This window comes from Adiantum capillus-veneris, chromosome 13 (genome assembly GCF_014529385.1).
Source record: "Adiantum capillus-veneris isolate H3 chromosome 13, ASM1452938v2, whole genome shotgun sequence".
Lineage (NCBI taxonomy): Eukaryota > Viridiplantae > Streptophyta > Polypodiopsida > Polypodiales > Pteridaceae > Adiantum > Adiantum capillus-veneris.
The window spans coordinates 139,264,474-139,336,562 of NC_140943.1; the positions used below are offsets into that span (position 1 = coordinate 139,264,474).

Consider the following 72,089-nt stretch of genomic DNA (forward strand, 5'->3'; position numbering starts at 1 on the left):
ATGGGTCAATTGATCTCAATGTCATTAAGAGCACATCCACTACTATTATGCAATGACAATGGCACTGAAAAAACTTGTATATTTCTATTGTATTTCTAACAATATGGATACATTGATCTCAATGCCATTGAAATCACATCCACTACCATGGAACTTAATGTGGATTTGTGCAAATGCATTAGTAGGATCATGTCTCTAAAGATGGACATGAAATACATATTTTGTAGCCTAGTTGGTAGGTTGGCAAGAGGTCCTCACAAGCAATGGACACCCACAATTCATGTTTTATCGCACCTACCACCCAAAAATTGTTTCCTGATACGTAGGAAACAAATGGTCTATATTGTGATTTTTAAGGGCATGGAACGCAAGGATAGTGTCCCATGATATCAAGGCTCTGAATTTTCAAATGCTCCGACTCTTACACGTCAAAACAAAAATTTTAATGGAATAATAGAAGCATTGAAAAGTTAATCAAGTTTTGCATGCTATAGTGGTTTCTCCGTAATGTTTTTTTGTAAGCCTATAAAGATTTGAGAATATAAAGAATCGTTTGTGTGCAAGTTCTTGAAGTGTCACATCTTGTGGGCTTATAATACGATGCTTATTTCAAGGGATAACACAAGAAAGGTGCTCCAAAAGACAAGCATGGACTATAATATCATGCACTATGAAGCCATGACTTAGGCCATAAAAACCTCCAAGGACCACCATTTTTCAAAATTTAATGAGTTGCTTTCCTTTTTAAGGTGCATTCACTAGTTCCTCTAGAGAATACAATAATTTTGTGAACTTTGCAAGAGGGGCTAAGGATTGACATCTTGGATTGACAATGTGAATGCTACACTTGTCATTAGTGCATCCAAGGCTGATCTACTATCCAAGGTTAGATGCATAAGGATACACTTTAAAGAATGTGGTTGACCAAGGATATTGTGTTTCTCCTTGAATCACATGAACAATGGGAAGGGTCTCTCAAGCAATGTCACTTTTGAACATTGACAAAAGAGTGGAATGATTTGAAGACAACACGACAAGCTTCTCATGGGCATAGAGAGAGATTACATGCTACTTGAGTTGCCATACTTAATGGACACTTTAAAGAACGTGCTTTACTAGGGATTTTGCGTCCCCTTCAATCAACAAGCTATGGGAAGGGTCTCTCAATCAATGTCAATTACGAATTGACAAAAGAGCGGCATGATTTGAAGATAGCAAGACAAGCTTCTTGTGCACATAAAGAGAGATTGCATTCTACTTGAGCTGTCATACTTAATCGACTTTTAGGTCAATCCGTTCATAGATCAAATGCACACTTTCAAGAATATAAGCTCATTACCAAAGTACATTGTTAATGTAAACGATGCCCTTGGAGCATGAATGAAAATGCTAGAGGGTCCATAGTAGAGACACACTAGAAACAAAACTCCAGGAAACAATTGCATTCAATAATTGTAATAGCCGGATGCATATGTAGCTTCTTCCTTGGTGAGGTCAGTTCCATTTGAAGGGAAGCTCTTTGCCAACACTACCCAATACTCGACCAAAAACTTTATCTAATAGCTTGGAAAACCTTTATGTGGAAAACTCAGTAGGTATATTGAATATATTTAAGGACTTTTCACAAGACAGCTCTTCAACTTTTGTAGGCTTTTTTCACGTCTAGGGGCAAATCATATAATTTGTAGGTGGGAATGTAACAAAACAAGCCAGAGAAATCACTTTGGTCGATAGGGACGACCCTTGTAAGTGTACAAAATGTGAGCCTTTAGAGAGAGAGAGAGAGAGAGAGAGAGAGAGAGAGAGAGAGAGAGAGAATGAAATGTTATATTAATGTCTTCGAAAGGCCAAAATGAGCTATGCGACCAAAAAGTTTCAATTGGTGAATCTGATACCATGTCTGAGTATGGAAAGTACAAAGAACTAACACTAAGGGAAGGAATTTGAAGCTGATTTGGAATTGATACGAGATAGAGAAGGGCGGGGGGGGGGGGGGGTTTGGTGGATTCATATGAAATCTCTCATCGGTCGTTGTCGAATCACTCAACCTCCTCCATGGTCAGTACTTTGGTTGGGCGTCTTGCATGTCGAGCTAGAGTGATCTGTATCTTTTGTTGTAGCCTTCGTCGATGGTGGGAGACCCCGAGAGAGAGAGAGAGAGAGAGAGAGAGAGAGAGAGAGAGAGAGAGAGATGAAATGTTATCTTAACGTCTTCAAGAGGCCAAAGTGACCTATGAGACCAAAAAGTTACAATTGAGACCAAAAGTACAAAGAACCGAAAAGTTACAATTGAGACCAAAAAGAGGCCAAAGTGACCTATGAGACCAAAAGTACAAAGAACCAAAAAACTCAAAACTGAAACAAAATAGGTGGGGAGGGGTGATGGGGTGAGGACTGATATAATTGGTTAGTTGATACAAAGTTGAAACAAAGATGGATACAAAATCACTAGTGATACAAATGAGATACAAATCATCAGATGAGATCTCCCATCGGTCGCTGCTGAATCTCATCAATATCCTCCATGGTCATTACTTTGACCGGTCGTCTCGCATGTTGAGCTAGGATGATCTATGGAGAGAGAGAGAGAGAGAGAGGAAATAATTAATTTTCACACTCAATAGGTTTATGCATCAAACAATCAGGCAAACCAGGACCAATGCAAAACTGCACCCGTGAAAATGTCTGCTCACCTAAATTTAAACATGTAAGACGACTTTGAAGCTGCAACCAACTACCAGGAGGTGTCCCCGATCTCATATCCATATTAATCGAAAGAAGCACAATCATCAATAGAATTGAGCCAAATCAACAATGGTGATGAATTACTAATGAATGGTCAATTTTTGTTGCCCATTTGCTTTATACAACACTTGAAAGTGGCCATTCTCCTCACTGCATGTGTACGATGCTGCAGATAATTTTTGTCTGTGAGCTTCAGAGAAAAAATAACAAAGGGGTTGAGAAAAATGGTGCTCAGCACCTGCAATACCACTCTCACTATCCAGAGAAAAGTCTCACATATGAAGCTGCCTTTCGACACAAAATTACGGACAAGGTTCACAAACGCAGTCCCCATAAAAAGAAGACCATTTCTATATAAGGCAAAGGTGAGATACATTTCCTTTTCCAGCTTTGTAAGAACCATTTTAAAACGACAATGTTTTCTACCTATCACAAGAATATGATTTGAATCCCCATGATGAAGCAACCCAACGCAACCCACGGGCTTAGGCGTTCCCCTGCAAAGAAGGGGGAAAAAAACAAAGCTAAGTTAGATTTTTCAGCCTTCCCCTGCAAGAATGCTAGACAGAGATCTCAGCTACATCAGACATGTCCAATACATCATGAGGTGCGGTGACACCTGAGACTTTCAAGACTGATGAACAAGACGGTGGGTCTCAGAATTTTTGTCCTGGACCAAGCCATGAAACACTTCTATGCATGCAGCATCAACTAGTGTAGAATGTAAAATGCCTCTCTGACAGATGCATCGCTGATGGTGCACACATGTACGTGCGTTTACATATGCCTCTGCAAGATCACCATGAACACACTGGCAATGTACCTTAAACTCTTGTTTTGCATCATTTCATCCATAGAGACCCTTAACACGGGCATTGTTCTTCTCGAAAAGAGTCCCAACAGAGCTAAACAGACAGACTAAAGTGCAGGTTCAATTCAGACTAAAGACCAAGTTCTTACAGGACCCTCAATTGAAACTCCCATAGTATTTTGTAGTAACTGGAAGATTAACAAACTCTTTAAAATTTGAAAAACAAACTATCTACAAAAACTTCTACATGCTAATTACAGAGCCCATGATTATGCTTGACCTTGAAATATTTATTGCTAAATTAGCAGTTTGTTTATACAAAGTGGGAAAAAGATGTAAAACATATACCAGTTTGTTGCAACTTGACCTAGCTTTTTCCACACATCGTATGGTAAATAAACAGCCCATAAAACTTCTAAAAGCTACACCCGATCTCTATCGTGGCTAAATAGCTAAGCAGACCTTATATCTAAAAGTAAGAGGCTAGGGTGCCTGTCACAAACGGCACAACAATACCAATAAACTCAGATAAATAAACTGTATCACTTAGAGAGGACCCAGATGAAAAGAAAAGGAGATGAGAATAAGGAGATCGTCACAGTACCAGGGAGCAGAAGATGGGTTAGTCCCCCCCCCCCCCCCCCCCCCCCCCAAAGAGAATCTTTAATTGCTTAAGAGTAGTTTACGAACACATGAACTGGAGGTGGCAGCAACCTCAAAAAAAGCAGAGGAGTAAAAGGCTATGAGATAGAGAGAAGTGGAGTCGCTTTTCCTAGAAAGAGGAATCCTCGAAGAGAGAGAGAGGGCTGCTTTTGCACCGAAACTTAAAGGAGGGGGTGGGGGTGGTTAGAGTTTGGCATCTCTTTGGATTCGTCCGATCGGTCCAAGACACTCCCAAGGACAGGTGATATGGAGTGGGCTGTTTTGTGGCTGTGCTTGGCGGGAGTGAGGTAGTCGCATTATTTTTAGTCATGTCTAGTCTAGGTTTTGGCTCAGTTCTTGGCGATATAGACTCCTAGAGGCTTGGGATATTTTATCTCAGCCCTGGCCTATTTTTACCTGGGCCCTAGTTGGGTCCGCTGCGTGGCTTCCCGCATTTCCATAATTTGGCATATTTATTATGTCCTGGGGCTGGACTTATGGGTCTGCTACAGTTGGGGGGGCATGTAGGCAGGGCAGGGGTAGGCCTTTGCTGTGTGCTGAGAGAGCTTCTTTTGCACCGAAACTTACAGGTGTGTGGTGGGGGGGGGGGGGGGGGGGGGGGGGGGGGGTAAGAGTTTGGCATCTCTCTGGATTCGTCCAATCGGTCCAGGTATCTCCCAAGGACAGGTGATATGAAGTGAGGGCTTTTTTGTGGCTGTGCTTGGCCGGAGTGAGGTAGTTTTCTCATGTTGCGCTATTTATAGTCATGTCTAGTCTGGCTTTTGACTCAATTCTTGGTGATATAGACTCCTGGAGCTTGGGATATTTTATCCCAGCCCTGGCCTACTTTTACCTAGGCCCAAGTTGGGTCCGCTGCGTGGCTTCCCCCATTTCCATAATTTGGCATATTTATGATGTTGTGGGGCTGGATTTATGGTGTCAGCTACAGTTGGGGGGGCATGTAGGCAGGGCAGCGGTAGGCCTTTGCTGTGTGCTGTGCTTAACCTGGAGGGCGCTCCTCTTGGGGCATTGTCACATGCACATCTAACTGCACCTAGCAGGCATCCCTAGCTTGAGGGAGTGAGCAGCCCCCAGCATTTTTGGGGTGCAACCCATCTCGATGTTTTCTGCAGCCTGGCGACCACCTTCCGATAAGGGCTATCGAGTAGCACCTAATTGGCAATGTGTAACTGGCTTGACACCGACAAGGCGGTCAATCACTGCAACAATCACCGAACCGAACTGAGGTCCGAAACAGCAAACACTTGAACTTCGATAAGAGAACATCATACTTGTAGTTGAGAATGAAGTGGTGGAGCTCCACTTCCAAATATACTAGCCCCATTGTCACAAGGACGTGGCAATTGCTAACTTGAGTTGTTGGTTTCTTTTCGATGATTTTTGTTTAATTTTTGGGACCCTCGTTTTGAAGTTGCAAATGGGACATTTCGTGGCCAGTGTGAAACGGCCGACGGCCGAGAGTTTCAACCGCAGTCGGGAAGGGCAGGTCACCACGAGTTGGTCGGGCCAATCAGCACTGAAATCCAAGCAGTAAAAGGGTGTCTAGGCTTAGTTCAAGATCATTTAGGCCCCTCGCTACACTTATAAGTTGGTGGGTACTAGGGAATTAACTCAAGAGGCAAACTGGACACTTGGCAATTGTAGAGCAACCTGTAGGACACCTCAGCTGGAGGGGGTGCCCAATTTGAGAGTGGAGGCTGATTTTTGTTCAGAGGGGGGTGCTACAGTGTGTGTGAGTAGTGGGTGCAGGTGCTCACAGCTTTAATGGAAAGCTTGCCTTCTCCCTTGCTCTATGTAGCGCGACGACTTGCTCTCACGCATCTCTCTCTCCCCTTTGCACATATGGTAATGCCCCACTAGTTGGGCTTCTCAGATGACCATGTACAATTCTAGGGGTTTTATGCACGTTTGCAAAGGCAAGAGCCTTCTGTAGAGGAACCGAATTAGCTAATTGCTAATCCCCTTCAAGTACCCACAGTTCCATCGGGAAGGAATGCGAGAACGGAGAGTTTTCTCAAGTGAAAACTCATCCGATTTATAGGGGAACTGTCCCATTGTGTGCAGGAGCACCTGAGACACGCGTACGCGTGCTTGCTCCGCTCGAAACGGTCCAAAACAGAGAATTACAGCTTGCTGTGTTTTTCTGCAGGTTTAGGGTTTCGCACCTAAACTGCAAGGAATTGCCAGGGGAGCTGACCTGCAACTCACTGGAAAGCTTCCATACCGCAAGGGAAAGTGTCCTTGATGTATACTTTTGACCTACAAGGATATTTGCCTCGTTATGCTGGTAAAATTGGGTCAAAAACCTGCAATTACAGCCATGGACAGGTTTGGACAGCTTGGTGAGGGTTAGGTGGAAGCATTCGGATCGTTTATTTGCCAAGGGAGCCTCGAAAAGCATTGGGTGCTTGTACATGACAATTTAGAGAGATTTCCCGTGAGGGATCTCGTCTAATTCAAGGGGCAAGTGACCCTACAGGTGCGAGAGCTTGAGCGCAACCTAGAAAAGTGATCGGCACGCGGATCGGAGCGTAAACCAAAGAATTCAGCGAGCTGCAATTTCTCGCCAGGTTTTGCAAAGAGCTCTAAAGTGCATGGAAAGTCTATGTTTGCTTGGGATTTTGTCCGTGGAGACTTCTACTGTGGTTATGTTGCCAAAATCGGGTTAGAGTAGAGGAATTTCAGCCCGATAAAGGTGGGACAATTTGTAGAAGTTTACAGGGTTTTCTCAAGTATAATAAGAATAAAGAAATACCGAAAGGGGTGCCAGTCTTTGGGGCCAACAGGGTGTCGTTGTCTGCTTGGTAGCACTCTAGCTGCCAGGCCATAGTTTGTCTTGAAGTGTTGAATTCCAGTCGCAGGCTTATTCGTGAAGTTCCTTTGTGTCCTAAAGTCTAAAGTAAAGAATTCGGGTAAAAGCCAAAGTCCACCGCCCCACAAGCCGGTTTCTAAAGAATCAGGTGAAAGCCAAAGTCCACAGCCCTACGGGTCAGTTTCACCTAGTCTGGTGCCCCTTTCGGTACTTCTTTTTATATTAAGTAATCCACAGAGTACGACTGCCACGGAGTCACTCTGCATGCCCACAACCATGCACTGATCTGTTGAGGTTGACCCCTAGGCTCATATTCAAAGGCACTCAGCCAAAAAGTAACAGATAAAAGCTGGCTTGAACAGTGTCAAGTGCGGCGGAAGGGTTTAAGGATTTAGCTCAGATCTAGTACTTTGCACAAACACAAAGCTACTTTACTTCCCTTGAGAAACTGAAGTGAACAAAATGAAAGAGAGAGGCAAAGGGAGAGAAAGGAGAGACGACACTGCATGTCGGGTCCCAACCACCCTCAAGGGCCCCCTTGCTCTATTGCCAGAGCAAGTACTTGCTTTGATTACTTGCACAAATGCTAATACAATGGCTAAATGCTGAATACTTGATGTTGATGCTGATGAGATACGGTGCAAAAACGCTATGTTGATCTTGTGCAAAAACACCGGGTGATCTAATGCAAATCGCTGGGCTGAACTGAAGCAAGAGGCTAATGATGCTCGGGTGCTCGTGATGGAAACGCTAGGGGCTGAGGTGCTCTAGGTGCTAGATGCCACTGCAGGCATGGGTTTTGATGTCCTAAAAACAGAAGGCAGAGTGACTCGTTTATAGGTTTTTTTGCCATTTGCCCTACCTACTATTTATAAATGTCATGTAAAAATCACTTATTTGTAACAAAGGAGTGGAGTGGCTGTCACAAACTGATGACATGGCGGTACTGCCCGGACACAACAATGATATGGCAGCTTGCTGACGTGGCAGAAGCGGGCAGATGATATGGCAGTAGTATGGATTTTCGTAATTTGCGCTACTTGGTTTTTGGACCAACTTTTTGACCAATTGCTTTTGGAACTGTTTGCTTTTGAGGTTTTAAGCTTTTGGGGCTTTGCTTTTGGCATCCCTTGTAAGAATAAAAGGAGGCCTCATTCTTCAGGGCATCTGGACGCAAAGTCTGAGAGCAGAGGACCCCTCGCGAGTTGTACTTTGCTCAAGCATTACTATAAGAGAAATACCGAAAGGGGAGCCAGTCTTTGGGGCCAATCTCTCTGGGCACAGAACTACGCCGGGCCGTGTCGACCAAATTGAATTGTGATTTTAAAGTTGTGAAGTATTTAAGTTAATCTCTCTTGTGTCGCGACATATTCTCGAATTGGGGTGCCCAAGTTTGTTACAATGGTATCAAAGCACAGACGATTTCTCTTCTACCAAGAAATTCGATCCTTCTTCTCGCGGCACATATGGATTCCGAAAAGAATCAGACCAGTCCATCTTCCACCTCTGAAACGGGAGGCAGTACGTGTCACAAACTGACGTGTCAAAAGCCTAAAGAATGGAGCCAACTTACAGATGTCGGCCGAGGGGCCTAAACCCTAAGAAGAGCAAGTAACAGAAGAAATCCTACCAACTTATGGGGACCCAAGTGACATAAAGGATTAAAATAAAGCAGGACCCGCACACACGCAAAAAATGATGACGTGGCAAGCTGTACGGAATTCCGTTTTGCGTTGGCTGATGACGTGGCAGGATGTACGGATTTCCGTAAATTACGCTGGCAGCTTTTTGGCTTTGCTTTTGGACCACATGCTTTTGAGTTTGAAGGCTTTTCACTGTAATTGCTTTTTAGGCCAAGGGCCTTTAAATATGAGGTTAGGGCTCATTCTCTTGCATGCTTCCTCGAGAAGGTGCAGAGTCTGGAGTACCAGCTTGTACTGTGTTGATGCAATATAAAGAAATACCGAAAGGGGGACCAAGGTCTAGGGCCAATACTCTCTGGGGTGGAATTCCGCCACTCCGTGTCGCGTGTCGTCTCTCTCTCTCTCTCTCTCTCTCTCTCTCTCTCTCTCTCTCTCTCTCTCTCTCTCTCTCTCTCTCTCTCTCTCTCTCTCTCTCTCTCTCTCTCTCTCAGTTCTGTTGCTATTGATGCAATATAAAGAAATACCGAAAGGGGCGCTAAGGTTTGGGGCCAATACTCTCTGGGGTGGAATTCCGCCACTCCGTGTCGCGTGTCGTCTCTCTCTCTCTCTCTCTCTCTCTCTCTCTCTCTCTCAGTTCTGTTGCTATTGAAGTGTTAAAAGTCTGTTCAGTCTGTTCTTTTCTATTGACACGTGGTGCCCGTCTTGTGACAGTGGTATCAGAGCATCAGGCGTGTGCTTTTCTAAAAGCATACCGGTCCTACAAAAGAGCAGACAGAGCTATTGGAATTTTATTTAAGGTATCTCCGGGCTCCGACCTCGGTTCCGCCTCTCTGTGTCGCGTGTCGTCTCTCTCTCTCTCTCTCTCTCTCTCTCTCTCTCTCTCTCTCTCTCTCTCTCTCTCTCTCTCTCTCTCTCTCTCTCTCTCTCTCTCTCTCTCTCTCTCTCTCTCTCTCTCTCTCTCAGTTCTGTTGCTATTGAAGTGCTAAAAGTATGTTCAATCTATTCTTTTCTATTGGCACGTGGTGCCCATCTTGTGACAGTAGTATCAGAGCATTAGGTGTGTGCTTTTCCGAAAGCATACCGGTCCTACAAAAGAGCAGACAAAGCTATTGGAATTTTATTTGAGGTATCTCCGGGCTCCGACCCCGGACTTATTAGCCACTGCCACCCTTACTTTATCGCATCGGGCATAAGCGTCTTACAGGGCATAAGCCATAAAGAACCCAAGACTTGAAATTCATGGATTCATCAGAATATTTGCAATTTCTGCTCAACGAGCTTCACGACATTCTTTCGCGACATCCTCAGCAGAATCTTCCGATGCTGCAAAGTTTTCAACAATGTTTGAGCTACATGTTACCCCCTCTGATGCCCCAAGTGGTACCTCCTCCTCTGGCACCAGAAAGTACGAAAGCTTCCAACCGGCAACCTTCTCAGCCATCTGACCCTAATCCAGTGCAACCGCCTTTGCCACCGCCATTGCCCCCACCTCCACCACCACCGCCACCAGGCTACAATGTTTGGAGCTGTCACGAGGACGTGGCAGTTATTAACCATGTCACAGAGATGTGGCAACTGCTAACCTTGGTTGTTGGTTTCTTTCCAATGGGGTTTATTTTATTTGTTTTGAGACCCTCTTTTTGAAGTAGCAAACGGTCGGACATTGTATGGCCAATGTGAACGGTAGATTCACCCGCAGACGGGAAGTGGTCGGCACTGGAATTCGTATGGTAAGAGGATGTCTAGGCTCAGAGCAAGATCATATAGGGCCCCCCGTCGCACTTAGCAAGTTGGTGGATACTAGGAAGTGAACTCAATTAAGGCGTAAAGTCAAGGTGGGATTACCAACAAAAAGTATCCGACAGTTGGGCCACATTGCACTTTTGGATGCGGTCCCAATGAGGATAGATGGTCAGAAGACCAGTAGGAGCCCAACGGAAGCATCTCCTAAAATTTAGGGAACTGCTATTTTGGGCCGTATGTGTTCGCGTCATTACCTCCGGTATGACTAGGGGAACATTTTATAACTCTGCCGCGAAGTCAACTGACGCGTCGGTTGGGATATTTTTAAGCGGCGAACCTGAAACGGGAAAATGCTTGAAAATGCGCCAAGTGTCGAAATTTCATGCAGTTTCCTCTTGCAGAAAAATGGGCGCTGATTTTTAAGCTGGAAGAGGCCTCATTTCATCATTTGTCACAGGTTAAGAGCTATGGAGTGCTTCCTTTCCCTCTCATGTACAGCGTGGTGCTAGGAGTGATGCCCTGCACACTACACACTGCTCTCTCTCTCTCTCTCTCCCCTACGTGCAGTTATGTGATGCCCCACAAGAGGGCTACTCATTTGACTGATGTACAGTTGTGTGGGTTCATGCTTTTGTGCTGAGGCAAGAGCCTCCTTCAACAGGCACAGGGGTAGCTAGCTGCTGCTCCAAAACAGGCACTGGTGAGGGTCATAACCTCACCGTACAGGTGCAAAATCAGCCCTGTGTATGCGCTGTAAATTCACTGTTTTTCAGCCATACGGACGCCAGGACCATTGGGAATCGTGCCCCACTGGCAGAGGACAGTTAGGGGACTGTTTGGGGCTGAAAACAGGGCAAAAACCAGTAAATACAGCGTGCTGAATTTACTGTTTTTGGGCAGGAAACAGAGGGTATACGCCAATGCAAGTGAGTTCTAGCAGGGGAATTGGTTTCGCGCAAGTTTTGGGGCTGTTATGCTGCCGAAATTTGGCCAAATCAAATGGTATCTAGGTGGATACACGTGAAGGATTCCCAGGACCTTACCTTGTAATTTACCCTCCTAAAGAATAAAGAAATACCGAAAGGGGCGCCAATTTTGGGGCCTACAGGTTGTCGGTGTCTGCTCGGAGCATTCTAGCTTCCTTGCCGTGTGTGTATTCAAGTGTTAATTCCCGTCGCAGGTTCTCTTTGTAAAGTGCTTTGTGTGTGAGTCTAAAGTAAAGAATTTCGGGTGAAAGCCAACGCCTACCGCCCTACGGGCCGGTTTCATGGTTCCATTGCCGGGACAAAATCATTTTTTTCTCAAAGAGTGAGCCTGGATTTTTCAGGGTAAAGACACACAGTGCAGGAACACGGGGATTACACTATGGCCGACAAGGGGAAGGGAATTATGGAAGAGGGTTCCTCTTCAAAGGACAAACAGGAGATTCCTACGGTTTTTGAGCTCACAGCCACGTCAGTCTGTACCTCCTTTCAATGTGAATGTCCCTCCAGTAGTACAGGGCTTTATGACAGGGCAACTTGAGGATGATGCCTTCAAGACTCAGTTAGTTGCCGCGGTGAATGTCTTTTCGCAGCTAGTGCAGAATCCGAGGTTCATGGAATTCTTGCAAGCGCCACCAGTGCAACAGCAAAATAGGCAACCTACGCCGCGTACGGAGCTTGTTGAAGCTCAAGCCCAGGTACTTCATGTGGCGCAGGAGGAAAGGGAACACTCGCATGTTGCGGAGTCGGGGGCTCCAAAGCAGGTTCCTCCCGTGCTTGAATAGGTGGCTAGAATGCCTATTCCACAGGTTATGCTAGTTTAGCCCGCCACCTTTCAGAGCCAGCATGCTGTTTTGAATGGACAGGGAGCGGGAGCTGGATACCAGGCTATGCACTCAGTTTTTCCACCACCCACGGTACATCCTGGGTATTTCAGGGGTGGATTAGTGTTCCAAAGTATGGCGTTATGCGTCTGGAAGTCAGCCGTACATGCCAGGAACAGTGTTCGGGGGTATGCAAGGCATCATGCCAAACCCCATGTATGCTAGTATCGGCATGCAGCAAGGTTTCCACTGCAACCAGGGCCAGTTTGGGGTGCCACAGGGTCATTTTGGCATGGCTGGTTTTTCTGGACAGCAGCCAGATATCGCACCTCTGACGCAAAATGTGAATGGCCAACACGTGCCGATCATGCCTAGTACAGTGCCCATGTTGCAGACCATTCCCTATGACAACTTGGGGGCACTAGAGAAGCCGAAGGCTTACAAAGAAGGTGGTGCAACGGTAAAGTTCAGTACCTTCAGTAGTTTCGAGGATAAGACAAAGGCTCCCATTTTCCTCCAGCAGTTTGATACAGCCTATGCGGGAGGGAATTTTACAAAGGCCTCGAAGGTCAGGAAAGCTGCCACTTTCTTAAAGGACAATGCGCTTACATGGTGGACGACATTGTTAATGCAAGGACAGACACCCGCCACTTGGGTTTACTTCAAGCAAATGTTTGCATCTGCTTGGCTATCAAATGAATTTGAAGCTGATGTCCTGACAGATTGGCACCAGCTTACTTCAACTTTGTGCAAGAGCTTGCTGGAGTACAATAGGAGGTTTTGTAAAGCGTTACTCTCACTGACCTCCTACAGATTTGTGCCATTGACAGAGCAGATAGAGAAGTACTGTTGTGGGCTGCCTAAAGGGCTTCGCGATTACTATACAAAGAACAGAGTGGCTACCCTTACTCAGCTTATGTAAGTTGCGAACACTTGTCTTGCCTTGTTGAAAGGAGAGGACAATGGATTTCCGAGCAGTGACAAAGGAGGGCAGCAAAAGAAAAATTCAGCGAAGAAGCCCTTTGTGAAGACGGCTCCTGATGCGTCACAGGGGTCAGAAAAGGCCACCAAAGACAAGGATTCAGCCGGGACTTCTGAAGCGCAGGCAAAGAAACAGAAAAGGAAGCCTTTTGTGCGCAAGTCGCTCGAGGAAAAGAAGGTCCTAATGGCTGAGAACAAATGCTTTATATGCGAGCAGCCTGGTCACTTTTCTATCAATTGTCCACAAAGGAAAAGGCCAGCTGAATCAGAGGATAAAGAAGACCAGAAAGGCAAGAAGCCAAAACCCACGGCAGGTTTAGTGCCAGACATGGTGGGTGACAGGCCCAGCACAGATGCCAGTGAGTTATGCAGGGCATGGGGTAAAGTTAGGGATCAGACGGCACTCATCTTCTTTGATCCAGGTGCCAAAGCCAACTTTATCTCACCAGAGTTAGCTATGGAGCTGGGCATCAAAGCTGAAGAGATGGGGTACACAGCAGAGGCAGGGTTGGCATGTCCTGGCCACTCAGAGTGTGTTACTCCCATCATTGGAAAACTGCGTCTGCATATTCAGTCGTATGTGGACACTGAAGAGTTTTACATCATGCCGCTGGAAGGTTGTGATGCCTTGTTGGGGATCCCGTGGATGTTCCGAGTGCATGGAGTCTTGGATGCCTACAACAAAAAGATCATTGTACAGCATAGGGGCAAAACTCACATCTTGGATGTAAAGCTTAAAGGAGAGTCAGTCCCTATTGTATCTGCTTCTGCTATCACTTCCGTAATAAAGAATCATCTTTCTGTGTACTTGATTTTTGCACGTGATGTCTCAGATAGTGATCAGTCAAATTTATCTGTGTTAGAGAAAGAAAGGTCAGCATTTTTGCAAAAGTTTAGTGACTGTTTTTCCGATTCATTACCGTCGCAATGGCCGCCAGAGAGACCTGAGGACCATCGGATAGATTTGGTGCCAGGGTGTAGTCCACCAAATAGACCTCCCTTCAGGGTTAGTGTGGCGCAGCAGAAAGAGATTATGGGCCAGGTTGAGGAGTTATTAGAGAAGGGGCTGATTCAGCCTAGTTCTTCACCCTTTTGCTCCCCAGTGCTCCTAGTGCAGAAGAAGGATGGCTCATGGCGCATGTGTATTGATTACCGTGCGTTGAATAAGAATACCATCAAGAATAGGTTTCCTATTCCTCGCATTGATGATATTCTTGATCATTTAGAGGGTGCTGCAATTTTCAGCAGGATAGACCTTAAGAGTGGGTACCATCAGATTCGTATAAGGCCAGAGGATGTGCACAAGACTGCGTTTAGAACGACATTTGGTCTTTATGAGTTTCTAGTGATGCCGTTTGGGCTAACAAATGCTCCTGCTACGTTCAACAGAATGATGGACCGGATTTTCCGCTCGCATCAACAGTTTGTTGGAACGTTCTTCAATGACATGATAGTGTATTCGAAGAATGAAGAGGAGCATAGGCGTCACTTGACCATTGTGTTCGAAGAGCTGCGCAGTCACAGGTTACTTGTCAATCCTAAGAAAAGTGAATTCTTCCTCGAAGAGATCCACTTTCTGGGCCACATAGTCTCAAAGGATGGTGTTAGAATGGATCCCGCAAAGGTCGAAGCTATCAAGACATGGCCAGACTTGAAGACTGTGCACGATGTCAGAAGCTTCTTGGGATTGTGTTCCTACTATCGAAGGTTTATCAGAAATTTTGCAGAGATAGCATCGCCTCTTCACGCATTGCAAAAGAAAGAGGTCACTTTCAGATGGACCCAAAAAGAGATTTCAGCTTTTAGTCTCTTAAAGGAAAAGTTGACTTCAAATCCAGTTATTGTTTTGCCAGATCTCAGGAAGTCATTTGTGGTCCAGTGTGACACGTGTGGCAGTAGCATCAGAGCAGTGCTAATGCAAGACGGACGGGTAGTAGCTTATGAAAGCCGAATTTTGCAAGGGCCAGAGAGGACTATGCAAGTCTATGAGAAAGAGCTCTTGGCCGTGATTCATGCGCTTTCTAGCTGGAAGCACTACCTCTTAGGTGCTGATTTTGTTGTCCAAACAGATCACCAGACCTTGCGATACTTCTTGACACAGTCAAAGTTATCCGAAAAGCATATGCGATGGGCAAACATTCTTTCCATGTTCCACTTCCAGATTATGCATGTGGAAGGCAAGAAGAATGTTGTGGCTGATGCATTATCAAGAAAGCCACAAATTTCAGCTGTGTCAATTCCTTATCATCATGAGTTAGATGACATGAAGGAACAGTATATTGCTGATGAAGATTTTGCAAGGATCTTTGAACAGTTACAAGAGGGGCAACATCACGAGCACTACCTCCTCAGAGATGGTTTTATGATGATGCATGGCAAACTTTGTGTCACTAGGCCATTGCGACATAAGGTCATGGAAGAGAGTCATGTCCCACCGTATGCAGGGCATCGTGGCATTGATGCAACAGTTAAGGCGGTAGAGACATTCTTCTATTGGCCTACCTTGAGGAGAGATGTGGATGCCTTTGTGCGAGCATGCATAGTTTGCCAAAAGGTCAAGTTTGACAGGCAAAAGGCACCAGGGTTGTTACAACCACTGCCGATTCCGGATAAGCCATGGGAAAGCATTGCTATGGACTTTATCTTTGATCTTCCAAGAACGCCAACAGGGAATGATGGTATATGGACCATTATCTGCAGGTTCAGCAAGCAGGCCCATTTTATCCCTGTCAGGAAGAAGATAAAATCTGATCAGATGGCACGCTTGTTCATGTACAATGTGTTTAAGTACCATGGTATGCCACAATCGATTATCAGTGATCGTGATCCTCGCATGACCAGTTTGTTCTGGAGAGGATTGTTTGAGAACATGGGCACTACGCTCAAATTCTCGTCTTCGTTTCATCCACAAACTGATGGACAATCAGAAGAGGCTAATTCTACTGTCCTAGATCTGTTGAAATGCTATGTGTCAGATAATAAGGGCAAGTGGGAACAGTATTTGCCTATGCTTGAGTATGCGTACAATAATACAGTGCATTCGTCTACTGGCAAAGCACCTTTTGAAATTGTTGAAGGCGGCAAAAAGGTTCCTCCCATTTTGCATACAAAGGACAAGATCTTTGAGGCAGATCGATATGTTGAGAACATGGATGAGATGTATAAGAAGATTAAAGTTGCCTTGCAGAAGACTCAGGCAAAGCAGAAAAAGGCTGCTGATCGTCACCGTCGTGAATTGCTACTATCACCTGGTGATTGGGTTCTGTTAAGGTTCGAAAAGGCAAGGTTAAAGAAGATGAAGGGCAAGGAACGGCTGTTTCCTAAGCTCAGCATGCGTTACTACGGGCCTTTCCAAGTGCTTGACAAGATCAGCGATGTGGCTTACAGGCTGAAATTGCCTGATGCATGGAAAATTCATAATGCGTTTCACGTGAGTCTTCTAAGACCCTTCGTGGGTGATGTGCCAGAAGATATGCCAGTTGAGGATCAGCCAGAAGTTGAGGAACTTGATGAGATCTTGGTACCTGAGCAAGTTTTGGCACATAAGGACAGAAAAGTTAAAGGACAAGTTGCAAGACGCTATTTGGTGAAGTTCAAGAACTATCCACCTATGGATGCAAAGTGGATGGAAGAGCATGAACTGTTAGAGTCACCAAATGTATTGCAGCTTTACCTTGAAGCCTTTGGGTTACAGCCTACTTGTGTCCCAACCCAACGTGTGCAAAGGAGGGGTAATGATACAGCTAGTACATCAAATGTACATATGAATTCAGTGCCATAGATGGAAATGGCAAAAGTATGAAGGCCTCATTAAGTCATTTGTATCTATGTATGTTACGACCTTTCTTGCGGATACATGCGATGATAAAAGAGTGTTAATAGCACAAGATCATCAGTGGCGTGTATTTACGGTATGCAATCGAGGACGTTTGCGATTTCAAGAGGGGGGTATGTCACAAGGACGTCACAGAGATGTGGCAACTGCTAACCTTGGTTGTTGGTTTCTTTCCAATGGGGTTTATTTTATTTGTTTTGAGACCCTCTTTTTGAAGTAGCAAACGGTCGGACATTGTATGGCCAATGTGAACGGTAAATTCACCCGCAGACGGGAAGTGGTCGGCACTGGAATTCGTATGGTAAGAGGATGTCTAGGCTCAGAGCAAGATCATATAGGTCCCCCCGTCGCACTTAGCAAGTTGGTGGATACTAGGAAGTGAACTCAATTAAGGCGTAAAGTCAAGGTGGGACTACCAACAAAAAGTATCCGACAGTTGGGCCACATTGCACTTTTGGATGCGGTCCCAATGAGGATAGATGGTCAGAAGACCAGTAGGAGCCCAACGGAAGCATCTCCTAAAATTTAGGAAACTGCTATTTTGGGCCGTGAAATGTGTTCGCGTCATTACCTCCGGTATGACTAGGGGAACATTTAATAACTCTGCCGCGAATTCAACTGACGCGTCGGTTGGGATATTTTTAAGCGGCGAACCTGAAACGGGAAAATGCTTGAAAATGCGCTAAGTGTCGAAATTTCATGCAGTTTCCTCTTGCAGAAAAATGGGCGCTGATTTTTAAGCTGGGAGAGGCCTCATTTCATCATTTGTCACAGGTTAAGAGCTATGGAGTGCTTCCTTTCCCTCTCATGTACAGCGTGGTGCTAGGAGTGATGCCCTGCACACTACACACTGCTCTCTCTCTCTCTCTCTCCCCTACGTGCAGTTATGTGATGCCCCACAAGAGGGCTACTCATTTGACTGATGTACAGTTGTGTGGGTTCATGCTTTTGTGCTGAGGCAAGAGCCTCCTTCAACAGGCACAGGGGTAGCTAGCTGCTGCTCCAAAACAGGCACTGGTGAGGGTCATAACCTCACCGTACAGGTGCAAAATCAGCCCTGTGTATGCGCTGTAAATTCACTGTTTTTCAGCCATACGGACGCCAGGACCATTGGGAATCGTGCCCCACTGGCAGAGGACAGTTAGGGGCTGAAAACAGGGCAAAAACCAGTAAATACAGCGTGCTGAATTTACTGTTTTTGGGCAGGAAACAGAGGGTATACGCCAGTGCAAGTGAGTTCTAGCAGGGGAATTGGTTTCGCACAAGTTTTGGGACTGTTATGCTGCCGAAATTTGGCCAAATCAAATGGTATCTAGGTGGATACACGTGAAGGATTCCCAAGACCTTACCTTGTAATTTACCCTCCTAAAGAATAAAGAAATACCGAAAGGGGCGCCAATTTTGGGGCCTACAGGTTGTCGGTGTCTGCTCGGAGCATTCTAGCTTCCGAGCCGTGTGTGTATTCAAGTGTTAATTCCCGTCGCAGGTTCTCTTTGTAAAGTGCTTTGTGTGTGAGTCTAAAGTAAAGAATTTCGGGTGAAAGCCAACACCTACCGCCCTACGGGCCGGTTTCAGGAGTCCATATGGATACCCTTATTATCCATACCCGGGACATGCGCCTAACCAACCCAAAGATTTCAAAGATGGTGGCACGACAGTCAAATTTTTCACTTTTTCCGGGGTGAAAGATTGCAAGAAAGCATTGCAGTTCCTACAGCAATTCGACAACATCTATGCTTTGGGGAACTATACAGAAGAATTCAAGATTTCTCGAGCAGCGGGATTTCTTAAAGAAAATGCTATGCAATGGTGGAGTTCAATCGCGACACAATCGCATGCTCCAAGGACCTGGCAAGCTTTCAAGACAGTTTTTGCACGTAGTTACATGACTTCGATGTTTGAAGTCCGGATTTTGGCAGAGTGGGGCAACTTGAAAATGCTTGCCACCAAAACCATGGACGACTATAACCGAAGGTTTCTCGACGTGTACCTACCGGTGTCCTTTAAGTTCATTCCCTTGGAGGAACAGTGCGAGCGCTACACCATTGGACTACCATCACCATTGCAGGAATATTGTCTCTCCAAGCAAGTCTCTACCATGCAAGAGCTTATGGACCATGCCCCGGTCGGCTACAAGCTCATGAAAGGAAAGTTGGAGTTTACCACAGAAGAACCTCCGGCCACTAACCAGAACTTCCGGCAACAACGAACAAATTCTCGGGAATCCCGTGAAAACCAACCTCAACGGCCTCGTCTGACACAACGTCAACGAGACGCCTTGTTACAGGAAAGCCGATGCTTCGAATGTTTCCAATACATTCAATACATGTCCTGAGCGAGCCTCGACGTCCTCAGTGCAACCTTCTGCTCCCACGACAGACAGATCCCCGGGGCCACCTCCGGCCAAGAAGGCTAGACCTGCTATTGGACTAGTACCCAATATTTATGGTATACACCTCAAAGAGTTTTAATGAATTATGCAGAGCTTATGGAAAAGTCAACGGCTTGAAAGGAAGCAGAATTCTTGAAGCAGATGCACTTTGATTATGATGCAGAGGGTGGAGAAATTGAAGCTAAGCTAGCCACGGGGCAAACTCAAAAAGTGGTACCACTCATTGGTGCACTTCCAGTGACTATACAAGATTATCATGGAAAAGCCGATTTTCACATTATGAAGTTGGGCAATTGCGACGTTCTTTTGGGCATGCCCTGGCACGACAAGAATGATGCAACTCTCCAGGTCCGGAACCGAACCATCACCGTGATGCAAAAGGGCAAGCCCGTTGTCCTCAAAGTTCGGTTGTCCAAACAAAACCCTGAATGACCTCTCTAGTTGTTTTCTAGTTAGATACTTTTGAACATTGTTTGAGAAAGTATTGTTTGAAATTTGTTTGAAATTTGTTTGAAATGGATGCTATTTGTTTTAAACCTGTCTTGGTGCCGATTTGACTTGTTTGACTCTGGTTTTAAATACTAGTTTCAATGATTGGTGATTTTACTCCCGGGTGGAAAAGTGAGAAATACTATTTTGGTATTGTTTGAAAACCTCGGAACGACGTAGGCCGATGCCTGGGGAGCGTTTCGTTGTATGCTAGAAAACCTCCGAATGACACAGGCCGATTCCTGGGGAGCGTTTGGTTGTACAGTCCTCTGAGCTCATGGCCCGGACCTTTTTAGGTTATTTGCGGGGGGAGCGACGAGGTAGTCATTGAGTAGCTTCATACCGCAGACCGTTGGTCTCGGGGGAGTGCTCAGCGGCGCTGTTTGTTGTGTCTTGTAACATACATACGTAAGCATTTGTGTTGCATTGTGATGTGCCAATTACTGAATATTCCTAATTGGATGAGATTGCCTGGGTATGTAATTTTAGTGCATCAAGATACCCGTGGAAGATCAGTACGGTCTGAGTGTGATGGCTAATTTTACTACGCCGGAATATCAAGAGTTCCGATCTGAACGAAAGGAGAAGCTAACTCCTTGATCAAAACAGCCCAAACGAGAAGCTAACTCCTTGATCAAAAGAGCAGAAAGGAGAAGCTAGCTCCTTAACAAAAAAAGAGCAAACTGATTGTCCCTCGGAAATTTTTGAGCTAACTTGAGTTGTTTTGCAGATATGTTGTAATCGCGGACGATTACTCTCTTTCAAGAAGGGGAGATGTCACAAACTGTTGACATATCAAAAGCCTAAAGAATGGAGCCAACTTACAAATGCCGGCCGAGGGGCCTAAACCCTAAGAAGAGCAAGTAACAGAAGAAGTCCTACCAACTTATGGGGACCCCGTTTGATGGGGCCCCAAGTGACATAAAGGATTATAATAAAGCATGACCCGCGCACACACAAAAATTGATGACGTGGCAGATTTTTGAAAATTGCACTAGCAGGATGATGTGGCAGCTGTATGGAATTCCGTGTTTTGCGCTGGCTGATGACGTGGCAGGCTGTACGGATTTCCGTAAATTATGCTGGCAGCTTTTTGGCTTTGCTTTTGGACCAGATGCTTTTGAGTTTGAAGGCTTTTCACTGTAATTGTTTTTTAGGCCAAGGGCCTTTAAATATGAGGTTAGGGCTCATTCTCTGGCATGCTTCCTTGAGAAGGTGCAGAGTCTGGAGTACCAGCTTGTACTGTGTTAATGCAATATAAAGAAATACCGAAAGAGGCGCCAAGGTTTGGGGCCAATACTCTCTGGGGTGGAATTCCGCCACTCCGTGTCGCGTGTCATCTCTCTCTCACTCATTTTGGTTGCTATTGAAGTGCTAAAAGTCTGTTCACTCTGTTCTTTTCTATTGGCACGTGGTGCCCGTCTTGTGACAGTACAGAAAATTCAAGCGGATTAGCAGAGAACGAGTATGGGCCACCTCCGCCTTTGCAGTATCAACTCATGGAGATGCAATGTCAACAACAGGTTAATGAGTGCGCAAAGCACATGCTTCAGTTTGCCAAGGATCCACAATATGCCAAATTTTTGAACCAGCACCCGATGGATGAAGTGCATACTCATTGGCAGAAAGCCATTGAATCACCAATAAAACTGGCAATCAAGAAACCTCCTACTCCAAGGATGTTTACTGAAGATGAACTCGAGGACATTGTCGAAAAAGGAGTCAACCAACTATTTGGGTCAAAGAAGAAGCAACTGAAGAAACGTAACAAGAAAATTGACTTCCCTGGTTACTTGGGCTGAAAATCCTCTTTTAAGAAAGCAAGAAAACAGAAAAAGCGTGTATGCTTCGAAGCATTGTCCAGTTCGTCCTCAATTTTTCTAAGAGCTCGGACAGCTCATCCATTTCTGACTCGAGTGATGAGGACAGAAAGGGCAAGAAACCACAAACAAACTATACGTTTTATTAAAAAAGGAAGCACTTTTACAGAGTTAATCAATATGATTTTCTTGACGACAAGGGCAAAAAGGCCAAGGAATTCAAGAGGGTGGACAAGCAGTAAAGTTTGAAACCTTTTTAGGGTTTCGGGATGCTCCCAAGGCTTTAGCCTTTATCCAACAGTTTAATATAGCATTTTCTGGATGCCGCTATACAAAGCACTCAAAGATTAGGCGGGCAGCATCTTTTTTCAGAAGGCAATGCATGGACATGGTGGTCCACTCTTTTATTAAGAAAAGAAGCACCGAGAGAGTGGCTGAAATTCAAGGAACCTTTTATTTCTTCATGGCTCACTCAAGAGTTTGAATGAGATGTGAGAACCAATTGGAACCACCTTCGGATGATCAAGGGTGACACTTTGGATGATTACTGTGAAAGATTTGGGGATATTTTCCTTCCCACCTCTTCTTTCAAGAAGATCATTTTGAAGGAGCAGATTGAGAGGTTTTGTTGTGGACTCCCCAAAGAAATTCAAGACTACTGCCTTGAAAAAAAGTCAGAGTCCGTCAACAATTGATGGGACATGCTAAGTGGGGATTCGCTATGCATTCGGGTAACTTGACTTACCCACCAGATGATCCTTCGACAAGTTAGAACAGAAACAAACGACAGATAGATACACGAACTCGACTGACGGAAGGACAGAAAGATACACGATCTCGACTGACAGAAGACCAGAGAGATGAATGTTTCAAAGCAGAAAAGTGTTTTTAATGTGGACAACAAGGACATATCGTTGCACGGTGCCCCAACAAGGCACAAGAATAAGGATGACTAACAGAATGGAAATACACAAGGACGAGGAGATACTCGTTCCAGAACAGAATTTAGATAGAACATGATGGATGAATTAGCATTATTTTGTTGTATGAATTGATGAAATAAGACTTTTTGGAAGAAGATTTTGAATTTTTGGATGAAGCCAATGTTGTATGGAAGAACCTGTTATTTGTGAGCATATAACACGATTATGAATGAGATGATGATGATGGCTTTGGAGCAGTGATAGCTCTCGGATGGAACTGAAATGAAAACGAGCGAGAAGATACTCGTTCCGTAACGGATACTGGCTTTCCAAGACAAGAAAGAGAAAGGTAAAGTAAACGGTGGTTCTTAGTTAAGAACCATCCGACATTGAATGCGAAATGGATGGAGGACCTAGCAGATACTCCTCAGATTTGGAACTTTACCTCGATGCTTTTGGTCTAGTTGTGGATAGTCCAAGAGTTCCCACAGATCAGCGGGTTGAATCTGATGCAGGCGAGATTGCACAAGAGGGGAGTTACTCCGCTCCTTTGTCACAGATTACCTGGACAGAATAGAGTCACTTTCTCTTTGGGTTTCAGGGATACCGATGTGCTGACAGTATTCTGTTGAATGACTTTATGAGTGAAGTACTTCGACATAGGATCCCCGGAAATGATTACTCGCACACGACAGTGCTTGAGTGGAATGATTGACCAAATGACTACAGCATTTCGGTCTCAGAATTTATGGACGTGATCGCAATATGGGATTAGTTAAATCGAGATCGGTGAGGTCCGATGCAGATCTAGATGCGATAGCTAAATACATCGCCAGGAATCACGGTCCTAGATTCTATGTGATGTGATTTGAATGAGATCTGATTGTGATCTAAATGTGATGTGATTTGAATGAGATCTGATTGTGATCTAAATGTGATGTGATGTGACTGCCGTCTTTGTACAAGTGCTAGATTTGTTTCGTCTAGTGCGTCGGTACTTAGAGTCAGTGTCTACTGAATTGGTTTATGGCATATGTTTGATTTTGCGATTGTAATCGAGGGCGATTACAATTCTTTCAAGAGGGGGGTATGTCACAAACTGATAACGTGGCGGTACTGCTTGGACACACAGCAATGACGTGGTAGCCTGTACTGTCGCCTGCTGATGTGGCAGCATTACGGATTTCCGTAATTTGTGCTACTTGCTTTTTGGACCAGCTTTTTGACCAGTTGCTTTTGGGATTGTTTGCTTTTGAGTTTTTAAGCTTTTGGGGCTTTGCTTTTGGCATCCCTTGTAAGAATAAACAAGGGGCCTCACTCTTAAGGGCATCTGGACGCAGAGTCTGAGAGCAGAGGACCCCTCGGGAGTTGTACTTTGCTCAAGAATTAATATAAAAAATATACCGAAAGGGGCGCCCATCTTTGGGGCCAATCTATCTAGGCATGGAACTACGCCGGGCCGTGTCGACCAAATTGAATTGTGATTTTAAACTTGTGAAGTATTTTAAGTGATTCTCACGTGTGCCGTGCCTGATTTCTTGACTTGGGGTGCCCAAGCCGGTGACAATGGCTCCCCTCTCGTGGAGCAAACACCCCACTGGATTCAACCAGTTGATTTGACATGCACTTTTGGAATAGCACATCTAAACCAAAAGCCTCAAGGTGAAGCTCTCTCTCTCAGGAATATCCTCCTCCAACCATTTTGCATCAAGAGCCATATAGTTCCTAAGCTTGACCAAGTATCAGCGGACCAGCTTACCTTACACTTTCCTCTCCTTGTGCACTAGGACATATTTTGAAACGAGAATCTCTTCTATCTCTTCCACTTCTGGTTGCTCCTCTGGCTCCCTGTCCTCTAGCATCACCTTTGAAAGGTCTCAAGAGACTCACGTGAAGAGCATTGTGAATCTTCCAAGTATTTTGCAACTTCGATTGAAAGGATACATCGTTTATCTTTTCCTGAATCTAGAAGGGCCCATGGTATCGTATACTAAAAGCAGCTTTGAGTCCTTACCCTTTCTCTCTTCCGTATGCGTGCTTTCTCCATAGTTACATGGGTCGGGAACAGGGACAAGGACGGGACGGCAAAAGTCAGGAAACGGGGACGGGGTTCCGGACGGCAAAAAAAAAAGTTTTTTTTGCATTTTTTGACCTACACACATGCCACACACATAAGAGCATCACTTTGACCACAAATTTACACTAAATAGACCAAAGAACATGAGTCATATAGACGCAAATGTGCTAATAAAACATCGAGAAATAAGGACCCAAAGGGTGGCTTTTATAGCCATTGGGGTGCTTCAAAGTTCAAACATATGGCTATTGGAGAGGAACTAGCCACTAGAAATGATCAGGTTTTCAAAAAGTCCCCTCGCATCCCCTGCCGTCCCTGGGACGTTTTGCCTGCGTTCCCACTTGGCAGCCCTTTTTCCGTCCGCCCCCACCCGTCCCCGTCCCGGAACCGGGCGTCCCCCGTCCCTAGGGTCCGTCCCCTCCGTCCCCTGTAACTATGGCTTTCTCAAACCGAAGTAGCACCCAATCATTCTCCTTCAACTGCAAGTCGCGACAATGCTTCTCTGTTGCCTTCTTATGCCTTGCTTAAGATTTCTGCACAGCCTCCTTTACCTTGGCAAAAGTAGTCTGCAGATCTTGTAAGTATTGATCTGCTTCAAAAATCTTGTCTTTGGTGCATAGAATCGGAGGAACCTTTTTGCCACCCTCGACAATCTCAAATGGCGTCTTCCCCATAGACGTGTAAATAGTGTTGTTGTAAGCAAACTCCAATAGAGACAAATACCTCTCCCACTAAGTCATGTTGTCAGAGATATAAGACTTCCACAAGTCAAAAGCCACTGAGTTGACTATCTACGATCACTGATCTATCTGTGGATGAAACGAAGATGAAAATTTAAGCCGAGAGCCTAGATTCTCCTACACTAATTTCAAAAACAAACTTGTGAATCTGGGGTCTCTATATGACACTAAAGAATTAGGCATGCTATTTAGTCTAAAAATCTGCGAGAAAACAGTTTAGCCAAGTGGTTGGCTTTCACTGTCTTCTTCACTAGTACAAAGTGAGCTTGCTTGCTGAATCTGTCGATTTCGGTCCAAATATTGTCGTGCCCACTTTGAGTCTTTGAAGATAAAAAACGAAGTTTATTGCTATACTTTCCCAAGGTCAGGTAAAGGTGTCACAAATTGCATACGTGTCAAGCCACTGAAGAACGGAGCCAACCTACAAATCCCGACCGAGGGGCCTAAACCCTAAGAAGAAGCAGCAGCAGAAGAAGAAGAAGTCCTACCAACTTATGGGACCCCGCTGATGGGGCCTAGGTGACCTAAAGAGATCAAAATCAGCAACACACACACAAATAGCTTAAAAGTTGATGACGTGGCAGCTGTATGGACAAGCCAAATTTTGCGCTAACTATTGACGTGGCAGCCTGTTCGGATTTCCGGATTTTACGCTGACATAACTTTACCTTTTGACACACCAAACAAGTGCACACAAACTCATCCATGTCCTTCTTGAGATGAGGCAGTAGAAAAACTTTCCCACCCCTTTCAAGGTACCCTCGATGCTGTTAGAGTTCAATTTCTTGTTCGGTGGTAGCTCTAGTGTCTCCCAGGAGCAGATTAGGAAGTGAGGGTTGTTTTGTGGTTGTACCCCGCCATACTTGAGGTAGGCGTACCTGTTCACGACGATGCATTTCACTGTGTTGCTCACCCCGTAGGCTAGCATGAGGTGGGACTCCCGTTCCTAGGGCTTCTCGGGGCATCGCGTTGTTGGCCTGAAGCCTTAAAACCGCGAGAGTCTCGAGTCTTCTGCAATTCTGCTACTAAATATGTGTGTCAGGTCACTTTTAGTGGGTTCACATATTTATTAGCATTTTATCAGCCATTTATGGGGTCATGGGGTTTTGGTTGAGGTAGGGCAAACTAGGAGTTTGCCTATATAGGCAGCCCCCCCCCCCCCCCCCCCCCCTCGTACTTTTGGCATGTTGTTCAATGCAAAGATCCAACGTTTGGGCACTCTCTCTCTCTCTAGCATTTTGCATCTGCTAGCATTTGTGTGCGCGGCGACTTCCTCTCTCTACATCGATCACCCTCTCCCTGGCGTTTTTTGGTAGCGATCCTCTCTCCTCTTGCTAGCGCTTCCTTCTCACAGCGTGTACACATCCTCTTCGGTGTGCCACTGCCTGTGGTGTGCGCTCGTACCCGTTCGATGGGCGGTAGATCCATCGCAATAGATACAAGATCTATTGGCTGCATGGTACATAGAGGTGGTTTGCTCGCAGTTGCAGACAAGTTCATCACCCGATTCACCCTTTTCCGCTACACCTTTGACATGGTATCAGAGCCAAGACGTGCTCTTGAATCGGATGGGTGATTTGCACGAGGTTTGCTGTTTTTTCTGCATTTTCCACTCTTTTGGGGCTGATTTCGGCTGTAGTGGGCAGATTTTCAGATTTTATCTTCTACCTCAACCTAGCCTTATCACATGCCTAAATTCTCGAGCACCATGGAGAAGAGTGATGATTTTGCACATGATGACAAAGGACATCATGAGGAGACCGGTGGCAGTGAAACCACCGTCGACGAGGAATGGGGAGATTGGTCCCAGTTTTATTCTGGCATAGGTGATTAGCCAATCAAGATACCTACACTCCCTACCTTTCCCTCAGATCGGTAATTGAATGGAGACAACTATGCCATTTAGAAAACCACCATGATGGTGGTCTTTGACTCTTACGAGCTTGAAGGTTTTGTCTCGAGCAACTTTCAAAAGCCAAAGGATCCTGTGGGAGCGAAGTTATGGGAGCATGTCAATGCTCACATCCGGTCTTTCATTATCCTCAACAGTGCACCATCAGTTATTAGCCACATACAATCAATGAAAATGCAAAGTTGATTTGGGATCGGCTTTCTTCCCTTTATGAACGAGTTTCTCCAACAATGAAGCGGATAGCCCTTGAGGTGCAATTGGGGACCTTGAATGCAAAACTCTTCCATGCAGGATCACATCAACAGATGCAGGACCTTCAACAAAAGATACTTCATATGCAAAGCTTATCCGTTCAGAGGATATGGCCATCCAGCTATTGGCTCGATTATCTCCTCGGTACACAAACTTTTACTCTTCATTGATTACGAGTGGCCGACTGAATACTATCTCTTGGGACGAGATTGTTCCAATGGTATTGGACCAAGAGAAGCGGTTCAATACGGGGAAGACGTCAGGCCCCGAAGCCTTGACGGGTTCTTCCAACAACAAGAAGAAGCAGAAGGGTAAGAAAAAAAGCAACAACAACAAAGATGAGAAGAGCGATGCCGAGCATGAAGCCTTGAAGGCGGAACGACATTGCAACAGTTATATTACTGGAGGAAGTGTCTTGGAGATTCTTCGACTTCTACAGCGGCAGTGGTACAGTCACTAGCCTTTGCAAATTCTCCCTTCACAGGACTCTCCAAGGACATAGGAGGTTGTATCGACTCTTCCGGGTTGAGATGATCGTGATTGGATTCTTGACAATGGTGCTTCACGGCACATGACACCTTCGAAGGATCTTTTGTCCAACATGTGGTGACACTACGGTACTATCTTCATTAGCGACAAATTTAGAATTCCAATTCACAACGAGGGTTCCATGGAGCTCATTCCCGATGGCAGAGGGGGTATGCATACCTCCAAGATACTTTATGCTTCAAAGTGGGTTTTCGTCTTATGTCTGTGCACGAAGTGTGCAAGCTTGGTATGGAGGTGATCTTTACAGAGGATGCGGTATGTAGGGGGCTCGGTAGAGAACCGACTCTCCATTCTCTTTCTTCAGCGACTTGATACCCACATGTGATCTTTGGCATTACAGATTTGGTCATTTGAATAATGATGCTCTTCGGCTTGCTTTTCGTGAGCAGATGCTTACAGGCTTACCAGATGTTGGGAGTAAGCATGGGAAATGCATTACTTGCATTCATGGGAAGCAAAATCGAGAATCTATTCAAAGACTTGCTACACGCCGAGCCATTGCCGTTTTGGAGTTGGTTCACACCGACCTTTGTGGACCTAAACAAACCTTCCCTCGGCAAGGTTCTTTATTTCATGTTATTGGTGGATGATTTAAATCGCTACTTTCTACAGCACAAGTATGAGGCATGGCCTCTTCAAGAATTGGCGTTCGCTTGTGAGAAGGAGAGCAATCAAGTGTTGAAGACTATTTGATCAAACAAAGGCGGGGAGTTTACCTCCAATGCTTTCATTCAGTTTTGTGCGGACCACGGCATTAAGCGCAAGCTTGTGAATACCGGATCACCTTCAGAGAATGGAGTTGTGGTGCGAGAGAATAGGACAATAGTAGAAATGGCACGGACCATGCTTGAGCATCGAGATTTGCCGAAGTCTTTATGGGCAGAGGCAATTGCGACGGCTGTCCATTCCATAAACCGATCTCCAACCTCTTCAATTCCTAAGAAGACCCCATTTGAAGCCTATTTTGGTAAGAAGCCCAACATCTCCCACTTTCGGATTTTATGAGCCATGCCTATGTCCAAGTACCGAAGGAGAAAAAAGGAAAGTTTGACCCAAAGTCCCGGAGAATGATTTTTGTCTGCTATAACTCTCTTTTCGAGGGATATCGACTCTTCAAAGAAAACAGATGTTGTACTTAGTCGTGATGTTGTCTTTGACGAGATTTTACCTTCAGAGACGGCTTCCGCTCCCAAGTCTTCCACGACTACCCCCGATTTACCGATACTCGAAGACCCTGATTTTGATTTGCCTCTTGATGAACCCTCTTCTCTTACCCCTATTCCTCAGGCTTCGGAGGAGAATGCACCCATTCCAGATAATGCAGATGGCAGTGGTTCTCACCATAGTGCAAAGTTAGGCCAGATATACCAGTAGCTCCTCCCTTGGGGAACAAGTCAGACAAGTTGCCGAAGTGGTTATTGGAGACTTTGCGTGTCACCAGCGTGTGACTACTATCTATCCTTTTTGTTGATTTCTTTCTTATTATCTATTTACTTTCACTTTTTGGAAACACCCCTCGGGAAATCTAACTGCCCTGCATTGCATAGCTAGTGTGGAACTGTCTAGAGGGAGTCCAGGCCTGAGGGCAAGAGAGCACTAAGGTTGGACAAGGACTATGGTTAGCCAAGTGGGGTCATTGACTAGCCAAAGTGGAATCCTTTGCTACAGAGGCTACATTTCAGTTTTGGATGTGGCCACAGTGTACAAAGAGGGTCGGATGACCTAGAAAGATATAATGGCAGCATCTCCTAAAATTTAGGGAACTGCTATTTTGGGACCTGAAAATGTCTTCGCGTCATTACGTGCAGTTTGACATGGGGATCATTTTGTTACTCTGTGGCCAAGTCAACAGAGGCTGCAGGTGAGATATTTTTAGACCCGAGGGTCTAAAGCGGGAAAATGCACAAATGAGTGACACTTGGCACTCTGAGGCCAGTTTACTACTTATAGAGAAGGCAAAAACGTGATTTATAGCTGGGAGGCTCATTTTGCAAGTCTCTGTCACAGGTTAAGAGCTATGGAGTGCTTGCTTTCCCTCTTATGCACAGTGCGGTGCCAGGAGTGATGCCCTGCACGCTACGCACTGCCCTCTCTCTCCCCTTTGGCAGTATGTTATGCCCCTCTAGTGGGCTCTTCATTTGACCAATGTACAGTTGTGTGGGTTCATGCGCGATTGCCGAGGCAAGAGCCTCTTGCACAGGTACTGGATTAGCTAGCGGCTAATCCCCCCGCAGGTACAGGTGAATTCGGAGAGGTTTCACGCCAGAAATCTCGTCCGATTCAAAGGGCAAGTAGCCCTACAGGTGCGGGAGCTCGAGGACTTGCTAGGGATGCGACCGGCACGCGAAACGGAGCCCGAAACAGTGAATTACAGCCTGCTGTGTATTTTTGCAGGTTTAGGGTTTTGGCCCTAAACGGACCCTAATACCCCCAGGAGGTTCGGGGACGCAAGGGGACCGCTGTACAGGCGATCTGGCGCATTTTCAGGGCTGAAAACAGAGAATTCAGCGTGCTGCAGATTCTCGCCAGGTTTTGCAAAGTGCCCGTATGCGTCGGGAAAGTCAGTCAATGCGTGGGAATACTGACCGTGAAGGGTTCTAGTACAGTTATGCTGCCGAAATCGGGCTGGAACAGTGGAAATTCAGCCGAGTTTGTGCGGGGCAGCTTGTAGGAACCACAGCGTTTATTCCCTCTTTTGAACAATAAAGAAATACCGAAAGGGGCGCCTAAGTTAGGGGCCAATCTGGTGTCTGTCTACTCATACAGGTGCAATCTAGCAGCCTGTATCCCTCTCCCCTTTGTTGTGTCTTGAAAGTACAGGTAAAATAGACGACTAATAATGGGTGAAAGCTAAATCAAGGTTTAAAGTAAAGTCTACCGCCCTTTTTGGATTGAACAGGCCGGTTTCATGGTTCCATCGACGGGATTAAATCACTTTTTCCCATAGAAGTGAGCCTTGGGCAGTTTTGGACTTGAAGACACAGGGGATCATAGACCAGACACAGGGAATTGCAATTATGGCTGACAGACCAGATGATGTGACTGAAGAGGTTTCCTCTTCACAGGGTCAACAGACACATGAAGTGGGTGAGTCCTTAAGACCACCACAGACTGATGATGATATATTCAGGACCCAGTTGGCTACTGCTGTGGCTATGTTCACACAAGTAATGCAGAATCCGAGGTTTTTAGCCTTTCTGCAACCTCCGGTTCCGTCTCAGCAAGTTGGGTCACTGGATCATATTCAAAAGCCTGTTAAGGCTCGAACACAGGTGATTCATACCGCACAGTCAATGGAAACACCTGTACACTTGACGGAGAACATGCAGTCTCCACAACGTATGCCTAAGGTGCAAGAACAGGTGGCTGAGATGCCAGTTTTTCAAGCTGTACCAATTCAGCCCGCCACCTTTCAGCAGCCTATAGCTGGTTCTAATGGGCAGGGAAGCAACTTACAGGCTATGCAACAGGTCTTCCCACCACCTTCAGTACACCCTGGCTATTTTGGAGGTGGATCGGTATTTCAGAGCATGGCTGGTCATGCACCTGGAAATCAGTTTTATACGCCAGGAACAGTGTTTGGGGGTGCTCAAACGATGATGCCTAACCCCATGTACAGTGTCATGGGTATGCAACCAGGGTTTCAAAGCACTCAGGGACAATTTGGGATGCCACAAGCAAATTTTGGTATGGCTGGAATTACAAATCAGCAGCCAAATATGGCATTTCCAGGTCAAGTTAATAGCGGCCAAGGAACACAGATGAACCCTAATAGTGTTCCCATGTTTCAGTCACTTCCATATGACAATTTAACGCCGCTGGAGAGGCCAACTCCGTACAAAGAAGGTGGCAAAGGTGTGTCATTCACGACCTTTACAGGGTTTGATGACAGGAAGAAGGCTCTTTCATTCCTCCAGCAGTTTGACAAGGCCTATGCAGGGGGAAACTTTACAGAGGCTTCAAAGGTCCGCAAGGCAGCCACTTTCTTGACAGGGAATGCGGGACAATGGTGGACAACTTTATTGCTTCAAGGGCAAGCTCCGTCCACATGGATTTACTTCAAGCAGATTTTTGCAGCTGCATGGTTATCTGATGATTTCGAAGCAGATGTCATGACAGAATGGCACCAGCTAAATGCTGCCACTTGCAGAAATCTGGATGATTACAATCGGAAGTTTTGGAAAGCTCTACTTCCAGTAACTTCCTATAGGTTTGTGCCATTGACAGAACAGATTGAAAAATACTGTTGTGGCCTACCTAAAGGATTGAGAAAGTACTGTACGAAGACAAAAGTCACTACTTTGACGCAGCTCATCGAGGTAGCAAACACTGGCAATGGTTTGCTCAAGGGAGAAGATTGTGAATTTAACACTGGCGTCAAGGCAGGATCAGGCAAGAAAAATTCAGCCAAGAAGCACGTTCCCAATGAGGCTCCTAAAGGGACTCAGGAGTCGGCCAACGCAGGGAAAGACAAAGCTACGGCTGAATCAGAAAAAGGACCAGCAAAGAAATGGAAAAGACGTTTTCCTCGCAAGTCAGAAGAGCAAAAGAAGGTCCTGAGGACAGAGAACAAATGCTTTATATGTGAGCAGCCTGGCCACATTGCTTACAACTGTCCTACAAAGAAAAGGCCAGCTGATTCTGAAGACAAGGAGGACAGGAAGGGAAAGAAGCCCATGGCTGGTCTAGTGCCAGATATGGTGGGCGACAAGCCAAATTCAGATGCAAGTGAGCTTTGCAGAGCATGGGGAAAGGTCAGGGATCAAACAGTGCTTATCTTCTTTGATCCAGGTGCCAAAGCCAACTTCATTTCCCCAGAATTGGCTTCAAAGTTGGGAATCAGACCTGAAGAGATGGGGTATACAGCAGAGGCAGGTTTGGCATGTCCTGGCCATACAGAGGCTGTGACACCCATCATTGGAAAGTTGCGTCTACATATCCAGTCCTATGTAGATGCTGAAGAATTTTACATCATGCCACTGGACGGATGTGATGTGTTGTTAGGTATTCCTTGGTTGTTTCGTGTACAGGGAATCATGGATGCCTACAACAAAAAGATCACTGTACAGAGCAGGGGAAAGACTCACATTCTGGATGTAAAGCTTAAAGGGGAGTCTATTCCTACTGTATCAGCTTCTGCTATTACTTCTGTAATGAAAAAGCATCTTTTTGCGTACTTGGTTTTTGCACGTGAAGTGTCAGATTGTGATGAATCAAATTTATCTGTGCTAGATAAAGAAAGGTCAATGTTTTTACAACAGTATAGTGACTGTTTCTCCGATTCATTACCATCTCAATTACCGCCAGAGAGACCCGAGGACCATGCGATAGATTTGGTGCCAGGCAGTAGCCCACCAAATAAGCCTCCGTACAGGGTTAGTGCGGCTCAGCAGAAAGAGATAATGGGCCAAGTACAGGAGCTGTTAGAAAAGGGGCTGATTCAGCCCAGTTCATCTCCATTCTGTTCTCCAGTATTGTTGGTGCAGAAAAAGGATGGCTCATGGCGTATGTGCATCGACTACCGTGCACTGAACAAGAATACCATCAAGAATAGGTTCCCTATACCTAGAATTGATGATATTATGGACAAATTAGAAGGAGCAGCTATGTTTAGCAGGATAGATCTAAAGAGTGGGTATCATCAGATCCGCATTAGATCAGAGGATGTGCACAAGACTGCTTTTAGAACGACGTTTGGCCTTTACGAATTTTTAGTGATGCCCTTTGGTCTCACAAATGCTCCTGCTACGTTCAATAGGATGATGGACAGAATTTTCCGTCCACACCAGCAGTTTGTTGGTACATTCTTTGATGACATGATAGTCTACTCAAAGAATGAAGAGGAGCATAGGCATCACTTGGCCATTGTGTTCAAAGAGCTACGCAGTCATAGGTTGCTCATCAATGCAAAGAAAAGTGAGTTTTTTCTGGAAGAGATTCACTTTCTGGGACACATTGTCTCAAAGGATGGTGTCAGAATGGATCCTGCAAAAGTTGAAGCGATCAAGTCATGGCCAAATTTGAAGACGGTGCATGATGTCCGAAGCTTCTTGGGACTATGCTCCTATTACAGAAGGTTTATCCGAAATTTCGCTGAGATTGCTTCACCTTTACATGCTCTTCAAAAGAAGGCAGTCACCTTTAGATGGACACAAAAAGAGATTTCAGCTTTTAATCTCTTAAAGGAAAAGATGACTTCGGATCCAGTCATTGTGTTGCCAGATCTTAGGAAGTCATTTGTTGTCCAGTGTGATGCCTGCGGTAGTAGCATTGGTGCTGTGCTAATGCAAGATGGCAGGGTAGTAGCCTATGAGAGCAGAATTTTGCAAGGGCCAGAGATGACCATGCAGGTCTATGAGAAAGAGTTACTGGCTGTGATTCATGCGCTCTTAAGTTGGAAACACTACCTGCTAGGTGCAGACTTTGTTGTCCAAACGGACCATCAGACCTTGCGATACTTCTTGACACAGACAAAGTTATCTGAGAAGCATATGCGATGGGCAAATATCTTGTCCATGTTCCATTTTCAGATTGTGCATGTGGAAGGCAAGAAGAACGTTGTGGCTGATGCCTTGTCAAGGAAGCCACAAATTTCAGCTGTGTCGATTCCTTATCATCATGAACTTGATGATATGAGAGAACAGTATGCAAATGATGAAGATTTTGCAAGGGTCTTCGAGCAACTAATGGATGGACAACGTCATGAACACTATCTTCTTAAAGACGGGTTCATGATGATGCATGGCAGATTGTGTGTCACAAAGCCATTGCGACGCAAAGTTATGGAAGAGAGTCATGTCCCACCGTATGCAGGGCATCGTGGTATCGATGCTACAGTGAAAGCGGTTGAGACATTCTTCTATTGGCCTACATTGAGAAGGGATGTGGATGCCTTTGTGCGAGAATGCCTAATATGCCAAAAGGTCAAGTTTGACAGGCAAAAGGCACCAGGGTTATTGCAACCACTACCTATTCCAGATAAACCATGGGAAAGTATTGCTATGGATTTTATCTTTGATCTTCCAAGAACGCAGACAGGAAATGATGGTATTTGGACCATTATTTGCAGATTCAGCAAACAGGCTCATTTTATTCCTGTCAGGAAGAAGATAAAGCCAGATCAGATGGCACGCTTGTTTATGAGCAATATTTTCAAGTATCATGGCATGCCACAGTCGATTATTAGCGACCGTGATCCACGCATGACAAGTTTGTTCTGGAGAGGCTTGTTTGAGAATATGGGTACCACGCTCAAATTCTCTTCGTCATTTCATCCTCAAACAGATGGACAGTCAGAAGAGGCAAATTCTACTGTCCTAGATCTGCTGAAGTGCTATGTGTCAGAGCATAAAGGAAAGTGGGAGCAGTATTTGCCATTGGTGGAGTATGCATACAATAATACAGTGCATTCATCAACTGGCAAGGCACCTTTTGAGATAGTTGAAGGTGGCAAGAAAGTTCCTCCCATACTGCATACAAAGGACAAGATATTTGAAGCAGATAAGTATGTTCAAGACATGGATGAAATGTACAAGAAGGTCAAAGTGGCCTTAGAAAGAACTCAGGCAAAGCAAAAGAAAGCAGCTGATCGTCACCGTCGTGAAGTGGTATATTCACTTGGTGATTGGGTGCTTCTACGGTTTGAAAAGGCAAGGTTAAAGAAGATGAAGGGCAAGGAAAGACTGTTTCCAAAGCTCAGCATGCGTTACTATGGGCCTTTTCAAGTGTGCGACATAATCAGTGATGTTGCATATAGGCTGAAATTGCCTGACAGTTGGAAGATTCACAATGCGTTTCATGTGAGTCTTCTCAGACCCTATGTGGGTGATGTGCCAGAAGCTATTCCAGCTGAAGATCAGCCGGAAGTCGAGGAACTTGACGAGATCTTGGTCCCTGAACAGATTTTGGCACACAAAGAAAGGAAAGTGAAAGGCAAGGTTGCCAGGCGTTACTTGGTAAAGTTCAGAAACTATCCACCAATGGATGCTAAGTGGATGGAAGAAGGTGAACTTGCAGAGTCACCAACTGTGTTATCACTTTACCTGGAAGCCTTCGATTTGCAACCTACCTTGACCCCTTGAGTTTCAAAGCTACATGGATTGTCAGTGTGACAATGGCTTCTGAAACAAATGATGTACATGGTATTTAAAGTGAGCTCAAATCAAATACTTGTTACATGAATGTTAGAGCTGTACAGATTGTCAGTTTGGCAATTGCTCTTATGGAATGTCCAAAAGTTTGGTTAGTGCTATAGAAGTGAGTATTTCTTGTCAGTTTGTCAAGGATACAGTGATTGCTTCTATTGAAGAGTACATGTGTAACTGCATTCTTAAACTGTCGGTTTGGGTATGCTTGAAAGTGTTACGGGATCCAACGTGTACTATAAGACAGTGGCAAAATGTGCAGCTACCATTTTGTCATTGGAAAGTTAGTGACTCAAAGCAATGGCAGAGTGCGAAGCTACCACTATGTCATTGGGACAGGGTTCACACGCAGGCAATACATGAGTCGACGAGGTGTTGAATCCACCAGGGTTGACAATGAGCATGTATGTGTCGTATATGTGTCGACAGGTGTTGAATACATCAGTGTTGACAGTAAGCATGTACGACATAGATGCAAACGAGGACGTTTGAGATTTCAGGAGGGGGGTATGTCACCAGCGTGTGACTACTATCTATCCTTTTTGTTGATTTCTTTCTTATTATCTATTTACTTTCACTTTTTGGAAACACCCCTCGGGAAATCTAACTGCCCTGCATTGCATAGCTAGTGTGGAACTGTCTAGAGGGAGTCCAGGCCTGAGGGCAAGAGAGCACTAAGGTTGGACAAGGACTATGGTTAGCCAAGTGGGGTCATTGACTAGCCAAAGTGGAATCCTTTGCTACAGAGGCTACATTTCAGTTTTGGATGTGGCCACAGTGTACAAAGAGGGTCGGATGACCTAGAAAGATATAATGGCAGCATCTCCTAAAATTTAGGGAACTGCTATTTTGGGACCTGAAAATGTCTTCGCGTCATTACGTGCAGTTTGACATGGGGATCATTTTGTTACTCTGTGGCCAAGTCAACAGAGGCTGCAGGTGAGATATTTTTAGACCCGAGGGTCTAAAGCGGGAAAATGCACAAATGAGTGACACTTGGCACTCTGAGGCCAGTTTACTACTTATAGAGAAGGCAAAAACGTGATTTATAGCTGGGAGGCTCATTTTGCAAGTCTCTGTCACAGGTTAAGAGCTATGGAGTGCTTGCTTTCCCTCTTATGCACAGTGCGGTGCCAGGAGTGATGCCCTGCACGCTACGCACTGCCCTCTCTCTCCCCTTTGGCAGTATGTTATGCCCCTCTAGTGGGCTCTTCATTTGACCAATGTACAGTTGTGTGGGTTCATGCGCGATTGCCGAGGCAAGAGCCTCTTGCACAGGTACTGGATTAGCTAGCGGCTAATCCCCCCGCAGGTACAGGTGAATTCGGAGAGGTTTCACGCCAGAAATCTCGTCCGATTCAAAGGGCAAGTAGCCCTACAGGTGCGGGAGCTCGAGGACTTGCTAGGGATGCGACCGGCACGCGAAACGGAGCCCGAAACAGTGAATTACAGCCTGCTGTGTATTTTTGCAGGTTTAGGGTTTTGGCCCTAAACGGACCCTAATACCCCCAGGAGGTTCGGGGACGCAAGGGGACCGCTGTACAGGCGATCTGGCGCATTTTCAGGGCTGAAAACAGAGAATTCAGCGTGCTGCAGATTCTCGCCAGGTTTTGCAAAGTGCCCGTATGCGTCGGGAAAGTCAGTCAATGCGTGGGAATACTGACCGTGAAGGGTTCTAGTACAGTTATGCTGCCGAAATCGGGCTGGAACAGTGGAAATTCAGCCGAGTTTGTGCGGGGCAGCTTGTAGGAACCACAGCGTTTATTCCCTCTTTTGAACAATAAAGAAATACCGAAAGGGGCGCCTAAGTTAGGGGCCAATCTGGTGTCTGTCTACTCATACAGGTGCAATCTAGCAGCCTGTATCCCTCTCCCCTTTGTTGTGTCTTGAAAGTACAGGTAAAATAGACGACTAATAATGGGTGAAAGCTAAATCAAGGTTTAAAGTAAAGTCTACCGCCCTTTTTGGATTGAACAGGCCGGTTTCATTGCGAGATTCAGCAACTTCAGACTTCCCACCCGATTGGCGTGAAGCCAGTACTACACAACGATCTCAGTGACTTCGACTTGCTAAGGTGGATGAGACCTTGTTACAGGTGAACTATGCTTTGATGTCTACAGTGATCAAGGACACAGATCCTCTTATAGTTGAGGAGGCACTTTCACAACCAAAGTGGAAGTTGGACATGCAGAAAAAACTTGATTCCATCAAGAAGAAGAACACTTGGTGAAGGAAGCAATAGAGCTCCTACTGCTAGCGATGTGTAACAAACTGTTGACGTGTCAAAGCCCTGAAGAAGGGGGCCAACTTGCAGATGTCGGCCGAGGGGCCTAAACCCTAAGAAGAACAAGTAACAGAAGAAGTCCTACCAACTTATGGGGACCCCGTTCGATGGGGCCCCAAGTGACAAAGGATTAAAATAAAGCAGGACCCGCACACACGCAAAAAAAACTGATGACGTGGCAGATTTCCGAAAATTGCACTGACATGATGACGTGGCAAGCTATACGGATTTCCGCGTTTTGCGCTAGCTAATGACGTGGCAACTGTACGGATTTTCGTATATTACGCTCGCAGCTTTTGGCATTGCTTTTGGGACCAGAAGCTTTCGAGTTTTGAAGGCTTTACACTGTAACTACTTTTCAAGCCAAGGGCCTTTAAATATGAGGTTAGGGCTCATTCTCAAGCATGCTTCCTGGAGAAGGTGCAGAGTCTGGAGTACCGGCTTGTACTGTGTTGATGCAATATAAAGAAATACCGAAACGGGCGCCAAGGTTTGGGGCCAATACTCTCTGGGGTCGAATTCCGCCACTCTGTGTCGCGCTGTCGTCTCTCTCTCTCTCTCAGTTCTGTTTTTATTGAAGTGTTAAAAGTCTATCCAATCTGTTCTTTTCTATTGGCACGTGGTGCCCGTCTTGTGACACGATGACTCTTGCCGCTGTAGACGAGAGCGTAGGAGAGAGAGAGAGAGAGAGAGAGAGAGAGAGAGAGAGAGAGAGAGAGAGAGAGAGAGAGAGAGAGAGAGATGCAGGATGGGTTCGCGTGGCTGTACGGCACGCTATTCGATATGTTTTTGTTATTATATTTAGGGTACATTATGGAGGGTCACTTAAGTGACCCTAGGGGTGGTTCACACCCCAAGTTATAAGTGACTATATAAAATAATACACACAAGTATACAAGGGTGGCCAGAGGGCCTTTAGACCCCACAACCTCCCACTTAAAGGCCCGATGTGGTACCTTTAAGTAACTCCCACTAAGTGCAAGCAATGCTGATGTTGTGTCTTAGTGAGAACATCTGCGGGATGATCCTGTGTTTTGACCTTTGTCAATGTGACAAGGCCATCTTCCAGCACCTGGCGTATAAAATGGTACCGCACATCAATGTGTTTGGTACGAGCATGGAACATGGCATTTTTAGCCACGCATACTGCACTCTGACTATCACAACCAATCACTGGAGCATGAGCGGGAAGACCAAAAGTCCTCACAAGACGACCAAGCCAAATAGCTTCTTTTGAAGCGGAAATATATTAAGCCTTTGTAGTGCTCAATGCAACAATCTTTTGCAATCTTGAACACCAAGAAATAGCTCCACTAGCCAATGTAAAGACATAACCACTCGTAGATTTCTGAGTGTCAAGATCACTTGCCATGTCCGAATCACAAAATCCCCGCATAGACAATGTACCCTTTCCATAACATATGCATGTGTCTTGTGTACCTTTCAACTTCAAGTACCTGAAAATGCTTTTCACTGCCTCCCAATGTGGTTTGCCAGGGTTAGAAAAAAACCTGCTAACAACTCCCACTGCATAAGCAATATCTGGTCGTGTAGCAACCATGGCATACATCAAAGACCCACAAGCTAATGCATTAGGAATACCTTTCATAGCATGGGTAGCTGCAACATCTTTTGGGCAGTCATGCTTGCTAAGCTTTGTGTGTGGTGGTAACGGCATACCAAGAGGCTTAGCATCAACTATATTAAATCTCTCAAGTACCTTTTTGATGTACCCGTCTTGAGAAAGGAATAAAAGACGCTTCTTTCTATCCCTTGCAATGCGCATACCCAAAATATGTTCAGCTACACCCAAATCTTTCATAGAGAAAGCTGAATTTAACTCCTTTTTCAAAGCATTCAAAGTTTCCTTATGCTTGCCTGCAATCAGCATATCATCCACATAGAGGACTAGCACAATAAGACTACCATCAAGAGCCTTTTTGGTGTAAAGACAGTAATCTGCATGACTACGTTAAACCCATGGTTGAGCATAAAAGTAACAAACTTTTTGTATCATTGCCTAGGGGCTTCAGTCCATACAAGCTGCGTTTTAGTTTGCATACCAAATGCTCTTTCCCTCGAATGACAAAGCCCTCAGGCTGCAACATGTATACCTCCTCATCCAAGTCACCATGTAAGAAAGCAGTAATTACATCCATTTGATCCAACTCCAAATCCAAGAGAGCACATAAGGCAAACAAAACCCGGAGCGTAGTCATCTTCACCACAAGTGAATAGATCTCTTGGAAGTCTATGCCTTCCTTCTGTGCATAACCTTTAGCAACCAAACGTGCTTTGTACTTTGGTTTGTCATCAACACATTTGACCTTATAAACCCACTTGTTAGGAATAGCCTTCCTACCTTTGGGCAAAGGTTCAAGCTCCCATGTATTGTTTGCATACAATGACTGCATCCCAGATTTCATAGCAAGCTCCCACTTACTTTTGTCTTCACAAGACTGGGCCTCTTTATATGTAAGATGCTCCCCCCTTCATCTGTCAACAAAATGCAATCCATAGATGGTTGAAACCTCTGTGGTTGCCTTCTAACACGTGTAGACCTTCTCACTCAATGATCTGCATCAACTGGTATTGGGTCTACATCGTCTGGAATGTGCACACCATAAGTGGCGGCTGATTTTCAGCATTACCTCGCTGCTATAATTCATTTTCAGCATGCCGGTCATGTGGTATAATCTGTCCATTGTCTTCTGGCAATTGCACAATAGGTTGCTGCTAATTTTCACTATCAAAACGAGTCGAATTTTCAGCCAAAGGTGGCTTTATGGCTGGCTGATTTTGCTGAAACTTGACCTTCTTTTTGTCAATGTCTACATGTATAGCATTTTTCAGCAATTTAACCTCATTGAAAACTACATCTCGGCTGCGTATTATCTTCCTATACGGAGGAATCCAAACTCAGTAACCCATCTCTCCCTTATCTCCATATCCCATGAAGATGCCCTTGATAGATTTCATGTCAAGTTTGGTCCTCTGATCAGGTACATGCATAAATGCATCGCAACCAAAGACTCATAAATGGTCATATGAAGCCAGTTTGCCACACCAAACCTCTTCAGGGATGCAATTATCTAACGCACGATTCGGAGAGCGATTGTGCACATAAACTGCAGTTTTAAGAGCCTCTCCCCAAAACTCTCGAGGGAGATTAGTTGTGGACAACATGCATCTCACTCTCTCACAAATTGTGCGATTATATCTTTTCAACCACACCATTAGATGATGGATTATAAGAGGCTGTCAATTCTCGCTTAATACCACACAGCTCACAAAAATTGTTAAACTCACGTGATACATACTCTCCTCGATTATCCATCCTAATAGCTTTTAACTTCAAGCCCTTTTGTGTGGTCACAAATGCATGAAACTTTTTGAATGAGTCAAGTACATCACTTTTACTTTTTAGTACATACACCCATGTCTTTCTACTGTGATCATCAATGAAAGACACAAAGTACCGTGCACCTCCATGTGCTTTCACAAGCATAGTGCAAACATCAGAATGTACTAAATCAAGAACATGCAATTTGCGAGACACCGAAGGAATAAGAGAACTTCACTTGCTTTCCATAGATGCAATCATTACAAAAATCAAGGCCAGGGCCTTTTACATCAAACTTCCCCAAAGAGGAGAGAACATCAAGCCCTTTTTCACTCATATGGCCAAGCCTTTTGTGCCAAAGCTCCTTGTGAGAATGAACTTCAGCTACAGCCAAAAACTTGTCAGGTAATGCCTTGCAATGCTGCTCCAGCAAGAAGCAGTGTACCAAACAGTTGTTAGGAGAACCTGGTTCACAATCAAGGCTCTGTCCGCAAGAGAGAGATGCATAGACGACCAATGACAAAGCTTCCTCCTAACTGACTGTAGAACTGGCTCAAATTGCTGATCCGACGATACATCGATGCCAACCTGAAAGCCCAAGTAATGACATGACTGTCCAGGAGCCAGCCAAGTAAACACATCCTCCACACCCCATTGTGGAGCTTCATCAACACCAATTAGAAACCAACCGATTTATTCCAATTGATAAGAGCTCCACTTGCATACAAAAAACAGTAAGAGCATCCTGCAATGCATCCAACAAATGAGGTGCATACTGAGAGCAAACCAAGGTATCATCTATGTACTCTTGATCCACTAAATCTGGTTCCCCTTGCACTGGCATGTGAAGACCGTGCAACAAAGGAGGTCTGCCACGCAAGTATAAAGACATAGCCTCTGCAAAGAACAAGAAAAAGTAAGGAGCCAAAGGACATCCCTATCGCACAGATCTCGAGAGGTGAAACCAGCGACCAATACGACCATCGATAGCAACTGCACTACCAGAAAATCTGAATAAGGAAGAAACCCCCATAATCCACCGTGTAGGAAAACGCATCCTCTGTAGCTTACCTTCTAGAAAACCCCAATCCACACGATCATGGGCCTTCTCGAAGTCAAGAAGTATAAGATAGAGTGTGACAAATCAAATCCCAATGTACTAGAAAAAATTGGTAGGTCAATCCATCATCCCCTGGACAAGAGGCACCATCAATGCCACGCACCGCATCATGCATCTCCTGTAGTGAGAATAGAGCTAATAGAATCATGCTCATATCCATTGTAACTACATCCTGCACATAAGACCAAACCTCCTCTCTCGCTCTAGGATGGCAAGCGTAATCGGCTCTGTTGTAAACAAATGCTCATAATAGTCGGAAGCCAGAGCGAGCACTACATCTGGGTCTATATATAGAATGTCCTGGGTATCCCGCAATGCCCGTAAGGATGTCCCAAGCGACTGCTCTCGAAAATGTGCGAAAAAGTCTTTATTCATCCTATCAGCTTTAGAAATCCAAAAGGATACTGAAGCATGATAGGTGAAGTCAGACTTTTCCAGCTGAAGCTGAGTGAGTGTCTCTCTAGTGTCTGTTTCTCTATCTCCCAAGAATGCACCGCTTGGATAATCCTCAAGAAAACGCCGTATACAAGCAAGTCTATCTTGGAGCTACCGCTCACGTCGAAACAAATCTCTACGTCTCTCTCCTGCAACATGTCTATAGACATCTGATGATGCAGCATATAGACATCTAATGATGCAGCAACGCAAGAAGCAAGCTGTTGAGCCGGACCACATGCAGTAGGAACATCTACAGAGGGTCAACGAAGTATCCCGTAATACTGTATCCGGAATACGCGCTCCCCTGCAAAGCCCTGATGATGTCTAGAACTACAAAAGCAACGCGATAGGAGCGTGATCAGACAAAATTGTGGCTGGCCAAATGGTAATCGTGCCTCCCAATGAAGCAACCCATGTCCCAACATAAAATTGATCCAAGCGCTCAAGCAACCTGCCAGCTTGCCTCTGAAAACCCCAAGTAAAGTTTAAGGATTGGGAGGCGCGGCCAAAGGAAGAAACATGCCACACATCCTCCGCAGAAAGTGCAAACCATAATCGATCCCATGCCGAACCTTTAAGCTAAGATTTGTGAGTGCGCGCATGTGCGGAAGCGTGTGGGTGGGAGAGAGAGAGAGAGAGAGAGAGAGAGAGAGAGAGAGAGAGAGAGAGAGAGAGAGAGAGAGAGAGAGAGAGAGAGAGTATGATAAAGTAAGATAAACGCAATTCCAAAAACATAAAACAATTCTTCTATTACCCTTTTGCCCCACCTCTGGGGCAAGGCTTTCACCACCCCTATTCCCGTTCCCTACCCCATGTAACTATGGTTCAATCATCCCTAAGGCGGAGACCGTGCTAAAACCACATTCCATACACCAAGGGCCTGCTCCACATGACTATGATGGACGCGTCTCCTACATATGTCATCGTCATTGCTATGATACCTTTGAAGTAGAGAAAAACAAAAAACATGGCGACTAACACAAGAGAAAAAATTATGATGCTAAACTACATTACTGTTTTTTCTCAATATATTTCTCTGAATTGAGGTAGGTCTTGGACCTCTATTGGAATGGCAAAAATATTTGTAGTGCTACAACAAGTATAGTTCCAGTAGATTCAAAAAAGTGAGGTAAAGAATGTGACAGAGGAGAGAGAAGAGACAAACAAAATGTTTATCAAAAGTACACATATATTGGCTCTTTGTATGACAATAATCAACCAATAACTCAACCTAAATGTGATGTGCACATGAGACAAGAGGTTACTTGTGCAGTATGCAGACTAATAGCTTGAGGCAAGCCCTCACCCAAGAAAACTCAGAATAATAACTCAAAATGAGTTTGAAAGCTAAAAGATATATGAAACTTGCAATGCATAAATAGCCAATACAAGCATGCAATGCACCACAATTGCCACCACGTTGTGAGAACACATTTTCAACAAGATTTCCCAGCTAGAAACTAAATGAAGTGTATATCTGTCAAAAAGAAATTAAGGTAGACACACAAAGCTCTAAACTTAAAATGTTTTAAGATGTTTGTTAAATGCATAGAAGCCAAGAGCCTACCTATTCGGGCGGCCTTCCAGAAGAAGCCCCGAAATCTGACAAATGGAAGTGAACACATTATATGTTGAAGCTGTAAGGGTTAAACGCAAGTAATCAGATGTAAGAAATGCGAAGCATACCCAGTTTGATGTTCAAGAATGGTTGGAAAGTGCATTTTTACATAAGTGCAGGTACAAATTCCCAGCAAGACCACTGTCAAGAAGGATTGGAAATTAAACAGTGCTGACTGCACAAGTTTAAACAGCTTCATTAGAATAGCAGAAACCTGTTGACAGCGTCCAATCGCTCTTTAAAGACAAAACTGAGGAAGAGGAAACAGCAGAGGGAGCTTACCATGTCTGCGGGACGTCGAAGCAATCGTTGCTCCCCGACTGCTACTATACGATCTAGATTTCTCAGTTAGAACTTTCGAAAGGGGCATGCATTGATGCATATCATTTTTTGGCCTGCTAAAGGCCTTAGTTCAATTCTAGTTGTGACACATGTGTCTTTGAAGAAAAAGACATTTATGTTTTGCTGGAAAACAAAGGAATAAATAGTGTATCCATAAGAGTTTGATCCACGATGTGATGCTAATGGAGAATAAGGAAAACAACAATGGCAACAATAAAAGAGTGACCACAAAGATGTAGTCCAGAGGGAAGAAAAAATCATGTCTTTTTTACAAATAAAAATTTGGGCACCGCCTAAAAGCTCAAACCTCAAGGTGAAGGTTAAACTATCACTATAGAGAAGTTGTGATGGAATTTAATGCACAATTGCCCTTCTCAAGGCACTTTTTAGGTCATGAAGGTCAAAATTTTCATTAGTATGTCATTAGAAGGGCTTGGTTCAAGATTTCCATTCTTAGGAGTAAAAAATAACATAGGGTATCTATCGATGGAATGGGAGTACATTAAGATGCTCGTTTCATTTAGAAAACACACACATGCTATATCATTGAAAATGTGAAAGTAGTATGTAATATATGAGTCTCTTCTAGCCTTCATGTGATTCCAAAAATCTAGTGAAAATGTTTCTACCTCACAAAGGCTTGTAAATATAACTTATAGTGATATTGTTCACCAAATATGCTACTTTCTTATATTATGCATGAAAAATATCATTGTTTCTTATATTTTTCACAAAACATATAGTTGTTTCAAAAATTGACTTGTAATTATTGTGCATGAAAGATATCATTGTTTCTTATATTTTACACAAAACATATCGTTGTTTCAAAAATTGACTTGTAATTTTTGTGGTATTTTTTTATGAGAAGGGAAAAATGAAAGCTTTTCCGTCGGAAGGGGGCGAGGAAGGGGTGCTACTTCCCAATGCTTGTCTTTTGAAAGAATAGGGAGCCCTTCAAATCCTAACATCATCGAAATGAAGCACCTTGTGTTGACTTGCTTACATTGAGATTCCTTTTAGGCGGTTGTATATTTCTTGTCAGTAAATATACAACGTGTTGACACAAATCATTTCACGTTGTCACTCCTCTTGCATCAAAGATCAATACTCGATTGCTTGATCAAGCCTTGACCTAGGCTTCCCTCCATCCAACCACTTTATCATAAAATAAAGTGCAAGGCAAACTGCTCAATTTTGTCATTGTAGCATCTTTACTATCACTCTGGTTGAGACATTGGCTATTGGCTAGGTGCAATTGCTACCAACAACCAGCAAAGTGGCTAGCAAGAGCTTCACACTCTAGTTATGATTGTGTGTGCTTTTTGGATGTTGGCACCTAGCCGTGATCACTAGATATCTTGGCTTCCTCCTTGTAGTCTAGTATAGCCTTTGAGCATGTTTTCTTGCAAGTTCAAGAGTTGAAAATCGTCATCAATATGCAAAAATTTATAGAAAGAGTCAAGTAGTTGAACCACCAAATGAAGAAGGTGTTAGTCCCAAAGCGTTAAGTAATATTTCTTTTGCTATAAGAGTTTGTTGGTTGAGGTGCCACTCAATCAAATGTAGTTTACGAATACTTAAGACATGTTGCTCATGCTGGTATAAGTGAGCACAAGAGTCAAATTCTATGTATGAAAATTTGGTGGAGGGAAGGAAAGAGTCCATAAGACACTTACACAATGCACAAAGAGGTATGAGCAAAGAAGCTTTGAAATCTACCCTTGTTTGCACTTTTTTGTATTTCAGATAAAAAAGTTTAGAAGAGATGCCTTGGGATGTATATACGGCTACAATTGTTCCTTGAAGCACACCTCAAACTCTCCTCTTGCATCATATTGTCATTTTCAATCCTCTATGTATGCATATACAATGTCTCCTCATTTCCATTTGCATTAGACACTATTCCTTTTGAGCACTCGCCTTGCATGAACATGCACTTCATTGGCTTTTGAAAACTTTTCACACTTGGTTGTTATAACACTTCCTCACATAGACTAAATCCAATTTTGTCACGACTATGGATTCTTCATCAGTGCATTGCTAGTTTCCATAACAAAATTCAATAATCAAAGGCAACGCTTTTGAGTTTTCATATTGTGCAAATTAAACCTTGAATCCTAATACATATGACTCACCTTGCACAAGTTACAATTTATTCGTGATCAATGCCTACAAATTTCAAGCCATATGAAAAGCAATTAACTAACTCCTTTGCAATTTATTGTGAATTGACTTTCAAAACTAATGTGCTTCTACCATACCAATTCATGTGTTACCTTGACAAAGCTACCTCCAATTGGCACCCACCTAACTCTCAACCCCTTGTAACCAACATCAATGCTTAACATCAAGCACTACAATGGAAAGCATGCATGCTATGAGTAACAATGGAAACCACATAAAGATAGCATTTTATTCAATTGATGAGAAACAAATCAAAGTTAAGATGCAAAATGGCTGATAGGGGTAATTGAAGTGCTTGACCAAGATGGCCGCTTAATTTTTGTTTATCAATGAAGTTCTTTTTCCCGCCCCATGTAGGATTTTCATCAAGATACTTGAGCTTTATAGGAGTTCCAACTTGTAATATACTTGCTAATGATGAGCATAGGAGTAGTAGATTGGTGAAACCTATCATATCTATGGGTGTTTGGCATTGTGAAGTAAGAGTAAGGCATAAAAATCAAATTAAAACCTAGGATAGAGGTAATATTTTGGAGCCATCTAGGATCGTGCTATATCAAGGTTGAGAGTAGATCCCACCTCCACTTTCAAGCTCTTGTAGATCTCCACGTTGCACCCTAAAGAACAAAATATTATGTCATTTCCAATGCTACAAAGGCTATTTTGATGCCAAAGAAGTGTTGTTTTGCTCTTTGGAAAGACAATGGTCAGGATTTTGGATGCTTCAAGACTTCAAGTATAGCTAAGATATTTGGCTAATTTAGGAAAGCTATACTCATCAAGAAATTTAAGTTTGGAGGTGTTTATATTGGCTGATTTCCAAAAGATACATTTTTGGTAGTCTTCAAAGTTAGGTTTTGAGTATGGTTAAGGTTTAGATGGGTTATTACTATCCTCCTCTTCAAGCTTCATTGAGTTTGGGTGAGCTTTGAGGACTAAAAACACCTTTTTTTTCCAAGGAAAAGATCCTTCCATTAGTTTAAAAACCTGCCCAATGGACTACAAACTGCCCCTACTAGAGAGAGCTACATCAAAATGTGGGAAGACTCTCCCAATGAAAAGCAAAATATGTACAATGATGGCTAAATCAAGATATGGGAGGAAAAACCCACCACACTGGTGGGCGGTACTGCCATCTAGGCGCCCCATGAGCCATAGTGAAGAAGGGCCCTGGTTGCCAAAGTCGCAAGAAGGCCTTGTGGCACTCTCACATGCGGTTGAAGCTGCACTGCGACCATTCAAACTATTCCATGAGTGTATGGATCAGCTCCAACCACCAGATGTCATGTACAGTCTCTGTCGTTGGGACGGGTCAAGCCTAAAAAATACAAAAGCATGGATCTCTCAAAATTAACAAAAATGTTAGAGTGCAGATGAGCTCCGCTCCCAACACCTCTCTCTATCTCCGCTTCACTCTTGAGGTACAAGCTCTGTGTGGTAGGCTAGAGTCTAACGACCCTCCTAAAGTTAGACCCTCCTAAATCACAATCATCTTGCTAACTGAAGCCATATCAAAATGAAGTGATGGGCCCATGAGGGTGGATCAAGCTACAACATCCCACGTGTACTGGCAAAAGTGTAGGCATCAATTGAATTTAGCTAGAGAATCTCAACAAATGCGAGTGTGATGTGATGAATGTCATAAAAAACATTGAAGGTGTAGTTCTCCTTTAGATTATGATGGGATATTATGAAAATTTGTTAGAACCCCTTAAAACCAAAAATGTAGCCTAAGAGGGGTGATAAAATGACTTATACTTACTTTCTTCTCCTAATTAAGGTTTAAAATACATAAGAAATGCTTAAGTTAAAACACATTGTAAATGCCTTAGACTTCTTGCAAGCTAAGCCAACTACCAGTTGCCTTTTGATGCCCTTAATCAAGGGACTGATGCAGCAAGAAAACTCGTCAAAAGCACAAAATTAGTCCAAATGCTTTACTCAATGTTTGGGAATAAAGCAAGAATTTACCTCACCATGCCATCCACATGCAAATGATCTTGTAGTATCACATACATTGTTTTTATATGTGTCGAGTAGCTCCACTATCACAACGACCAAATCTCAATCCATGCGCGCATTACTATGTGCATGTGTGAGACCTTTTCATGCTATGATGGTTGCAACCCAATGCCTCCTCACTACCGCACACATTTCATCAACGAAAAAAGACACCATTGACTGGCTCAACCATTTTACTACAAACTCTCCATGCCTTGCTCATCTCTCCTTTGTATCATGTACATTAGTATATCATCATAGAAAGGTAAAATTGACCAACATTGTACATCTATCACTTATACACTCATTGATCTTGTAGATCTCTTCTATATGAGAAAATTGCATTTGCATTCTTGATTGTGACCTACCACATCACCCACAAGCTTAACTCTCTACACATGCTTCCCGTCTCAAACTTCATTTGTTCCGACCACCCCTCCTTGTAATCACCCCTTCATCCCCATCCTTTTGCCATATCAAGCCCCTCATCAAATACAAACGCTTCATCGATCTACTTCCAGTGAGGACAAGCCTGCAAACCTTCCCTTGAATACTCCCTCCTTTACTCTCAAACCATGTATCAAGCTGTTTACACACAGCATGCCCAACCAACCTTGGGCATGCAGATGCGGAAGCCTGTTGGGTTTCAAGCCCAAGTTGTGGAAACATGCCCCATGGCATGCAAGCTATCAGTAGAGTTTTTCAATTGAGTTTGCATGGAAAGTCTCCTTTTATATATTGTGAGGATTTTTTAGTAAATACAACACAATATCATAGCGTTCTATTTTTTTTGTAGTATCCTTGGTCTCATGCCACATCCCCAACAAAACTTTTTTGCAATACATGAGGGTCAATTATCACCAATCATGTTTTTTATGTTAGAGGCAACCATGTCTTGCATGCTACATCTATAGGCAGCAAAGCCCCCAATATGCATAGAAAATGTGTCAAAGCAAATGGACTAATCTCCAAGACCCAGAAGCAACTTGTCCAAAATGAGTTTGATTCCAGATCACAATATTGAGCATGTTGACACAGAGAACCACAAAGTAAAGCTTATCAAGATGCTCTATTTTGTGGTCTTTCAAGACCACACATATTTTATTTGAAGCACTAACCCAAGGTGGAGCCATCCTTTAACAAAATTAATAGAAAATGTTGACTGACCACCATCAACTTGAGCAAGTACATACATATGATGGTGATGATATTTGTTTTGGAATATTGTTTCTAAATGATATTTTTTAGTGTTGAAGATGATGAAACAAGAAACAGAAGGAAGATAGCAACTCAGAGTAGGAAGAAGATGGAGAAGGAGAAGACACAGAGCTTGCGTATGCGATCTCTGTAGTCTATCTCTCTGTATTAGAATAATAGAGTATATACAAACTCAGAGCTACAAAGCTTATATGAGACCCTAAGAGATAAGGTGTCCTTTCACACCAGATGTCCAAGGGGAAAAACTCAGTGGGAGAAAAGTGCCCCTAGTGAAGCGCGTATACACACTAACACTACTACATGTCTACAAATCCCCCCTGTAGTGATAGTGTGAATCCGTACAAGGTAGCAGATCATCATGTGTATGAGAGTAAGCCCAAAGCTTTTCGGAAATCTTCAAACTTTTCTCGTGATAACGCCTTCGTAAATAGATGTGCAATGTTATCCTGTGTAGGACAGTAAGTTAGTGTGATCTCCCCTGCATGTAGCCTTTCCCTGACATAGTGGTAGTGAACCTCTATGTGCTTTGTTCTTGCATGAAATATTGGATTCCTTGCAACTGCCATAGCACTCTGACTGTCAGTGAAAATGGTAGTGGGTGCCTGTTGACACTCACAAAGATCTTCCAATAACCTGTGTATCCATACACAATCAACTGTTGCTGTGAAAGCTGCCCTGTACTCAGCTTCACAAGTTGATGTAGCCACTGTGGGTTGCTTCTTGCTTAGCCAAGATATACATGCATTTCCAAGGAAAAAACAATTCCCACTTGTGGAATGTCGTGTGTCAAAATCACCAGCCCAATCTGAATGTCTGTAACCAAGAAGCTGCATAGAACTGTGCTTTCCATACATATCCCCCCTTGGAAAGAACATGGAAAGATTAGGGTAACTGAAAGGCAACGAAGTATGCGCTTCACAGCCTGCCAATGATGCATACATGGGCTATGCATAAATCTGCTTGCTTGTGAAACCCCAAATTGAATGTCTGGACGAGTGTTGCCTGCCAAATATATCAAGCAACCAACCGCTGCTGCAGAAGTATGTACATCAAAAGGTTCTCCAGCATCATGCATGCTCAACTTTGATCCAGTTTCTACAGGTGTAGAGATTGGTTTACAATTTTGCATACCAAACTTGTCCAAAATTTTATGCAAATATTTTGCCTGCAACATGTATATGCCATCCTCTGATTGCACAAACTGAATACCCAAGTAATAATGTAGCAAACCAAGATCAGACATCTCAAAGGTTTTTCTCAAAGCATCTTTAAACGCTACAATTTCATCTGCAGTATTGCCTGTAAGAAGCATATCATCCACATAAAGTGTTAGCATAATGAGAACTCCATCTCTCTTTTTGACATACAAAGTACTTTCTGATGGACTATTCTGAAATCCCTGGCCAATCAAATAAGTATGTATCTTCTCATACCATGCTCTTGGAGCCTGTTTGAGACCATAGAAAGCTCTACGCAATCTACATACCTTTTGCTCTTGACCTTTTACAACAAAACCACTTGGTTGACTTACATAAACTTCTTCCTGCAAATCACCATTCAAAAAAGCAGTTTTGATATCCAACTGATGCACTTTCCAACCATGATGAGCAGCAATTGCAACTAGTGATCTAACTGTGGACGCACGAGAAGTAGGAGCAAAGGTTTCATCATAATCTATGCCTTTCTGTTGCGCATAGCCTTTTGCCACAAGCCTTGCTTTGTACCTGTCAACAGTACCATCTTGTTTCCGTTTTACCTTAAAAAACCACTTTGTACCAATAGGCTTTTTACCTGTAGGCAAGTCCACTAGATCCCATGTATGATTCTTATGAATAGAATCAATTTCTTGCTGCATAGCATCTTTCCACTGAACACACTCTAAAGCTTGTTCAAATGAATCAGGCTCATCTGCATCACAAAGAGTGCTAAAGCAAGCCAAATCTACTTGCTCTCTGCCAAAAGTAGTACCAGCACGTGTTTTTCGTGGCAACGGTGCATCCAATTTGCTATCCTGCAAAGTTTTTTGAACCCATTTAGGCAAGGTTCTTTCTTCCCTGAGAACTTCTTGCTCTTCATTCACAATTTCCTCTACATCATGAGGTGTCACATGCTGATCAAAAGATTGATCAAGATTATCAACCTGTTGTGATTCTTGATTCTCCACAAAAGAAGGAAGCAAACCTTCAAATACATCATGTGTCTGCATATGAGGTACATCAAAAGCAACCATAGGTTGAGCAGTAGTTTCTGCAAAAATTACATCACGACTTTCAAAAATCTTGTTTGTAGCAGGATTGTAAAGTCTATAACCTTTACTTCCACTACTGTACCCCACAAATATACATTTGATTGCCTTATCATCAAGCTTCCCACGTAACTGCTGAGGGATGTGAGCATAAGCAAGACAACCAAAAACACGAAGATAACTGACTGAAGGTTTTCTATCATACCAAGCTTCATATGGAGTAATGATCTTCAAGGCACGAGTAGGACACCTGTTCAAAACATGTGCTACACAAGCAACTGCCTCCATCCATAGCTTATGAGGCAAACTCTTAGCCTTGAGCATACATCTAGCCGTCTCCATTAAAGACCTGTTCTTCCTTTCTGCAACACCATTCTGTTGTGGTGTGTATGGCATAGTGCATTGGTGTTTAATGCCTTTCTTTCCCAAAAAATCCTTAAATGCACCTGACATGTATTCACCTCCTCGATCGGTACGAAGAGTCTGTACTTTGCAACCTGTTTCATTTTCAACCATGGCGACATAATGTTGAAAAATTGCAAACACATCTGACTTTGCTTTGAGTGGATACACCCAACAAAACCTGGAAAAGTCATCAATCAAGGTCACAAAATAAAGGCTATTTCCCAAAGATGGCGTCCTCATAGGACCACATACATCACTGTGTACAAGCTGCAACTTTCGTGTCCCTCTAACTGAACCATCCTGCGAAAATGCAAATCTGTGCATCTTTCCAAGAACGCAACCTTCACATACACGTCTTGGTGGCATCTCCAATAAAGACAAATCATGCACCATATTATGACGTTGTAAAGTCATCAAACTGCCATAACCAACATGCCCAAATCTAGCATGCCACAACTCAGCATCCTGCATGGCTTGAGTCTTTGTTTCTGCAATACATACCTGAATCTGCTTTTCATAACGATCTAGCACAAATAGTCCATTTTTCAGCGTACCTGTAGTGATAAGAGAATAACCATTCTCTCGATCTCGTACAACACATCTGTCATCCTCGAAAATGACCCGAAGACCATTTTGTGCAAGAGAGGATACAGACAACAAATTCTTCTTGATCCCTGGAACATATAAGACATCTGGCAAGCATAAATCTGAACCATCTGAAATGGTAATCAAAATCTTACCAACGCCTTTGATTGGATAAGAAGCATTATTTGCACATGTCACCTTCTTTCCTGCTGGAGCTGCATCCAATGAACAAAACAAATCCTTCCTTGAAGTAATATGCCTGGATGCACCACTATCAAAGTACCAAAACATCTGTGTCTCGTCAACACTGTAAGCAGAAAAATCTGAATATACTAAGAAAGCATAAGAATCCTGCACAAAGTTTGCAGACTCTTCTTTAGCTGTAGAAGAATCACCACAAACTGAAACAACCAAACTTGACTCTTTCTTCTTTTCTTTAGCAATTCGCTTTTTACACTCACTAATGTAGTGACCAGATTTCTTGCAGTAGTGACATTTACCTTCCTTCTTGGACTTGTCGGAATCACTTTTAGACTTCTCTGAAGACTGTCCTACACCAGACTTGGAGTGATGAGCACTCTCTTTACCCTTGTTTTTGTTCTGTACAACAAGAGCATGATCCATACCATCCACCTGTAAATACTTGTTCTTGCGTGATTGATCCTCCTGCAATAGCAAAGCCACTAACTCTTCAAAATGAAGAGGCTCGGGATTAGCTCGCAAAGACAGAGTCAAAGAAGTCTGAAAAGTCAAATATGATGGTGGTAGTGAATTGAGTGTTTTGGAAACCAAGTCCTTCTCTGGAATCACTTCATCAATGCTAAGCAATTGCTCTTTAAGATCCCTGATTTTTGTAAGATGCTCGACGATATCGTCACCTTCGTCCATCTGTATTTTGTTAAGTTGTTTCTTCAAAAACTCTATTCTGGCAGCGTTTCTTCCTCCAAACATAGCTTGCAGAGTGTTCCAAGCATCCTCAGAAGTTTTGCAAGATCTGATATGTGGTGTGATTGTCCTCTTTATGGTTAAGGCAATCACAGCCATAGCTTGTGCATCTTTAGTATCCCATTTCTTTTGCTCTGGAGTGACTTGTGAGGGTCCTATACCAACATCTACACCACGACCAGGCGTGGCAGGTGCAATGCTACCTGGACGAACTTCATCTCCAGATATATAATCCCACAATCCTTTACCAACCAAAACATTTTTTGCCATAAAAGACCAAAGAGAATAGTTGGTACCATCCAATTTGTCTTCGGATGTAAACGCACCAAAAATCTCTTTCTCCGTAGATTGAGCCATACTGTGGATGCACACAAGAGAGCAAAAGAACCTCCAAGAGATTCACAAATCTCCTCTCCAATGCAAGCAAAACTCTACACAAAATCTCAGCACAAAGCTAAGACAAGCTACTTCCCAAAAGAACTGTTTACCTGAAGAAAATCTGTCAAAAAAGCACACCCTCTTGATCTAAACGTCTCCGAAAAGTAACTTCTGCTACGCTGCTCAGAAAAAAATTCTGAGGGCTCGAACGGCTTCAAAAGGGGGGTAAAACCCCGGGTCGCCTGTTTAGAATACTCCCGGAACGTCGAGGATGCTCCCACGAGCAAATTTTCCGAAAACTGCCTGAAACTGCGATTGCGCGCGCGGACGCGAAAACGCAAGTAGAGGCTCTGGAAATCACCTTGCTCTGATACCAATTGTTGAAGATGATGAAACAGGAAACAGAAGGAAGATAGCAACTCAGAGTAGGAAGAAGATGGAGAAGGAGAAGACAAAGAGCTTGCGTACGAGATCTCTGTAGTCTATCTCTTTGTATTAGAATAATAGAGTATATACAAACTCAGAGCTACAAAGCTTATATGAGACCCTAAGAGATAAGGTGTCCTTTCACACCAGATGTCCAAGGGGAAAAACCCAGTGGGAGAAAAGTGCCCCTGGTGAAGCGCGTATACACACTATCACTACTACATGTCTACATTTAGTCTGTAATATTTTTTTTGTTGTTGCTCAGCTCGATATCTTAGCTGCCTCGCCAATACATATAAGAAAGTTAGAGACTCATATGCCAAAGTAATATAAAGAGTCAAGAAATCCAAGAGTTTTCAAGTTCTAAAAAAGACTACGCAATCACACGAGTAGAAAAAATTAAAGAAAAATAAGCAAGTATGGCAAATAAACCCATATTGCCAACTTGGTCCTTTCACAACCCTCTTTTGGACAATTCTAGCTTTGCATTTCATGCTAGTAGCTTTGTGATAAGCATAAGAATCTAAAGTCAAGTTGCCAGGATACAAAATGGTTCCACTGGCATAGCTAGAGTCATGTAGCTAAGCCATTAAGCAATCAAGGCATTAGTCCCAAAACTTCATGTAGTCTTTTTTGTGGTATAAGAGTTTAAGTACTACTCAAGTTGGCATAGTTGAGCATAATTATGTTGTGTCACTCATGCTGGTATAGGTGAGCATAAGAGTTTTAGTTTAAGTCTGGTGGAGTGAAGGAGAAGATTCTAAAAGACACTCAAGCACGATGCAAAGTGAGATAAGAGTGGAGAAGCCTCTACATCACAACCCTTTTATGAATATTGGGAGATATTTGGACATCTTTTGATTTATAATTTCTACATTCTTTTGTTGAAGCGCCCTTCAATGAAAATTCTCTCATGCATATTATGTGTCCCATAATTTGGACAAGCATTTAGCACTCATATTTTGTTCAATCCAAGCACCCATCTTGCATAAACATGCTCTCTCAATGTATATTGTGTGTCTCATAGTTGGCACAAGCATTTAGCACTCATCTTTTGTTCAAACCAAGCACCCATCTTGCATAAACATGTCCTTTAATGCATATTGTGTGTCCCATAATTGGCACAAGCATTTAGCACTCATGTTTGGTTCAAACCAAGCACCCATCTTCATAAACATGCTCTTTAATGTCACAGTGACTTTTCTAAACACAATAATATTGTATTTCAATGGCACTTTTTTTCACTGATTTTTTCCCCCATTGGTAATCCGTGTTCCTTAGTTTAGGAATATACATTTTGCTATCCTTTGTACACATTGCTTATGTATCAAAGCCTCTACATTGTACAAACCAAATAAGGAGGTCATTACATGGCACAAATAAATAAGCATTGGACTTGATTGTTGAACACATTGACAACAAAGCTCAACATAGGGGGAGTTTGACAATCACTTCTTCTAAGGTGAAAAAAGGCAGTAAGTTTTGGTAAGTCATTGGTTATTGAAAGAGTTTCACACTTAGTACATAGCTACTAACACTTCTCTATTCCGTTACTAACTCCACACTTATCATGTCATTATGGCCTTTCCATTAATGCATTACATGCATAAATAACCCAAGATAACTGTTCAATAATGCTTATTAGCTTTTGAGATTGTGACAATAGAAGATAAATACCTTGATTAATAATGCATATCTTCTTTTTGAGCTATTTGAATAAGAAAAATGCTCAACATCATCAAGCCCAAAGCAAAATCCATATGTAACTAACTTTATCTCTTCTTTAATAATATTTCTTATTTAATTAACATTGTTTTGAAACCACTTGTGAAGTGTTTTCATAATTAATGAACACCAGATTAGTGAATTGGGGATCTCCCAAGCCCTATTTCTAAATGTTGAAAAGGTGGAGCCCAATAAACATGTCTTACAGTTTCTCAGAATCTTATCATGTGACCTATCTTTGGAAAGTACATTAAATATGTATGGTTGAGCTATTAAGCATAAAATTTAGACATATGTTATTCAAGTTATGATTAAGAGTTCAAAACTAACATGAAACGGCTATTATCCCCAATATTGTGTTGATGTGTTTTTATCAATGCCAATTTAAGAGATCTACTAAAACTCGTTTCCAAGTGCCTCTCGATAATCTTCAAGAAAATCATGGACACTTTTGAATAGTGTCCATGGACAAGTATTAGGCTTGGAAGGGGGGAATGTAAATTGTTAACCAAATTTGACATGGTTAACAGATTACGACCAAGGTTCTAGAAAAGTAGCAAATAGACACGAAGAGAACCAAATCGGACCAAGGAAGCAACCAAGACTACAAGATGGGAGTAATTGAAGTGCTTGGCCGAGGTGGAAAATTAAGGTGGGTAGTTATTTCTTCTTTCAATTGTAATATGTCAATGATGTATTCTCCACAAAGTAAGAGTGTACAAAACTATGCGGGCTTCATAGAGTCCCAAGTTGTATTTGAGTTGTAGATGATGAGCTAGGAGAATTATATGAGTTGTTCTAAGTATTGGGAGTTTGACCAATGGGAACTAGGCTTTGTCGAGGTAACGGCCAATATGGCCGGCCGGACACACCCATACTAACTCACAACTAACATTTTCTTAAATTGAGTGTTGTCTCACTATGATTGCACTACAAACTCCACCATACACCGTGTACTCCTCTTCCTTACCACACACATGTATCTGCACTCGCATTAGAGCTTGGCTATGGTAGTGCTGTCCTTTCCCAGGAGACCCCCTCTCCAATCAAAGCTAAGGCTTGTAGCCTTAGGTTGTTTAGATGTCAAGCTCAACCTGCACTACTATGATAGTCATCATCACTGGTGCACCTTGGCGGATATGCGTATCTTCACCAATGATACTACAATTGGACTACATTGAATTACTCTACCTACCATAGTGATGTCATGCTTATCCATCTAGCTCACTCGCTGGCGGTTCACACTAGACCATTGTACTAGTTTCCCCTTATGTTGTATTTTCCCTTTAATGCATTGTGAACTTTTTATCTCACTACAGGGGGTTCTTCACACTTGTGACGCCTGTATTGACACATATGAACTTAATATTCTCCTTTTGGGATGTCGATATGGGTGTCAATATCAATATCACAAACAAACCATCGACAATATGTGCACCAATATGTACATATATCGATGCTTGTATCAATTATGATATCGACATTGCATTACCATGTATACCAACATGTATATGAATGCTTGCAAGTACAAAAATTTTAGGGTGGCAGGACCTCTTGGTCATACCACCCAATTAACCATTATAAATAGATTGTTTAAGAAAAAATAACAAATTGATCAACATCAACTTAACTTGAAAACATTATAACTTGAAAACATTGAGATGACACAAAATTTGAAGAGATTTTGTATTTCATTGATATAAATGCGTTATATACAAGGGATTGCCAACACTGAATGTAAAAAGATTCGTATATAGTGTGAAAGGCTACATTACAAAAATGTGTTATATACAAGGGATTGTCAATGTCGAATGTAAAAGGATTCATATATAGTGTTAAAGGCTACATATAAAAATGGGCAAACGACTCAAACTAAAATGACATATAAACAATAAGTAGAATGTTGGGGTATAAAATGGGAGACTCGTATCATTCCCAATAAGTACATGTACATAAATTAAGGGCTCCGAAATTGCCACTGGCTATTAAGGCGCATATGAAAGGACCAAATGTGGAGAGATGTCCTCCGCCTGCATTCGTGCAAAGCACTCAAAAGCCTTATGACCTTGCTCATGGCGAGTGTAGCCTAAAATAAGAGCATTCTAAGAGGTAGTATTTGGTTTCAAAATCTCTTCAAAAAACTTTTTGCTTGGTCAACATGCCACATTTGGCATACATATTGGCCAAAATATTCTGAAGGCATGCTTATCAACTGGGGCACTGCCCAACACTACATTTGGCTTACATATCTACCAAGATTTGCTACCGAGCTCAATTATTGTCAACCATGCATCACCAAATCACCACATTAGGCATATATCTTGACCACGGTAGTGGTGAGCACAACTCTACCAGTTTTCCCCACCATCAATGCACTACAAGACATGACATTCTAGACAAGATGCTCCTCAAGAAGTTATTACCCTCTAAAGTACACCATATTGTGCATGAATACTCAGCATATGCCATACATATCAACCATGGTAGTCCAATAACAACTGCCAACAATCTGTCTGAAGCTGATAACACCTAGGAAGCGATATCTTCACTGAGTTTCTCCCTTTGGATGCACAACATCATGGCAATGAAAGAATTAGCTTCATGAAAACTGTAAGTAGATTGAGGTGCTCAAGGAACAATAAAAAAGCAAGTAGTGTACATGCAAACCACCAAAATAAGCTCCACAACCCAAAATAAAAAACAATGGGCAATCACCTTTGACCAAGTCAGTGTGGGTGCCAAAGTAGAGGCTTGGAGTAAAGAAACCAATCAAGTCAAATTACACATGGATGCCAAGACCAGGCTAGAGTTAGAGAAACCAAGCATGGTGGTTTACATATGGGTGCCCAAGCTTCAGTAGCCACCAAAGCAACAATCGGTCTCTCGACATATTGATCCGACAGATAAAGATGGTTGTTCACCATGGACCATTAAAGAACGAGCACAAATGCTCCAAAATATTCTTTTCAAGAAAATTAAACAGTAGAAAGTTTCAACATCGGAAACCCTTGAGAAATTCACTCAAAAACCTCCTCTTGCACAACATAGTCTTTTGGAATGCATTGTTCTCACAAGCATGGTAGAGCCAATCAGGGCTATGCATGCATACGACTTATCAACCCATACACTGCACAACCTGGGCTACACATTGTCATCCTGGAGGACTCCAATTAGGAGGGGGGAGGAATTCTTCCAATGCACCATGCATCTTATGTACTGAAAACTCTAAAGAGCACCAAAAAATCCAGGGGCATTACCTACTTGAGGGGCTCGTAATTACTGACAAGGATTTCCTATCATGCAATGGGGATGACTCACAACTTGCTACCTACCCCTGACCAGAATGCATGGCTGATAGCTTGAATAAAAAATGAAGAGCAAGAGGAGAAGAACAAGAAGCTGCCCCTCTAATGAGAAGCAAATAAAAGAGGAAGCTTGTACAACCATTAGAAGATGAAGACGAAGAAAGTGACGAGGGCCATTACAAAGAGCTAGTGTATATGCAAGAGTAATGTTTCTTTCATCCTACTACATGCAAACCTTTGAAATATCATTCTACACCGACTTCTTCACCTTCGAAAAACCAAGATCTTTGGCCCAATCATTGAAAATCTATGGGCAAGGTTTGTTGGTTATTTTGTAATGGAGCTCAAAACGGCCATCGACCTTCATTTCCTCATAAAAGGCGACAAGAAGCTCACGATAAATTACTAAGAAACCCTTGATGATCTTAAAAAATAGCACATAGCCTGCAAGCCAAAGCATTACTTGGCCATTTGATGTTGTATCACGGACGACCCAGAATAGAAGGAGGGAATGTTAGCAACAAGCTAACACAACAACACATTTTTGAACCCAATTTTTTAATTCCTGTCATTTAATATAAAAATCCCATCTTGTTCGAATATATAATTCCAATAATTATTTTGAGAATGTAAAGTTGGTAGTCGGGGCCAAAAGCTTCCAATGTGTAACTATTCCTCTGTTATCTCTAGCCTCTACTTATCCAAATTTGAGCCCATTTCACATTTTAAAGCTCTACGACTAAGGTTTAAAAGAAAATTTTGGTAAATGATTTGTAATATTCTTGGATAATGAACGTACAAAGTGTTTACCAAACACTGTGTACTCTTTTCGTTCTTATCAAGCTCGTAACTCTCTCGCAGATGGTCTATTTGAAGCGCCATCTTTTCCATTGCGTTCACAGGTAAGTTCTACTTGACATTGTAAGTTTCTTGCGATAAATTTGTGATTTTTTTGTAGCTAATCATCTTCTTAATATGCTCATAACTCAAGTTTTACAAATATAAATTGCATTTTTTATACAGGAGGGGTCTTAGGACAACATTGCTAAGCTAAAGAGTGCATTCAGGACCAAAGCACAATTTTCACAAGTGGTCAAAAAGGGAATTTGAGGCCATAGGCATGTGTCTTAAGTCATTGCCTATCCATCCTATAAGTTTGGTCACAATTGGGCTATATATGCTTGGTGAATTAATGAGATTTGCTTGCAGATATTTCAGCTAGTTTTTGATGTCTGACATGTAGTTGAGTATAAATTAGGGTAGATAAGAATTGAGCGTGTTTTCCAAGAGCTTCACAACCTCTTGTAGCCTCCACACACTAGTTGAGTAGACCTTGTCCCATGGTATGACATTTATGTACGTGGTTCTTACTATCCCTACAACAAGATAGCGAGGTTGGTGTTGACTTGAAGTGTTAGTGGGCTTTTTACTAAGGTTATACTTTAATTCTCGTTTTCAAGTGACATGCAATTTTTTAGGCACTTGAATGTTGAAACTACTTGTATCTTCATGGGAAGAGCCTCAACCTTTGGGATTCTCATGTATGGGGATGAGAATGATCAAGGGAAGGTGAAGGAATGGAGTTCTAGGGTGTTCTTGATGCATTCTTGCCATTCAATCAGAGAGTTTTTTAAAATCAAGCTTGAACTATTTCTTCGTGCTTGTAACTCAATAATGGAATGAGAAATGGAATTATTACATGATCTCTCTGTGTATATTCTCCTTTTTCATCAATTATGTGTGTGTAAACATGTTGAGGGTGAGCTGCAACACGTGGCGATCCTATGTTGTGGTGTCATGCCCTTGAGCATGCTTAGGAGCGAGCCTAGAAGGGACACAAGCAAGTTATGAAGGTAGGGTCATGATGCTAAAGTGGAAGGAGCACAAAGAATGGTTGAAACAAGATTTTAAGGGTTTTGAAAACTGTCCCATATAGTTTCCGGTAGTTGCAGGTTCTTGACAGTTTTTGTGTAGACAGTTTTTGTGCAGTCAGCTGTAGTTCAGTTCAGGAAATTACAATTGGTATTGCAAGTAGTTTTTGTTTCCGAAAAGTATGCAAGCTATGATGAAGATGAACTTGACCCTGAACCTAAAATTGAAATTGAACCTGAACTTGAACTTGAAATTGAATTTGTACTTAAATGTCATAAAATCTAATATCTCACTAACCAAATGATTTTCTCGTATTGAACTGATCATTTAACGTGGGAGAATAAATGGGAACAAGAGTTAGAATATAGACATGTGCTTATGGATCTATCTCAGCATGGGACAAAAGTTAATGGGTCCAAATGGGTGATGGTCTATCAAAGAGCAATGCTAGCTAATGGAGCTTGAAATACCTTAGGGTTAGCTTCATTAAAGATCTCCAAAGGTTAGTGTTAAAAGTCCTTAAACCTTAGGTTAAGCTAGGCCTATGCTTGAGGTGCTTGATGATTAAAGATAATGTAATGGAAATGGCCTATGAACATTGAGAATAGAGGAATTAAGAGAACTGTAATGAGCATTTTTATGAGACTACTTTGAGAAGACAGAGAGTGAAATTAATTAGCGGTAGCAACATAACCATCATACTTAATTAACTTGGCATGAACAATATTTTGTAAGAGAGATAATAGAGAACTTGGTGAGGACCGGATTTATGTGGAGCCGGTCCCCCCTCTAAAAGGATTTTGTATTATAATTTCTCCCATAAAGAGAGACTTGATACAATACAAGCTTTGTGTTCCTTAAGACCTTGATGGTGCAATGAAGATAGAGAGCTTCATGCACCCGAATCATGCCTGTAACTTAGCCAAATGAAAGCATTAAATTGTCCCTGGCCTCAGTCCCAAGACCTCAAACACCTTCGAAAGTGGAGAGAGCTAAAAGGGAATGAGGATAGGGAAGAGGAAGAAGAAACAAACATTCTTACGAGAAAGAAATAGTTCCTCACTTATCATCACTATTGTTGATAGCATAGCATAATAGCATCATAATGATGATGAAGAAGATGTAAAGCTTAAGCATTGAAGCATGGCTCTTGGTTGGATTTGCATTCCATAGCCAAGAGTGTTGGTGTAGGCTCTCAACTTCTCAACAAGCTTGGAGAAGGAGATGAAGTTCTTGCACTTAGCACTTCACACAATGTGAGTGTGTGTGAGAGAGTATATCTTGCAAGAAAGTCCCCCTAGTTTCTTGGGTCGACCCCTCATTCTAGCTCATGCCTTGTGCTCATTGGCTCTCTCAAGCCTAGCCAATCACAAGCCTAGGTCAATTCAAGCAGTAGAGGTAGCCTTTGGACAAGTGTCCTCCTTTCCACTTTGAGAGAGAGGGATTTATAAATGCCTAGAAAATTAATTTAATTAGCTAAATCCTCATTGGACCTCTCTAAGGGTCAACCAATAGGCTTTAGGCACACCTTGGGGGCAACCAAGCTAGCGGCTTGACATGTGTCCCTTTTGCCTCTTTGAGCAAGGGGTGCCCTTTGGGAGAAGGTGTCGTCATTCAACCCCACCCTTACTCTCATTGGACCTCTCTAAGGGTCAACCAATAGGCTTTAGGCACACCTTGGGGGCAACCTAGCTAGGGGCTTGACATGTGTCCCTTTTGCCTCTTTGAGCAAGGGGTGCCCTTTGGGAGAAGGTGTCATCATTCAACCCCACCCTTACTCTCATTGGACCTCTCTAAGGGTCAACCAATAGGCTTTAGGCACATAAAAACTTCATAAAAATTCGTATGGGTTTAAGAAGTACCAAACAAGACTTTCAAAGACATTTATGAATTCAAAAGTCCAAAAATAGAGATTTTACTTTTCTAGAAATAACAACTTCTGCTTAAAACTACATGTACGTTATTTTTGTATTATATACTTATGGTATGAAGTTATAAAAGAGTGTAAGCTTGCTTAGAAATTATTTGATCTATCAATATGGGCACCAAAGACGGCTCACATTGTTTACTAGGCCATTTCTAGAAAGGATTCTTTATAATGTTTTGTAGGAGAGTTTTTCCATCTTGTAGGAGATTTTTTTAAAGTCTTTTATAGCCACAAGAGTCCTATTATTAGGAAAAATATTACACAATCCACATGGTCCCATGTGTGAATACACATACTCATACATTATTTGTACAAATTTCATTAAATTTGATCCCTCTTTCACCTGGTGTAAGCCTATGTCCAAGCCCTTGGAATTTCTATATTTGTGCCGTGAGGAAAAAGTAAACTTGAGCGTCTCTTTCTCCTCTATGCTCTTGGATCAACAAGGTTTACTAGTGCATCATCTACTAGCCCATGCTTCTAGATATGAGACATCCAACTAGGCAATGATGGCATGTGCTCACATTCCATCATCTAATAGCCCATGGTTCTAGGTATGAGACATCCAACTAGGCAATGGTGGCGTGTGCTCACATGCTAGAGGTGCATGATACACAAAGAGGACATAAACCACTTGTATTTATTTACTAGGGGGCTATGTTTGTGTCCTCATTGATTACTAGAATTGGGTAAGGGGGATATATACTAAGCCAAGAATGGAAATGCTAAAGGCAAATACGGTTTGAAGGTTACATGCAATATGTTGATTCGATTAACATCTATTATGACTAATTTTTGTTTTTTGGCATGTCAAAGACTATCACGTGATCATGAGGATCAAGGAGGAAAGTATGCAAATCTTGATCAACATATCTAATTTGTATGCAACTCAATGGCATCGGATGCAAAGAGGGCACAACATCATCAAAGGGTGGGTTGAAACACCTTGAAGATTGGGGTAGGAAAATGATCAGAGAAGATGTGGAGGGTATATAAGCCTTTTGCAACATCGCTAGTTTGAATTGGGATACTTGGTTTTGTAGGATGGTCATTTTATTGTATCAATGCTAAAGCAAGTATTAGTTACCTAGGGAGCATGGGTTTGAACTATGGAGAAATGTGTAAATGCCTCCTTTTTTTAACCCACTGTGTTGTTGCCTGAGGTTATGACCAAAGAAAACTATGACTTTTGTACTTCATATTTTCTAGCCTTCATCACTTGGTGAGCCAAAGGTTCTTTTTTCAAATAAGGCTAGGGTATTGAGCCACTTGGCTCAATTTTGACCATAGAATGGGGATCTTAATCCAATAAACGATTTCACAGCTTTTCCTTGTGTAGCTTTTCAGTTCTAATGTCTTAGCAACCTGCCATCAATCTTCTATAGCTATCCTGTTTGCAAGGTAAAGGAACAAAGAATCCTACCCTAGCAGTTACATCAATGCAAGTATGTGGCTTCTTAATTCGTGCTATTGCAATGGGGGTAGTAGTAATCAGGTGCAGGTGGTGGATGTGTTGGTGGACATCGATGCCACTCATGTATACCCCCACTAGTGGGAGCCCTCTTGTTGTTGATCCAGTCCAGGCTTGACTGTTGAACCGCGACAACCTCGCGTATGGAGCCCTTGAGTTCCTGGAGGTCTTGGATCGCTACAATCATGATCAAGAGTTTGTACCAACCGTTTTAGTGCAAGTACCATTTTCAGAGAGTTGATGAATCAATTAAGTAAAGGATGATGGCATTATGAAGGGAGCACTGACAGTTTAAGGTCTATGAAGGGAGCACTGACAGCGAGAAGAATAGACTAGCATTCTAGTTGATGGGGCAGAGAGCACTGTCAGAAGAGTAGAAAAACGACTTCTGAGGTAGTGTTTGCAGAAGAGGAGGAAGAGCGGCATTTGGAAAGGAAGATAACTAGTGGCATACTAGAGAGGAGCAGCGCTGATTGTTTTTTACAAAAGAAAATGAGCAGCTTCCAAAAAATTGGTGCAAAAAAAAGACTTTTTATATGAACGACGAGAGAGAAAGGCAGTGGAAAGGGAGGCGATTACAGTGGCGTGCAACGGTTTTGTAGTCAGGTGTGTGAGCCACCAGGGGCACATAATGAGGGGAAATTTTCCAAACACCACACCCTGCTCAAAGCACTCTCACAAAACTGAACTACAATCAACTGTTCACGAAGCGGCGAACTTACTCCTTATTGAAAGTACTTTGTGTCTCACTACTTTATCTTCATGTGGCGGCCGGATAAGGGGTGGCTTGGGCTTAGAAGCAAGGGCTTTAAGCTGTTTGGGGCTACAGACATTTAATGGGGGCAACTGGGAGATGATGGGTGAACAAAAGACATGTGGCATAGGTTGAGCTTAGACCATCCCAAATGGAGAGAAATGGTCACTTGGCAGAGACTATATTGGGTAGGCAATAGAGATATGATGCGGTCCCTCCAAGAGACTATATTGGGTAGGCAATAGAGATATGATGTGGTCCCTCCAAGAGGCGTGTGTAGTGATAGCGTAGCCTGGGCTACTTTGGAGCACGAGGCCTAGAGACAGTGGACAAAAGAGGGATTGGCTGAAACAACAGGCAACACCATGGCACTAGTTGCAGCACCGTCTGAGCATAACACAACTTGAGGACTTTTTTGCATACAATCCGATAGGGGGTGAGAGAAGGCGTGAGAGAATTTGGGGACAAGCCCAACACCCATCAACTCCTCGGCAGCAGCTACATTTTCAAAAGAATAGAGTTCCTAATGATCGAGATAGGAATTTATAGGATGATTCATGGTAGCGACGCGCTTTAGTAGCTTCCACTAGGCCTTTCAAATTGTCAACTCATCACTACAATAAACCCTAAGTTGTTTATGACATAGAACATAAAGTTACATCCTCTTCTCTTTAACTAATCTATCTCCTACATCTTTTGTATTTGTGTTAACTCCTATTTTTGTGTGTGACAGAAAGGACATATATTCACAACAGTGGACGTTTCGACACCACAACCACAACTCCAACTTGACAACACTACAAGATCCGGTATCTACATCCAATACCCCATGCGTATGCATTTTCTTGGTCCAACACATAAATCCTATGAGGTAGGGCACGGCTTTCGTTTCTTACAATTTTTGGAGAGACCACATTACCAACTCTCCACCATACTTTTGTATGGCACTTCTGCATGACGTGCACGATATATTTACCATTTTCACACTACAAGAGGTTTTTCATATTAGCGACGCTAGCAGTGCAACGCTCAAATGTGAAAATCTATGGCGTCGCTATGCTCATCACTATGCTCGTCGCTATACGATTTGTTGCTTAGGGCTGCTTATAGCGACGGGCATAACGACGCCGACAGGGGCTAAAAAAAAAACCGAGAGCACCAAAAACTCAGATCTTAGATCTGAGTTTCGATGCTCTCGATTTACAGGTATACTCGCGCCGCTCTCTCTCTCTCTCTCTCTCTCCCCCCCACACACACACACACACACACACACACGAGGAGACGAAGGAGAGTCAGGTATGCTCCTTCCCTCTCCTTCCTTTCACGTTCCCTTCCCCTCTTTCTCTCTCTCCCTCTCTCTCTCTCTCTCTCTCACACACACACACACACGCACGCGCGCACACACACACACACACATTGTGTATGAGAGAGAGAGAGAGAGAGAGAGAGAGAGAGAGAGAGAGTAAACACATGCATAAACAAAAAACACATATACACACACATTGAATGTGCAAAGAATGTACACACACATGCATAAACAAAGAATGCAAACACGTACACATTGAGAGAGAGAGAGAGAGAGAGAGAGAGAGAGAGAGAAAACAAAGAGAGAGAGGGGGGGGGGGGGGGAAGCAAAGAGAGAGCAAGAGAGAGATAAGGGTAGAAAACAAAGAGGGGGATAGAGATATATTTAAAAATAGAGAAAATAAAGAATGAAATGTTATATTAAACGTCTTCAAAATCTCAAAATGATTTATGAGACCAATCTGATAAAATCCTTGTGGATCGAATTGTCCAAGAAAATTGTGCATTGGTCGGTGAAGATCTTCGTCAATGTCTACCTTTGTAAATAGACGTACTATGACATATCTAGATAAAGAGAGAGGGAAAGAGAGAGAGAGAGAGAGAGAGAGAGAGAGAGAGAGAGAGAGAGAGTCGACATAGGTTTAAAATTCAATTTTTATATTTAAGCTAGAGTTTAGGTTTAGATTTAATATAAGAGCTTCGGGGTTAAGTTTAGGGTTTAACTCAAGATTTAAAGTTTAGAGATGAAGAAGAGCCCCAACCATCTCTCTCTATTTTGTAGAGCTTAAAGGTGTTTGAAGCTAATTAGCTTTGGAATGTTCAAAGGGTAGGCAACAACACTAGCTGCTGAAAGCGTTCTCTATTTGTTGAGTTTGAGTGATCGAAGAGGAAAGTGGATAACTCAGGACTTTCACAACGTATGAAGTTGGCTTGTGTGTGTGTGTGTGTGAGAGAGAGAGAGAGAGAGAGAGAGAGAGAGAGAGAGAGAGAGAGAGAGAGAGAGAGAGCACTCGCGGTGTTGAGTAGAAATTAGAGCAGTTGTGAATTGCTACAACTGAACAAGAGGCAAAGGGGTTTTGTCCAATACATGCATTGTCATGTGTGTAGATTTCTTGTACCCACAAATATAAGCATTGACCAATAAAGATGAGATTAAAACACGGTGGTTCTGATCTTCGTGCACCTCTAGACCGAAGTGTGCAAAAATCGGACATGGCTAGAGAATTTGAGGTAGTTTACAGTGTGATCTATGGTTTCTTAATTGTGAGGGAGATTGAGAGAGAGAGAGAGAGAGAGAGAGAGAGAGAGAGAGAGAGAGAGAGAGAGAGAGAGAGAGATAAGAGATGGAGGATGCCTATAGAAGATTAAATTTATGTTCAGATTATAAGGTTTTTACATTCATTATGAGTAGTGACGACGATGTGGGGTCGTCTAACCAAAACACTTATCTCTCAACAAGGGTCTTATGTCCTTGTAATCAATGTAAACATGCTGTGTGACAAACAAGACGCGTTTCTTTGCAGCACGTTCACAAATTTGGTGAGTTTGATCCATCTATTATAGATTGAGTTATTGCCAATTACAACTCATCGGACTCTGAAGCTATCCAACAGGCAACAATCTTGCAACCCAATAGACATGTTCGCAAATGCTTCGGTCAAGCAACCTATATGAGGTCACAAGATGTAGCCTCTGATAGCTCGGAGGGTGATCATGCATATCACATTCCCAACAAGGCTATGTTTGAGCCCAAGATCGATCGAGACGATCATAGATTCAGAAAGGCTTATCTATGATGACATGAAAAGTGAAGCCAATACTCCATTGTATGATGGAGCACGTATGTTTAGATTGAAAGTGTTAAGTATGGAGCCTGATTTACCCTTGTAATTTTCTGTGGTAAAAGCGCACATTTGTAAGGCCCCCATTATGAGGAGAAGCCATCGTGCGTGAAGGAAAATCACTCACCGGAAACCAAAATTTTCACGGACAAGAATCAGGGGCAACTTTAAAGGCCTCGGGGGCCTCTGCCCCCGAGACTTTTTTTCGTCGGAATATTCTTTTTTGCCGGAATATTATGGCCGGACGGCGGCCAGAAAGTGGTCGGAAAACAACCAGTCGGTTGGCCGGTGGCCGGTAGTCAATGGCCGATGACCGGTGGTCGGAAGTCAATGGCCGGTGGCCGGTGGTCCGAAGTCAATGGCCGGTGGCCGATGGCCGAATTCAGTGGCCGGTGGCCGAATTCAAAAGCGGACTTGTCTTCTCAAGGGCGGCTACACATGGGCGGATTGGAGGGTCCGATTTGGACTTATTCGCACAAGGGCGGCTACACATGGTTGTCTCTCATAAGAGAGGGCAGCCCTTTTGGCCTATAAAAGGAGGCCATTTCTACACACATTTCATAGTGTGAAGTTGATGCAACAAGGTGAGTGTGAGGTGGTGAGAGTGAAGCAAGGCGGGAGCTCCATTAAGGGTATAATCCCTTTGTAAACTACTTCTTGTTTTGAAGTACTAAAGCCATTGAGTGGCTGCTTTCCCGTGGACGTAGCCCACATTGGGTGAACCACGTATATCGTGTGTACTCTCTCTCTCTCTCTCTCTCTACTCTATCATCTCGTGTATATAAATCTGTCTCTCTCCATCAAGTAATCTACTCAATTATCTATTTAGCTACGTCTTATTTCCTAACAACTGGTATCAGAGCAAAGTTTGCTCGTAGCTAAATTATCTCAAGGAAAGGATTCCTTGAATTGAGTGGGAGTTATGGCGGAGGAAGGGAAGCTCAAGATTGAGAAGTTCAACGGCAAAAACTACCAACGTTGGAAGATGCAGATTGAAAACTATCTCTACTAGAAGGACCTCTATTTGCCACTAGGCGGTCTTGTGAAGAAGCCCGCAACAATGGCAAATGAAGCATGGATTGTCCTTGATCGAAAGGCACTGGGAACAATCCGGTTAAGCTTGGCGTCAACGGTGGCCTTCAATGTTTCGGAGATGAAGACCACGGAGGACTTGATGAAGTCACTTGACGACTTCTACGAGAAACCATCGACATCCAATAAGGTATTTCTTATGAAGCGCTTGTTCAATCTAAAGATGACAGAGAATGGTTCAGTTGCAGAACACCTAAATGACTTTAACACAAACATAAGTCAACTTCGATCAGTGAAAATCAATTTCGATAACGAAGTGCGAGCTCTCCTTATACTATCATCTCTACCGGATAGTTGGGACAGCCTTGTGATGGCTGTAAGTAATTCTATCTCTGGCACAAATACTCTTAAGTTTGATGATGTTGTGGGTGTTCTCCTAAGCGAGGAAATGCGAAGGAGAAGCACAGGAGAATCATCAAGTGCTGCACTATCAGTGGAAACAAGAGGAAGGCTTAAGGAGAGGTTCAAAAACCAAAAGGGTCGTGATCGCTCAAGGCGGAGCAAGTCAGGCACAAAGTCAGTTCTTGAATGTTGGGATTGCGGCAAGAAGGGCCACGTCAAGAAGGATTGCTGGTCCAAGAAGAAGAAGGAGACAGAGTCTCAAGACAACAAGCCAACATCGGAGGCCAATGTGGCAGGTAAAGTAGAGCAAGATGCTCTAATTCTCTCATTAGACAATGTGTCTAATTCTTGGATAGTAGATTCCGGGGCTTCATTCCATGCGACACCACACAAGCAACATTTCCAAGACTACACCAAAGGTAATTTTGGGTATGTATACGTGGGAGATGATGAAGCTTGTGAGATTGTCGGCAAAGGTACAGTTTCTGTCAAAACTGCTAACGGAAATGAATGGAAGCTTAAAGACGTTAGGCATGTTCCTTCTCTTCGCAAAAATTTGATCTCTATAGGACAATTGGAAGATGA

At 43.2% G+C, this 72,089-nt stretch overlaps 1 protein-coding gene across 2 annotated transcripts; it reads right to left on the reverse strand.

Annotated features, from left to right (window-relative positions):
- Nucleotides 1-2,777: 2,777 nt before the first annotated feature.
- Nucleotides 2,778-45,577, reverse strand: LOC147444958 (uncharacterized). 2 transcript variants are annotated; one of them, XM_086527971.1, is made up of 5 exons: nucleotides 45,424-45,577; nucleotides 45,210-45,282; nucleotides 45,091-45,125; nucleotides 3,172-3,242; nucleotides 2,778-2,911 (listed from the first exon to the last, which is right to left on the reverse strand). In XM_086527971.1, exons 1-4 carry the CDS (start codon nucleotides 45,521-45,523, stop codon nucleotides 3,175-3,177), a joined length of 276 nt encoding a protein of 91 aa, XP_086384097.1. In that variant the 5' UTR covers nucleotides 45,524-45,577; the 3' UTR covers nucleotides 2,778-2,911; nucleotides 3,172-3,174. The 2 variants fall into 2 exon arrangements, with proteins under 2 accessions (XP_086384097.1, XP_086384096.1); XM_086527970.1 differs by having other exon boundaries at nucleotides 2,778-3,242; nucleotides 45,424-45,551.
- Between the last annotated feature and the right edge of the window lie 26,512 nt (nucleotides 45,578-72,089).

Excerpts from the sequence above, each read along its gene's own strand:
- LOC147444958 (XM_086527971.1), bottom strand. The coding sequence starts at position 45,523 with ATGCATCAATGCATGCCCCTTTCGAAAGTTCTAACTGAGAAATCTAGA. Across the intron at positions 45,283-45,423 it reads TTCGACGTCCCGCAGACATG|TGGTCTTGCTGGGAATTTGT; the intron begins GTAAGCTCCCTC and ends CCTTCTTGACAG. Across the intron at positions 45,126-45,209 it reads ATTCTTGAACATCAAACTGG|ATTTCGGGGCTTCTTCTGGA; the intron begins GTATGCTTCGCA and ends TCCATTTGTCAG.